This window comes from Magnolia sinica, chromosome 6 (assembly GCF_029962835.1).
Source record: "Magnolia sinica isolate HGM2019 chromosome 6, MsV1, whole genome shotgun sequence".
Lineage (NCBI taxonomy): Eukaryota > Viridiplantae > Streptophyta > Magnoliopsida > Magnoliales > Magnoliaceae > Magnolia > Magnolia sinica.
The window spans coordinates 12,208,846-12,280,934 of NC_080578.1; the positions used below are offsets into that span (position 1 = coordinate 12,208,846).

At 40.5% G+C, this 72,089-nt stretch overlaps 1 protein-coding gene and 1 pseudogene across 18 annotated transcripts; both read right to left on the reverse strand.

Annotated features, from left to right (window-relative positions):
* Positions 1-2,064: 2,064 nt before the first annotated feature.
* Positions 2,065-32,681, reverse strand: LOC131248286 (uncharacterized). Of its 18 annotated transcripts, none has more exons than XM_058248492.1 (20): positions 31,764-32,680; positions 29,310-29,855; positions 29,048-29,209; positions 26,818-28,968; positions 26,610-26,726; positions 26,231-26,413; positions 26,069-26,131; positions 24,920-24,991; positions 24,498-24,767; positions 21,249-21,368; positions 13,508-13,567; positions 8,477-8,517; positions 8,165-8,242; positions 7,966-8,050; positions 5,031-5,189; positions 4,802-4,876; positions 4,530-4,621; positions 3,940-4,034; positions 2,628-2,725; positions 2,065-2,531 (listed from the first exon to the last, which is right to left on the reverse strand). In XM_058248492.1, the coding sequence occupies exons 1-15, from the start codon at positions 32,565-32,567 to the stop codon at positions 5,064-5,066; spliced, it is 4,878 nt and encodes a 1,625-aa protein (XP_058104475.1). In that variant the 5' UTR covers positions 32,568-32,680; the 3' UTR covers positions 2,065-2,531; positions 2,628-2,725; positions 3,940-4,034; positions 4,530-4,621; positions 4,802-4,876; positions 5,031-5,063. The 18 variants fall into 18 exon arrangements, with proteins under 18 accessions (XP_058104475.1, XP_058104476.1, XP_058104474.1 ...); XM_058248493.1 differs by having other exon boundaries at positions 2,065-2,547; XM_058248491.1 differs by having other exon boundaries at positions 2,065-2,725; positions 4,530-4,631; positions 4,817-4,876.
* Positions 32,682-41,264: 8,583 nt separating this feature from the next.
* LOC131248288 (phosphatidylinositol 4-phosphate 5-kinase 5-like) lies at positions 41,265-50,289 on the reverse strand (annotated as a pseudogene).
* Positions 50,290-72,089: the final 21,800 nt, after the last annotated feature.

Genomic DNA, 72,089 nt, shown 5'->3' on the forward strand with positions numbered 1-72,089 from the left:
GATTTCATAGTAGACCGAGCAATACAAGTTTGTTCGGTGATTTTTAGGAGACAGTTCCTTCACCCAAAATGAAAATATATCCATTTGTTAATTTTGTTTCATCTAAATATGTAATCCAGTTAGCACCGTTATATCCTTCTAACACAATGAGAAATCCAACATAATATATACCATATGTAATAGTACTTGTTAGATAACTTAGATCTCTAGATAAAGCATTTCAATGATCATGAATATGGTCACGAGTAGTATATCTACTCAATTTGTTTACCGGGGCTGAAAGTCGAACGGGTTGGGTCAAGTTGGTGCTCAACCCTAGCCCAACCCAAGGTTCCTATACCTCAACCATAACCGTACCCAACCTAACCTCTGGTTAGGAATTCCCAACCCAGGCAGGCAATCTATTTGAGAAAGAAATCCGACATATCTTGCTAGCTTAAGTCATCGGAAATGACGTGGACCAATGAGACCTAATGGCACTGAAATTTCTCATGCCTTCAACACAGACAATTCACACTCAATTATATTTTATAACTTATATATCGATTGGGTTCAGATTGGATCGGGCAACCCGAGACCTCAACCCAAGCCTGATCGAATCTTTATTGGGTTGGTGTTTATATAGCCCAAGCTCGAGACCAAACTCGATATATATTGCCCGAGCCCAACCCAATGTCGGGTTGGTCACGGGTCGGTTGGGTTGAACCCTCTTGACTTTCAGCCTTTACTATTTACTGCTTAATGTATAACATGTCCTGCACAATTCATTAGGTACATCAGGCTACTATTGATTTTAGAATATTCAAGTTGTGATATAATTTCATTTGTGCTTTTCTTTAGATGTAGATCTGCGCTAAAATCACCTGGAACAACTGATGGACGGTGTGGATATAAAACACATATATCAATGTAGGCCCCAACATGATGTATGTGTTTTATCCATGACGTCCATCCATTTTTCCACGTCATTTTGGTCCATGAGCCGTGTTGTGAGCCCGTGAACGTGAATTCCCTACAACCTCGGACACAGGTAGCGGTGTAATCAAAAACTCCATTAGGCCCCACCTCTCCGTGGATCTGTTGTGGTAGATCATGTTAGGACGTGAACTAAAAAAAAAAAAAAGGTGAATCAAAGACTCAAGTGGGCCACACCACAAGAATCAGTGGAGATTATATACAATCGTAACCTTCCTGGGCCGACGGTAGTTTGGATCGTATGATATTTGTTTTTTCCCTTCATCCTTGAGGGAATCACGTTAACAAAGGGTTGGATGGCTTAGAAGCATCACGTGTGAACTCAGGAAGGTTCCAATGGTGGGCGTTTCCATTCCCACTGTAGCCTATGGTGTGGGCCACTTGACTTTTCGATCTGCCTCATTTTTTCACTCAGAAACTAACATGAGCATATGAACCTGATGGACAGACTGGATGTGACACGGACATCTTTGGTGGCCCCCACAGACCTTTTGGTTACACCGGAGCTCCGGGTAACAGGGGCTGAGGAATTCCCGTGCCCATATTTCCGTCTTTGCTTTGGTACATGGCAGTCCTTTTTAAAAAAAAAAAAAAAAAAACACACGCACACACCCCACACACGTACATGGCTGTCCATGTCCGGCGCCACCCACGACCCTGATGGAAGCTAGGTGGGGCCCACTGTGATGTTTCTAAGAAATCCACCTGTCTCTGTTTTGCCAGCTTATATTACTACATAATCACAAAAAACAAGGCAGATCAAAAACTCAAGTAGGCCACACGGGAAAAAAAAAAAATTGGGAAGTGAAATGCCAACCGTTGAGACCTTCCTAGGGTCCACCGTAATGTTTATATGACATCGAAACTGCTCATGAGGTCGTCTTAGCCTAATGCACTTTCATGGGGCTAGCAGATTCCGAACCTAGCAGGGTATGGACTAGGCTCCTGTCCATACCTCCCCATGTCAGGATTGGTTGTCCATAACTTTTGAGATAAGAATCTCCCGAAATGAATGGTTATCTGAGTGTTTTCAAACTTGCAATGAAAGGGAATCAAACACACAAGAAATAATAATGATAAACAAAGCTCTCGACCTTAACCATTGGAAGCCATTGGTTTCCCAACTTCATGAATTGAGGAATTTTAACTTTCTAATTTGACTAGTTTCATGATTTGTACCGCTTCTGCTAATTGTACAATTAGTGAAGTTCGCAATTAAAGCAAACCCAAACACATTAATTACATAATTCATGAATTTAGCAACTAAAAATTTGCCAAATTCATGACTTTGGTGCCCATCCAAACAGGGCCTAAGAAGTTCTATTTACATTATGTGAAACAAAGGTTATAAGCTTACAACAAAAGAAGGCATCTTTAATGGTTAGCAGTAGAACCATCGAGTACAGGCAGGTTCTTGACAAATATAATTCTGCATTTATGTATGGTTCCGATTGCCGGTACGTAGATATGCCCCATGGGCCTGATGCACAGCCAACCAGCCATGCGATAAGCAATTGCTGCGATGGTCAGGAAGAAACTTGGCGCCTTTTAGAAATCTGCAGCATAGGAGAGCTATGTTCAGCATTCTAGGTTTGTAAAGGCCACCTCTGTACAGATTTCTTCACAGGAGGAGAAGACGAGAGTGCTCTTACTAAAGATCAATCCACTTGAATGATTAAATTGGAATTATAACATTTTGGTCTGGATGGTAGTTGACGTCGTCTGTATACCATGTACATTGCCCGTGCTCCTAAGTTGGGACATGACAGATTGTAAGGTGATGTGAAATGAAATGAAAGTAAGGACAGCAGATAAAGGAATGACCAAGAAAAGAGTTAAAAAAGAGATGTTATAGTAATTTTAAAGAAGAAGGGACATGACGATACTTTTCTTTCTGTTTTTTTAAAAGGGCAGTTCCTAACAGTAATTCAGTATCAAATTATAGCTTTAATTTAAGAGGGAGGCTCCTATACAAGTCCACTGAGCTTATTCTATATGGGTTGTGAATGGGTCTCACAGTGGTGTGTATGGCATTCAACCTGTACACAAAGGTCGCCCCACCATGAAAGTTGGACACCCCAAAAATCAGGCTGATCCAACCGTCATGTGTGCCACCATGTGAATTTGGAGATTTTTGGGTGGTCATCAATTGTTTCATATGGTGTCTAACGAATAATTGGACAGGCCTGATCTTTGGAGCATCCCCACATCATGGTAGGGCTCACTCATTGCGTGGGTTGGATGGCCACATACAGGTATAAGCAGGTGAGTAGGTGAACAGGCAAGGTGAATAACTTTTACACAGGTAGAATACGCTTATTCTAGCTTATTCTACAAGAACTTCTAAAGGAACCAACCTCTTAATTTAAACAGTAAACTCTTGATTAACAATTGAGATGGAACTTTGGGATCTAAATTTCTAGCAAATGGTCAATAAGATACAATCTTCCAAGAAAAACAGCATCCTATTTCAAGAAAACAGCATGCGAAAGTCATGGTTCTGGAACTGGATATTCAAGTGTGACTCAGAAGTCAGAACTATTCGGCATGTGGAAGTCATGATTTCTTTCTCATTTTTTTTCCTATTACAAGTATAAAAAATAAAAATAAAAAACAGCTACTTCCTAAGCTGTGACCTCATATCCTAAACCCTTGGCTCACACCCACCTTGTATCAGTTGCCTATGAATAGACTGCTAAATAAATTAGAGCAAGGATGAAGATAAAAGGCCAAGGATTTTATGGCCAGGATCATACAAACTGGAAGACTTTCATGGACCTCTTATCCACAGTAGGACCCATCAGATCAAGGATCTGCATCATTGAACAGTGGGCCCAACTTGTTGGGTCTGGGTACAAGAATAATGCACACACCCTGATACATCAGGAAATTAAAATTTCCTTGGCAGAGAACCGCAAATAGAATAATAATAGAATAGAAATATGCATGACTAGATCTCTGTACCTCTTGCCAATACCAACAGGATCATCTTTTGGCAACTAAATCAGGGAAAATCATCCTAGGATGAACTTGATTCAGCAATCTTCAGCTCTGGATCCCTGTGGCAAGCATATTAAATTTCTGAGACATTAAGGCTTAAGCACATGCATGCTTTTCTGAGGTATCATATGTCCTTTTTACCATCATATGTATAGCTTTCTGATGTTTGCTTGATGCACATGATTGCATATACCCTAGACCTATGTTTCGGTGATCCAATCCATTGGACTGATGAGCATCATGGGGAGATGCCAGGAACCTCCCACATTAGAAGATCATTGCCCTTCAATATTTGGCCTTTTCTCCATCGAATGTGGACTTTTGCTGTATTTTCTCATAGCGTCGTATTTGCAGGCCACCATATTAAATGGGTTGGGATCTTTGAACCTAGAATATCTATGGAGCATCACACTCTAGGGGAGGTCCCAGTAGATCAACATTTTGGATAGCCAAACCATGGGATCACATGTAATGAATCCTGCACATCGGCAACTCTAGCAGATCCCATGAATCCTATGCTCACCATGAAAAAATTAAAATTAAAAATAAGAAACCTCTGCTTTTCGTGTCCCCGGAGGTCATTGCTGACACCCCTCAGAGTCCAACCCTGGCAACTAATATGGCCGGACGAACTTGTCCGAACAATCTTCAGTTATCTGCAGCATATAATACAAAATTAGAATGTCAATACTTGAAATGTAAAAATAATATATACATGTGTGTGTATTTAAAGATATTGAAATATAAATATATTAGAGCATGAAAATACTAAACAAGCCGTGGAGGAAGCAAAATCTGCCAGCAAACATGCATAGGCCACACATACCTTGATGGAATTTACAACCCGTGTATCAGCACCGCATGATGGAGTCCAATAAGAGCCTAGCTTTTGGCAAGCAGACTACCAACAGAGACAAGAACAGAAATTAGTCAAACATAAAATAGATCAATCAAACACAATTAAACATTATCCGGAATTTCCCAATGTTCAAATAATAAAAGACCAATCATTAATGTCTAAATTGCTACAAATTTTAAGAAATGGTTCAAATTACCCGTGGGATTTTTGGAGGAATATCAAAACTGCCCTACACACTATCAATGCTTGGGATAATTTTAGGAAGTAATCTAACTAATGGCATTGTAGTTGGATCCCCACTTCCAGGAAGGCCTGTTAGCTCATTCTCCAGAACAGAGTAAGCATCTGCAAATGCCTGCACAATGCATTGAGTTAGGAAACATATGAAATATTGGATAATAAATGCAAAGTTCATACATGCACCATTTTAGGAGGAAGCAAATGGCTTTTGTTAACAATGACATGTAAAATTTGTCAATTTGATCGGTGACAAAATCAAAGGGCATTTAAGAGGGGTAGGCATTGGTGACTCTGAAAAATATATCAGAGTAGTTTGTTTTTATTTTCAACAAGATCTTATTGCAATTCATAACTTCCAAGCAAAGATCACAGCATGAGCTTCTGCACTTACAATCCAAATGCAGCAAGATGTACTTTACATATAGAATAATGTAAGCATGTAAAAGAGAAACATAGCTTGAAATGGCAACATCACATGAGGTACATTGAAAGGCACAACTTACCAAGATAATCCACAAAAAGTATGATAACTTTGTCCAATAAAATGAGTACAAGAAGATGAAGCACGGTTTGGTGGTGGAACTACATTTTGTTTGGTAAATGAATCCATGGTTAAGGAACAAAAACTGACTAAAGCTTCCCATCAATAACACCCAATCCTACAAACATAGTTTTAAAACGAGTCAGCCTGGGACTAAGCCAGTTGCCACTCCATTCACCAGGTTATTCCCAAGTCAACCATGCAAATAAAGAAAACTTATTATTACTATCATCCTCCTCCTCCATGGTGACATCTTCAGAACCGCCGCCTTTTTCTTTGATTTTTGGGCATCCACCATCAGTAGTGAGATAGCTGTGATCCATCAGATACGGAGATTTTTGAGCATCCATTATCATCACCATCCCCATCCTTCTTTTCTTTTTTTTCTGAAGGGTAACAAGAACAGATTTAATACAAGAAGCCCACTCAAGCACCGACGTATGGGCCTTCAAGAGGACCTCCTCCACTTTTGAGGGATTCATTACAAAAGCACCCCCAAGCAGACCTCCGCTTTGAGGGATTCATTAACCCCACATGACTGTAAAATTACTTCGCAGCCCCACCCTGTGCCAATTCAAGAACAAATCCCCCACCGATCCGGGCATCACCCAAAACATATTGAATATTCTGAAAATTCCACTCTACAAAAGATCAATGAATGAAGAGATGATCTACTGTCTTGGCATTTGCAATACACATCACGCATATATTAGGTGGACCATTGATCTTTTTGGAGTTGGCTACAGTGAGAACTCTTCCTCTACCCACAAGACATCCAAAAGCCGCAATTTTTGAGAGGGGGCTCCTTAGTCCCACCCCTTAGCCATGACCACTCTCAAGCCATCCTCTTCCGAGTGCCACAATAGATCATAGAAAGATCGAACTGAAAAGAGACCTGATTTATCCTTAGCCAAAGTATTTTGTTCACTTCCTCCCTCAATGGCACGCAATGATTGAGTGCCCAAAGAGTCTCACAAACTCCTCCGCTTCCACATCAGTCAAGTTTTTACGGCATAGAGGATACCAAGTCACACCATTGCCAAGGAAGGAGAAGCAGCTAGATATCATGATATTCCTCCTCAAGGAAATATGAGCTAACCTAGGGAACACAAATTGTAGAGGGGATCCTCCAATCCATTCATCTTCACATAGCAAATTCTCTCCCCATTTCCAATAGAAAAACCAACCCGTGCTACATACATGCTTGGTCTTAGATATCCCTTCCCAAATCCATGAGGCTCTATAGAGAAAATAATCTTTCACCCCTCACCCCCCATCTTGGCACCCATATTTCTCCACTATAGTTCTACGCTAAAGAGCATCTTCCTCGTCCCAAAGCGCCACAGCCATTTTCCTAAAAGAGCTAGATTCATATTTTCCAAGTCCCTTATACCAGCCCTTCCTCATACAGCCTACAAGCCTCTTTCCACCCCACAAGGTGAAATCTCTTTTTATTGTCTGCTCCCCGCCATAAGAAATTAGGCCTCATCTTTTCCAACCTCTCCAACGCTGATATCAAAAACCTGAATAAGGACATGGAAGTATAATGGGAGATTCAATAATGCTACTTTAATAAGGGTGATATGGCCACCCAAAGAAAGGTACCATGATTTCCAGTTAGGGAGCTTCCTTTCAAACCTTAACATCCCCATCCTCATCATTACCATCAAACTATGCCTGGCCTAAAATATTATACAGAAATCATGAATAGCATGCTTTCAAATACTACCACTAAACAGAATCATGAGTCTTATTTGTCCCCCTCCTTTTCTGCTTTAAAATATTACCAAGAAGCAAGCTCCCACAGATGCACCATCAATTGGAGTGGCATGCTTCAGCCAAAGATCCCGCTACAGCAAGTTGACGTGCCAATGATTTACGACTTTTAACTGAGAATCACAAACTAGGAACATTGATACAAGCATTGGAGTGCTACTTGCATTATACACCCTGAAAGCAAGTGAATATTATGAGGTTATGATGACCATTGCAGGTTTTTGTTTTTTTTTTTTTGAAAGATGATGCCCATTGCAACTTTTAATGGCTTTTAGATAATCCAAGTTTTAGAAGAGCAAGATATATAGTTTTATGTTTATCGGTAGCAATGAGATTTATTGTCGATGTGTATTGAGAGATCCTTCAGAATATCAACTTATATGCATTATTTAGTGTCATCCAATCATAAGTCATTATAACAGGAACTTTAGGGGAAAGCATGGTAAATGCTAAAATATGCCACCAGTTATCTTTTAAAAAACACCCAAACAGTCCCCTGTCCATCATCAAAAATCATGCATGAACATTCTTCTACAATTATATGTACAAGACCAAGGTAGAGATTAAAGCTTACCTTAATGCACTGGTGTATACGAAAGCAATTTCTCCCCACGTTATTTGTTGGATAAAGAGGATCATCAATATGAATTGGATCAATGCTACAAAACTCAATAGGTACAACAATAAGAACAAACCCGGCAGATATATTTTAGAGATTAAATCAAACTCTATTCACATAATCAGCAAGGAAAACCAAGGAGTCATCTCAATACCTATATCCTCTTTCTCTATTTACATAAACCCCACTTCCTTGAATCGAAATACGCATTTGACGAGGATCAAACACATTCCTGAATTAATCACATAATTTTCTTGGAACATAAGCAACTATTGTAGTTTGAAATCAGAACCTTGTAAAACCTTTTTTTCTCTATTATTAGTGAAACTTGGTCCTAGGCCATGAATATACAAATCAGGCACCAAGCACTTACCAAATCAGTAATGACTAATGAGCGACTTGATCGCAAGTTAGAGTAGTGTGTGAGAAACAATATATAACTTGCATTTAGTAAGCATGTACTTACCCAAAGAAGTAAAGAAAATCCATCAAAAGGCTTCCCAGGTTCTGCACAAGCATTTTTAAAGAAGGTAATACAACGGGAATTCCTTAAGGTTAAGGTAACAGTTAAAACAAAACAGCAAGGGAAATAAATAAGAAAAAAAAAAAATAGCAGACAATAATGACAGATTAACATGTTCCATTCACTAATCAAAGGCACCTATTACAAACGATACTATTCTTTAAGATAATGTAAAAGGTGAGAGGAATGTTTCAAGCTCAATACACAGATCCATCAACTAATATACTCAGGATGACAAACAGACATTACATACGCAAATGATGAACAATGAAATACCCACGTGCAGAGCCACACAAACAGATGCTAGCACGCAGGCTCGCAGAAACATATACAAATTATAGGAGAATGCCAAGTTCACAGATATTCACAGTGAGGTTAGCATTCTTCTTCCTTTCTTTCTTTCTTTCGTTCTTCTTTTTGTATGGGTAAGGTTAGTATTCATCCACCACAGACTTGTACCAAACACACTGTTATTAATTTGTTTGAGAAAAAAGCGTGCATGGATTTATTACCATTTTACAAAATTTATTTTATTTTATCTACTTCTTTTCTCATGCTACACCGCTCTCTTCTTCTCCAAGATACATGCATGCATAGGTAAGATCTGTATGATCAAAAGGCCAGATCTAGCAATTCTTTTGATCACCAGAAATTCAAGAGCTACCCTTGTTGTCAACCGCTTCCATTAGAAAATTTATTTTACTTATTTATCTACTTCTTTCTTCTATTCCTTGTCTAAGAGATTCGCATGCAGACGAAAGATCTACGTGATCAAAGGGAAAATCTAGACATTCCGTTTATCTCTACGAATCCAAGAGCTACCCTTGCTGTCTACCGCTTCCACTGGATATCTTTGCAGCAGGGTTCATGCAGATTATCCTGATGCACAGTTGATGACTGTTACCCAGGCCGAAGCGTGAAAGAACCTCTTGAAAAAGAACTCTACCTGGGAAATCAAACAGAAGGTTGGGGCGAGAAGGACTGAGGTGAACTGGCAGCATCAGTGGCAATCTGCCATTTTATATCTTGTTCCCCCATTCTCTTCTTCTCCAAGAAATTCATGTACACAGGTAAAATCCGTGTGATCAAAGGCCAAATGTAGCAATTCTTTTTTTCTCCAGAAATTCAAGAGCTACCCTTGTTGTTGATTGCTCCCACTGAACAATTTATTTATCTTTATTCATCATATATTTTCTCCCGTTCAACCATTCTCTTCTTGTCCAAGAATTCATATCCATAGGTAAGATCTGTGTGACTAAAGGTCAAATATAGAACTTCCTTATCTCTATAAACTCAGGAGCTACCAATGCACTCTTGATGACTACTCCCGCCTAAGCATGCATAAAAATTAAAAATAAACCTCTTGAAAAAGGACTCTGCCTGGGAAATCAAATGGAAGGTTAGCATGAAAAGGATTATTGAGGTGAACTGGCAACATTAGTGGCAATCTACCTTCTTTTCTCCTGTTCGACAATTCTCTTCTCCTCCAAGAAACTCACATGCATAGGTAAGATCTGCGTGATCAAGGGCCGAATATCTAGCAATAATTCTTTTGTCCCCAAAAATTCAAGAGCTAACCTTGTTGTCAACCACTTCCACTGGACAAATTATTTTATTTATGTATCTACTTCTTTTCCCCTATTCTTCCATTCTCTTCTTCTCCAAGAAATTCATATACTTAGGTAATAAGGTTCATGTGGTCAGAGCAAATCCAGAATTTCCTTTATCTATGTTGTATATAACACGAGTAGTGGGGGACAAGTTTTCCACCGCAATTCGTACTTAGAGAGCACATAACTTTGAATATTGAAGGGACATGGGAAGGCATTTAACTAATGATAGGGGTATTTTTGTAATTTGGAGCTGTGTGGCTGCTAGTAATGTGCACCTCAGATTTTACCTGCAAAATCCAGTCAACAGCTTACATTCTACCCGCTAAAAGAAAAAATCCAACACCTTGAGTGCGACCCTCTCACTGTGTAGCCCCAACCTGTCTCTTTGCAAGTAGTCATCTCTCTCCACCTGTAGCTCTTAGCATGTCTCTCTTTCTGCATGTAGCACACGTCCTTGTCTCCTTGATCTCTTCCCAATGTCTTTCCCTTCCTCTCTCCATGTGCATTGCACATGCCACCCCCTCGTCTCTATAAATTCAAGAGCTACCGTTGGTTGTTAACTGCTTCCACTGGATATCTTCTCAGCAGGGTTCATGCAGATTATCCCAATCCACTCTTGAAGACTGGTTTTTTCTGGTTTAAGCATGAGAACCTCTTGAAAAAGAACTCTACAATGGAAATTGAACAGAAGGTTGGGAGTGAGGATTGTTGAGGTGAAGTGGAAGCTCTACAGTTTTCAAATAGGAAAACAAATGTGCTAGAGAAGGTGGGCAGTGAGAGCATGGGGGCAAGTAGAGTGACTACAGGGGAAGATGGAATAGATGAGACCTCACATATGTATGTGTTTGTGTGTTGTGCATGCATGTGTACAGAGAGAGAAGAGGGCAGTAAGTGGTGAGGGGAGGTAGCAGAGAGCAGGCTTTGGCTGCAATGGAGTTGACAGAGTTTAATGTGATGATGCTGAACTAGCCACAAAGGTGCATCTCAAGCAGTATTGGTGAAGACGAGAGACCAAAAAACCTGAGACAATGATGGAAACCATGGTGTGCAGTAACAGCCATTATGTAACAATAACAGTGCCAACCGTTACACGTTACAGGGTTGCAAAGGCCATAATGGCCATTACAGAAAAAATGACCCATAATGGTCATTACGAAGCTGATATGGGCTTCTTTTTTTCCAGGAGAAAGAGAGAGAGAGAGAGAGAGAGAGAGAGAGCATAATGACCTATAGACACCCCACCCAGGCCAACAACCTGATGAGGCATGGATGATCCATAAAGAGCTCATTAACTAAAACCGCTAAACCATGAAGCTATTACCCAAGCCTTAGCCCTTACCTAAGCTATTACCCAAGCCTTAGCCATCTTTTTAAGCCAAACTAAGCCTAAGCCGAAATCCCGAAATTCGACTAAATCTAAGCCAAATTGAAACCAAATGCAAACCCAATTTGGAAAGATCTAAGAGATAGAAATAAAATCCCAACACCCACCAGAAGCCACTCCAAACCCAAACCACAACGCTTTAGGGGATGGGAAGACAAGCCGCACCAGCTGACCAAATCCCAATCAAAAGCACATAGGTGGCACTTGACATGCTGCCCTCCTACGTGGGAGTGTCAGGACAGCTAGAAGTCTCACTTCAAGACGAGAAAATTGTACCTAGATGTCCAAATGCCCCAATTCTTCCCACTATTTACACCTTTACCATCCCTTCCAACGAATGAGAGAGGGCCATGTGGCACCCCTCTTCTCCACCAATCACAAGCCTCCACATCAATATTTGCCCATCAAGATCTAAACAATTGCTGAAATGCCATCCCAAGGGGGTATAAATACCCCCCCTCCTCTCCTCATTTCAACACACCTAAGCTCCATCTTTGCTTAGGGGGGCCTACCCCTTGAGGTTAGACTTACCCAGGTTGCAGTTTCTAACCATAGTACACCCTCACATCCAAGCTGCCACCAGTTGCAAGCCAAAGATCAAGCCAACATTTGCATTTGCATCTCATCAATCGCATAATTGCATTCCTTCTCAACCCCCTCTTCTAGGCTTCCTCTGAGCTTATGCTATGTGACTTGCCAAAATCCCAGATCATGTCACATCAGAAACTTATGGCAGCCTAATCCCCTTACATATCATCTTAGCACCATCACATCACCTCTCCACCCCATTGCTTCTCTAGGCATTCTCTGAGCGTATGCTCTGTGGCTTGCCGAAATCCCAAACCCTACCACATCAGAAACTCGAGTTTGTCTAGTACCATTTTAGTCTCTTTTTCATTTTAATGAAGAACCATCATATTCCCTAAGATCGATTAACCACACTAAGTAGAGACCGCACGCCTATGCGGGCAAAGAGGGTGCCTAACACCTGCCCTCTATAATCGAGGTCCCTTACCCGGAATCCTGAGTCACAGATCAGGAGCCATTTCAAAGCAAGAGGTCCCCCAGATTCTCTAGCTTCTATAGATTCTGCAGTCTAGCTGATTGCGGGATTTTGAGCTAGCTGGCTAGTGGGGACTCCAAGTCAACTATATCACACACGCAAGTCAGCCCACATAGGCAAAAGAAAGATAAATGTGTGGGCGCAAGAAACCAACGTCCACACGATCGTTGTGGCCCATATCGTAATAGTAACAGTGGTGGCCGTTACAGAATACCATGATAGAAACATCTCACGGTCTCACCCCCTTTTGCAAAGTATCACATATGCATTGAGATATTTTGCGAAGAGTTAGTTTTGCAGGGATTCCATTGAAATTATCTAACTTAAGATAAGTAACTGGGGAACGATTTGCATCAATCCTCAACAAATAACAACATATCAAAAAAACATCATACACCACACAAATATAATTAAAGAAGTAACAAAGCATGTAGCATAACAACTCTACTACCCCCAGCCTCAGGAAACCAGCATCACCTCTCACATACACACTCCCAAAGATGACATCGAGCTAAGAACATTGTGAGTTGGTGACAAGTCCACAAGTATATATAGAAAGAACAACAAGTATAGAACTCCTTAGTTCTAGTGTTACCATTAGATTTAGCAAGGGAAGGAACATAATGCTAAGCAGAAAAACACCCTGAAAGCCAAATATACATTGATTACCTGACCTATATAAGAAATTAAGAATACAATGGCAGACATGAAACTTTCTGCCTAATAGCTTGAACAGAATATGAAAAAGCAAACTAACAAGAAAACAATGTTAAGCTGTCCATTAACTCTACTGCACATTTAAAAAATGTAGTGGAGGATGTCATCTTGAATTATCTAAATGTGAAACAAGAAATACACTTTATAAAACAAACATTCCCTATTAGTATTTGCAGCAAAAAAAATTAAGCGTTTACTTGGTTGATATGCCGGCCAAGATGGTGCTCATGTTGAAGAAACCGTGTGATCAATAACACCTGTGGAATGACCAAAGAATGACATTATTCTCTTTAGAAACCATATGGTCAATAAAACCAGTGGAAAGTGCCAATAAGCATAGAGTATAATGATACCAAATTCATAATTAGAAATAATACCCTTTTTTATAAAGAAATAATGAAGTTGCCACAATGGAATTGAGCAAGCCATGAAATCACAGAGAGTATGTCTAACACTTTATCACATTTACATAGAGACAATTACAGGAGAAATCAATGTATCAAATTTAATTGCAGCCTCTAGAGAACTTCATCAGAGAAACGTTATCCACTTTGGACGGTGAAAACCACCTCAACGATAGAATAGACCAAACGACTTATGTCCACAAACCTCCGAAAGTTCAAATGCAGCTAGCAGTAAGATTTTTTTATTTTTTTATGACGAAATGGAATGCTTGCACACTTGCTCCTAGGGCTTCCTAGATGTGTTAAATCTATAGCATATAAGGTCCTGATCCTCTGACAGAAACCACTAGGAAGATATTGACCAGAACAATTGGTAGCTTGTCCGGTGGTATTTTTACTGTTAGCTTCTACTTTCCCAATGATTTCTCAAAAAAAAAAAAAAATCTATAAAGAAATATGGGTATTGTTTCTTAAGCAATATATATAGGAAATGGCACTATGTGGTTGATCTCATGTGAGCTTCCCATGAGGTTGAGCTGTGTGGGCCCCACTGTGATATGTATCAGACATCCAAACCGTGCATTTGGTAGGTCCCCTCTAGGTTATGGGATATCCCAAAAATCAGCCATATCCAGAATTCCAGTGGGCCACACCATCTGAAACAGTGTGAAATCATGCCTAAAACATCTAAAAGCACTTGTTGGGGCCCAGCTCAGTTTTGGATATGGTTGAAACTTGGTGTGACCCCTTATCAAAATGGGACACACACAATGGATGGGCTGGATTTCCAAACCACATCTCAGTGGGCCCTACAAACGTTTATGAAGATTTCAATGGGTGGATATTCACTCCCAACTGTTGTCTATGGTGTGGCCCACCTAAGTCATGGATTGGCCTGAATTTTAGGCATGTGGCCCACCACCATGGAAGGGTGCATCTAATTGATGGAGTGGATGTCCGTCACAAATCACGGTGGGGCCCACATAGCTCGACTCATGGGAAGCTTCCCATGAGATCGACCTCATAGTACCTTTTTCCCTCTATATATTATCTGATATAAAAAATAAATTAATTAATTAATTAATTTAAAAAATCACTAACACCATCATCACTTTTTTTTTAAGGGATACAAAGTTTTATCGCAAAAGAAGGACAACAAGAAGTCAACCTGAGTGGAAAATGAAAGGCCCAAAGGGCTAACAAAAGACCCCTCATATCCTTACACTCTAACCACACTAACCACATCCCAGCAAGCAAAAAACATTTCCACAACACCTTCCTCTTGCAACCCATGCCCGCACCATTCCAAAAATGGATTAATGCCTCCACTGATTACAGCATGACCCAATCAACCTTGAACAAAGAAGACCTTCAACCTAGAACAAAGAAGACCTTCCACCACACAAATTGAGCAAACAGGCAATGCATGAGGAGATGACACTTTGAATCCTCCTCACGAAGACACATAGGGCAACCATTTACTAAGACAAGGCCTCTTCTCCTAAGGTTGTTGATCATGAGCACCTTTTCTTAGCCACAAACGAAAAGGCAAGAACAGGAGAAGGCCCTTTGAACTTCCAAATCCAACACGTAGGATGTGCCAAAACTTGGTCTTGGTTCCCATCCATGACTAACTAAAAGGACTTAACAGAGAATCTACCAACCTTATCCACTCTCCAAACCCACTGATCGAGTTCCTCCAAGTTGAAACTTGGACACTGAAGAAGACCCATTAGGCTAGCCACCTCTTCAATCCAATGTTTTCAGTAGTGCTTGTAGCATAGCTAAAATGCTATGTAGCGTGCGCATGTAGCGCATTTCCCTAGTAGCGTACACTACAGGGCATTTAGCATAGTGGTAGCGTACACTGTGAAATCTCTTTTTTTAATTGTTTCTTCAATGTTAATTCAACACCTATTTGAAAATTGTGGTGACTCATCCCCACCACACGTGGCACTACATTAGATCAATCCGGACCATCCAAATTGTGGTCCATATCATGGATAGAGAATATCTTTATTCCTAACCATCTGTATTTCTCCATGAAAATATACCGCTGGAGAGTTTTTCTTTGTTTTAACTGGTGTCAAACTCACGCAAACTTAACTCCATAATAAAACTTATCTTTCGAAATAAGGGTTTTCATTTCAAAACCCAACATCTAGCACCGACGCCCCCCTGAAAAAATCATCCACTCAATTCTCCCAATCCACTCAACCATTTGGGAAAAAATTTTAGCAGTTCCATCCGACCTGTTAGACAATTATGCGGCTAGAATTTCACTGGCAGTGGACCCCAAATAAAGGAGAAATCAAAACTCTCCCATTTCATGTCCATAAAACTTTGGAGCTTGAGATTTGCAATTTTTTCTTGAATTGAAAGAGAAATTGATGAGGACATCACGTCACGTACACCCTTATGTACGTATCAAAGAATAAAGCGGGCCGCGCCGATTTCCCCGTGGCTAGGCGAGTACCCGTGATCGTGCTGAAGACCCCATGTACATGTGTGAGCATCTGGAAGAACCCACACTGGGAAGATGCACATGACCTGCTTTATGGAGTGATCTAAACCGTTGGATCGGAGGAATGCGACGATCAGGCCATTGGATCACATAGATCACATGATCGAGCCATTGATCGTTGATCGTCCACATCAGTTTTAGAATTTATCATATTTTAGGATTTAGTTTTTGAGTATTTTATATTTGGACAAATTATGGGTGTTTCAGTTGATTTTATTTAGACTAGGGTTATTTTCGTTAAAGTTCACAAGACAGGAGGACTTTTGTAATTTTTGAAACTTCTTAGATCTATAAAAAGAGGAGGGCATGTGACCTCTCCCTCATTGAATTTCGTGATTTAAAATAAATAAGAGAGAAAAAAAAGTTCTTGCTTTCTTTTCCCATCTTCATGCGATTTAAAGATATTTCCATGCGATTTGGAAGGAAGATTGGTGTAAAGCTAATTTTCATCAACGGATGTGCGAGGTCTTTATCTATCCCCACATCATCTTCTCTTTTCTTCCTCATTCAGGTATTTTCTTCAGATTCTTAATTCTCCCATCTCAAATCTTCATCTTCTCCCAAACCCAACTTTTCCATATCCATCCCCAATCCAAACCCTAACCAACCTGAACCCATCCTCACACACCACACGTGTGACCGTACCGCCACACGTGTGAAACCCACCTGCTCCTTTTGGTTTCCCACCATCATTATATTAAAACTCTTTTCTTCCATCCCCGAAACCCTAACCCTAAACCTGAATTTCCTAAATTTCCTAAATTTCCTCCTTTCCCAAATTACCAAAACCCTAATTTTCACCCTAGGTTATATTAAGTTTCCTATTTTGAAATAGACCATGTCTTATGTTAATTGGATATCCCTACATCCACTAGATCCTAGTTTCTTTTTCTTTTAATGATCTTAAGTTACGATGTTGGTAGCTTAGGCTAAGATTATGCATGGTTTTCTTTTGATTTTCATGATATTTGTGATGATTATAGCGATGTTTGTATTTTTTTATTAAATATCTTAATTCAACTATTTGACCTCACATGTTACTCAGTTCATGCATCCGTCCTGCATCAGAAATAAAGCTACATTTCTAACTATTAACCTTGATTAATCATTTTTATTTTATTTTGATTGATTTAGAGTATATTTTCTCTCTTTTTTTTCCTCTTTTGGATGCCGTTTTGTCTCTTTTTTTCTTCTTTTTTCTCCCTCTTTGGGATGCCGGTTCAATGGTACGTTGTAGAATAAGCTTGTTTTACAAGCATTTGTTGTGTGCGGCCTACTTTGGTGTGTGTATTTCATGACATCCAACTCATAAGGCCCACTATTTTCTATAGTGTTGCCCAGCTATGGACCTACGGTGTAGTCCACTGTTTTACATATTTTCACATGTTTTCTATAATGTGGCCTAGCTTTGGACCTATGTGTGCAGCCTATTTTCTTTCTTTTTCTTTTTCTTTTTTTTATTGTTCTTTTTATATATTTTTTTAATGTTTATCATATTTTTCTATTATTTTAACTTTAAAAATATTAAGTATCCTGTGGATTAGAAATTCTTAGATTAGATGTTAATAAGATTGAGTTGTGGAGCTAAATGGTGATTCTAGATGCAGAAATGTGTAAGGTCAGCAAAATTCTCAATTTTGGTGAACGGCTCTTCGAATGGTTTTTTTCCCAACAATAAGAGGTATTCATCAAGGGGGATCCCCTTTCCCCATATTTATTTATTGTTGTCATGGAGGGTGGAGGTGGGTTTGTTGAAAGACTTCAGAGTGGATAATTCAGAGTTCAAGTCTCTCATTTGCAATATGCTGATGATACGGACCATACGGTGCTATTTTGTGAGGCAAAGGATACGAATGTGGAAAATTTGCAAGCAATAATTGTCAACTTTGAGGTGGTCTCGGGACTTGAAAGTAAACATGGGCAAGAGTGAAATTTTGGAGGTGGGAATTCCAAAGGAGCTGAAGAAATTGGCTTGCAACTTTGAGGTGGGTTCCTTTACCACAACGTATCTTGGTCTCCCACTTTACATTAGAAGACCGACAAAACACCTATGGGATAAAGTAGTCGAAAGGTTTGAAAGAATGTTGTCTCAATGGCAGAATCATCGTTTGTCATTGGGTGGGAGAATAACTTTGATCAAGGCAGGAATGTCTAACCTTCTAGTTTATTATATGTCTCTTTTCAAATGCCCCAAGTCAGCCTTGAAGAAGCTGAAAAAGCTAAGGCATGACTTTTTGTGGAAAGGAGGAGATGCACCTCATGAAATGGGAAGTATGTAAGCCATGGGTCCAAGGGGGAGTGGGGCTTAGGAAGTTGGGGGAAATGAATTTTGCATTATTAGGAAAATAGGGTAGAAGGGGAGTGTTATTGGAGAGAAGTAATAGGTAGGAAATATGGGGTGGAAGCAGGGGGTGGTGGAGTAGGGCGTCTTCGCTGCATAGATCATCATATATATGGAAGCCTGTTGCAGCCGTAAAACAAAAAATCTAGGAAGATTTTAGGAATATAAGTGGGTAGAAGGGCAGATTCTGAAAGATCTTTTCCCAAGGCTAGCAGGAATCTCCTCTGACGTGGATTTGAGGGTGTCTAGATTTTTTTTTTCCACTGGGCGAGGGGTAGAAGTATGAGCTCCAGCGTGTAAAAGGAATCTGGTGGATGAAAAAACTGCAGATTTGGTTAATTCGCTCGGAATACTTTCAAAGGTAGTTCCAGAAATCTCAAAGTCGGACTCGATGGTAATGTTAAAAGATAAATTCAGAAAGTTCTCGATGAAATCCCTTTATATGTTATTTAGCAGGGATGATGCTTCGATTCGGGTCTGTCCGACCGCGTTTGTTTGGCGGTATGGTGGCCCCTCAAAAGTGGCAGTGTTCGTGTGGTTAGTGGGGAGAAACAAAGTTCTAATGGTGGACAATCTCCGTAAAAGAGGTTTCATCCCTCTGAATGTCTATCTGCTATGTCTTCGGGCCGAGGAATCAGTGGACCATCTGTTTACCCAATGTTCACTCTCAAAGGAAATGTAGGACAACTTCAAGTTTTTTAGAGTGGATTGGGTAATGTCGAGCTCTATTGATGCGTTCCTTTTTATGTGGCATGGTGGGGGCAATGTTTTAAATATCGAAAATATCGGCCGATATATCCCACAATATATCTTGTATCCCACCTACGCGACACAAAACGCACAGGTAGTGCCGATATATCCCACATGTTCGATCCAATGGGCATTTCCAATTTCTAATCCCCTTTTTTGTTGAATTTATGTTAAATTGGTGTCAAATGGTTATAAATCCATTGGTTCTTCATGTTTTGCATGAAAAATTATGGAATTGGAGCTTTAATTTCAATATTCTTTGGTTCTTCATGTTCTCAATGCTTTTTTCAAAATTTTCCTTCAACCAGCTATCAATTGAAACTAATTTCGAAGTATTTACGAGTATTTGCTGAAATGATTATTACATACACTCTAATTTCGAAATTTGTGTAGGTGGTCTGATTTGGAAATTTTTGAGGCAAATTCAAAATTTTCCTAATTTCTCCCAAATTGCTTGCAATCAATGTTGCACTCCAAACATGAAATGAAGCATGTAAGAGGGCTGATCTACTGGTTTGTTGAGTCCTTGTCAATTTTCAGAAAATAAAATCAATTTTTAATTAAAAAATAATAAAATATTATTAAAAAAAAAATTCAAAATTTTCCTTCAACTAGCCATCAATTGAGACTAATTTCTAAGTATTTAGGAGTGATTGATGAAATAATCATCACATACACGCTAAATGTTATGCATTCAATTTGAATATAGTTACATTAGTTCAGTCAGACAACGCATAGCTTAGGACCCTATACAAATAAAACCTATTATGTGCACTTCTTTTTTGAGATGTTTTGATTTAAAAGTGTGTATTAAGGTTTGCTTTAACAATTCCTGAAGTTTCATTATATATATAAAATAAATAAATAAATAAACTATTTTCCCAATGTGTTCCCATGTTTCCCAAAAAATGCGATAAATTACCCAATACAAACAATATATCTCGTGCGATACGTATCTGTATCCCAAGGATGCGATACGTAACACAATACCAATATTTCGAACACTGGGTGGCGGTATAGGAAAGATTGGTAGGAAAATCTAGCAATCAAGTTTGCTAGCAAGTATATGGGTCATTCGGTTTGAGAGGAATGATCGATGCTTTAGAAATCGAAAGGGGCAGGTAATGGAGGTCTTCCAAAGGGCTAAATCCCATGTTTTGGATTGGGCGTAAGCTTTTAAGATTGCCTCCCATTTGCCAGAATGCTGGCGAGATCTATAAATCTTTTTTGGTTTCATACTTGTAAATATTGGGCTTCAGCCTTCTCGTATAAAATTTGTCAATGTTCAAAAAAAAAGTATCGTGTAGCATAACATTACATGCTATAAAGGGCCGAATGCTACACTATACACTACTTGCTATTTAAGATACAGCTTCAATCTCCTCGTCACAAAGATTTCTTCAAAACCACACCACACCACGTTGCCTCTCTCTCTCTCTCTATTGAAATGAACTTGGAAATCGAGCCATATTCCTCCTCGGCCAGTCTAAAAACCGAAGGAAGTGCTCGGGACAAAGGTGAAAGGTCCCTCTCCACATTGACTTGGATCTTTTCTTGAACATTCTATTGTTTCATTCCTTCCACATAGACAGACCATAGCTCGGCTAGCAAAGAAGGGCGCTATAAAACTTTCTTTCTCATGCCGGACAACCTCCATGTCAAGCCTAGATAAATATATCCATCTTCCCCAGCATCACCCAAGACATTGCAAAAAGATATGACAGGAATTATGTTATGCTGATATAAAACTAAAGCTACAACAGTCACAACTAATAACTAAAGATGTTGTTAGAAGTCCATACAATAGAGCATTCAAAAATACAACACCAAGAACATATGAAAACTACTGCCGAAGTGATAAACGGTTTCGGAAACAAGGCTTTATAAGATCAGATTTTTAGTAAAGCAGCACGACTTACCAAACAATACGAACTTAAACCGCCCGAATATGAATGATCCAAGCTACGATCTGCCAAGAACTGTTTCAAAACCAAAGCAAGAGGTACTGCAGCAGGAAACTGCTCAGTTAGCTCTCTAACCTGCACATGATAAATCAAAAACATATCACATTTTATTATTCAAAAATTACAATTTGAGTTACTAAATGGCATAAGTTATAGGCAAGGAACTTCAAGAAATGTAGGTCCTGAAAGGAGAAACAGCATTGATAAGCAAAATGTACCCCCACTCGTCATGAGTTTGGCAAATGCAATTCTTTTTATAGATAGCAAATGACTCTAAAAGGGAAAATAGACAAGTAATAGACCGTCCACTAGGAAATGCATCGGATTATTGCATTTCCTTTTTTTCCCTTTATTGCCCAAAAATCAGGCCAGTCCAATCATCAGGTGAGCTGAGCGTACATGAAACTGGACAGCATGAAGAATGATAACAGACCAATACTCTACATTCAACGTGGAAATGTGGCACACCTGATAAGTAGACCAGCTTGAATTACAGACCAGGTCAGGTCATGGTCAGAATGCACTCCGCAGAATGGCCTGGGATCTCATATACATCTGACCATTGGCAAGTGCGCCATGAACCACCTCTTCACTCTCTCCTCGCACAACTACCTTTAGCATTTTCTCTATATTAAAATTTCTAATTGCCACCTCATCTACAAGTTCACTTGATTAATCATTTTCATCAAACCCCAATAGAGAATATAAAGATGGATGAATGTCATCTACATTTAGAATTTTCTACCAAAAACAGAACCACCATTTCACATGCCACCCAGAATTAGTGCTTAGAACTAGCTTTTGTGCATGTAACACCTCTTAGCAACGTGGTGGCTGGTCCCAAGCCTGGCCAAAGGACAGATGGCATTAGCTGGGAAGCCAGTTACAAAACCTTTGCTAAGCAATCACAAGGACAACCCTAGACAGGTAAGACAAAGCTATGACGATGACAAACTAACTTTTAAGCCCCAGCTTCTTCCTTGGACCAAGAATCCAATAGAGCCATATTTCTTAGATCATCTCAACAAACACACCTTCACCCATCTTGCATTTGACGTGGGTAACATTAGAAACTCAAGCACTGATTGATAGTTTAACCATCTTTGCTTATTATTCCCTCATTCCCATTGCCTTTGTGAATGTCTGCAACATTGCAGGAGAGAAAATGTCTGCTTTGACACACCAACTGTTGTCAGACACCATACATATTTGCCTCGTGGCTGCCTATCAAGGAAAACATCAAGAGCATATAGACCAAATTGATATGCATTTGCCACTAGTAACACTTGGCACATCCACAGCTTGGGGTGGCTCTCAGTTAAATCCTTTTATAAATAGGTTGATTCGGGCGTCTGGGCCGGACGATTCCCATATTCATGCATTCCATTTTGGTTCTATGGTGCTCCTCCCAAGGTTGCCATATTTACTTGGTTAGTAGGAAGGAAAAAGGCTTTGATGATAGACAATCTCCAAAAGTCATCCCCAACATTTGTTCCTAATGCATGAAAGCGGTGGAGTCTGTCAATCATCTGTTGATCCATTGCCCATTCACCTTCAAGGTTTGGGTGCACTTTCTTGCTTTTTCTGACAAGCAGTGGGTAATGCCTCGATTTGTGGGAAAGCTTCTATGGGCTAAAGCATGGAGGCGGGATGGGAAAGATTGGCACGATTATTTGGCATCTCATGCTTCCAGCTATATGGTGAGTTACTTGGGGAGAAAGAAATAGTCGATGCTTTCAGAATAGAACAGGATCCAAGGAGATGGTCGTGGGAAAGATAAGGGTGGAAGCGATAAATTGGGCCTCCCTTTTGAAAGAAATGACTGATTGTGATCTCCCCACCTTTTTTGGGTAGTAATTTTGTAGTTTTCCTTGATGTATTCTTTCCCTGTTTTGCTTTTGCTTATGAGTCTTTATTAAAATTATCACTACTTAAAAAACACTCGAGTCTTGAGACTCAGTGGCTGATGGTTTGCATGAAGCATGAAGGCCAGTCTTATTATCAATTTCAACAATAAAAGCTGGCCCAATGTTGATCCAAATGTGAGGAATTGACATTATTGAGCCCATCAGTACATACACATAGACCAAACAGTCAGGTGAGTACAGAATGTCCTGATTTGCAAGGGTGAAAAATTCAAGCATCTAGATTAATAGCCTTCACCTGCAGTTATGCATCTACACAGGGAAATCATCCTTGACCAGATATGAACTATGAACTTTCGAATGGACAAAGACAAGTATAGAATAAACCAAGGTCCACCCGTGTTTTGAAGCGTCCGTAGCATAGCAAAGAGTAGCTACAACGTTACGTAACGTTAGCAAATAGCATGAATCCCTTGTAGCGTACGCTACAGGGGTCGTAGTGTATGCATAGCATATGTAGCGTATGCTACGTTTTTTTAATAAATGATAATTGTATTTTGTATTTTATACTTAATAGTTAATACTCTCAACCTATGGGATTTTCACTTTTTGTCATACTTGTGACTTATGGGGTTTCAATTAGACATTATTAATTAAAGTGGTTTGCTTAGAAAGTTGTTGATGTGATAATGATTTGATTTGGTTTATATATGTGGATTGGGTTTTGATAAATGATAATTAATAACTTGTTTGAACATGCTTATACTTGAAAAAACGAATCATCTTTTAGGCATTTTTTTTTCTTACTATTTATCATATTTTCCTATTTTAAAATTAAAAAATAGATGCATAGTTTACACTACATACTACAAAGGGCTGAATGCTACACAACACACTACTGCTATTTAAAAGACTGGTCCAGCCAGCACTATGAACTACAGGTCCCTGGTTCTAAAGCAAAATAGGGCCAAAATCCTCCTTAAGACAAAAAGGGTGAAGCTTAACCCATCTTTGACAAAAAGGGAAAGATCCAATTTGCACAGGGAAAACTTGTTCACAACCCAACAGAACAGCATCTCTAGAAAGCATAAAACAGCAATAGAATCCCCAAAGAGAGTACATTGTTGCTAGAAAGGGAGTAATAAAAAAATAATAATAATTAAAAAAAAAAACAAAGAAAACCAAGTTCCATCCAAACGCTACAAACATCATCTAACATATTTGCTGAAAACATAGTTGAATCATGGTCGCTCGAGCAAATAAGGCATCTTTCAAGTATTTCAATTTCCAAAGGTCTCAGTTTAAAGTAATGAAAACCATGAAGGCCCTACAAATTTACCAGTTCAGTAGTTTGGAGTCCTGTATGCGATGGTGACTTAAAACTGATGTCGAGACGAACTGATTTCATATCCATACTGTCATCATTTTCCATTTTTGAGCACAATGGCAACAAGGAATTTTCTGAACCCGACATGTCAGAATGATTAACACTGCCTTGTTCACCAGTCATGGGGGCTGATTCAACTTCTGATGTATGTGAAATGGAAATACTCTCTCTAGAAGCAATAACATCATGTGGAACTTCAGCCACTAGCATGATAACAGGTATCTGAGAACAAAATTTTAGCAAGACGATTATATGCACCAGCAGATTAAAACAAGGAGGGCATTAAAATGAAAGGAATACACACACACACACACACACACACACACACACACACACACACACACACGACCATCAAAAGGAAAGAAAGGCTTTACGGCTGTATTCTCTATCGTTTTAAGAGAGTCACTTTTAACCCACTCCTGGTTGGCAAGGTATCTAGCTGCATGCTGGAATACCAAACTGGAACGGTGTCACTAACCATGAACAGGGCAGAAAAATGAGAAAACAATATTCATGCGGACAATTCGGGAGTCAATGACAAGAAAAAATAACATCCCAATCATTATTGCATAGCATAAAATTTATGGAAGAAACAGACATGGTCCAGAACTTGATTCATAACTGACTATCATATTTGTCGTTCATCAAAGGAAATATATATATATATATATCATATATTTCATTTGTCATAATAAATCCCCATATAATTTAAATTGAATATTTTACCAAACAGCCAAAGCCATTTCATATAGTAGATGAAAATCAACCTCAGGCCTATATTCCAAATCAAAAAGGTGCCTGAGCAACAAGAACAGATTATGAAAGGAAACTATAATTGTAGAGAAATGATTTCTGCCCAAAACATGTAAAAGAAACTATGTTTGTAGAGAAATGACACTCAGTCCAGCATCATCTAAATTGCTCAAGTATTATGCTGTGACAACTCAACTGATGTACTCAAGTATTATGTTGGGAAAACTGTTTTCAGCAACATGGAGAAAAAAATTTGAGCCCAACAAGTCAATCAATGGATTGAACTGAATAGAAAGGAACAAGTAAAACAATGAACCTAAAAGCAAGAAGCATAGACTCCCTACAAATTTTATTCAACCAGATATTTTTAAAAACCATTGAGAAGAAGCCAAGAAGAAAAACCACATGCCAACAGACCTAGTGATTTTTGTTTGTTCATGTCAATAGGTAGTGTTGGAAGAATTTCATCAATCATCACGACATTGGTGTTGTTCTTTCGGGGGGGAAAAAGGTGGTTAAATGAAGGAATGAAATAGCTTGTTCAGAACACAGCATGCATGCAATCAACCTCTCCTTAGTTATCCAATTAATTCCATTTAGAATGCCTAAAATAAAATGGTTTCTAAAGAATGAAACATTTGAGTTGTTTACAGAGAAATGAGAATCAATATATTAAACCTTCCTAAAAGAGTACACATAAGAATCATTAAGATGGCAAACATGACAGAGGTCCTGACTCAGTGGCGCAAGAGCAACGAATGCCAGCATACCTGGAGGCATGTTTCTTTAATACCATTACGTCCCTCCAAAATTCCAGCTTCTTTAATAGGTTCCTGCCAAAAATATCCCACCATAAGTTTCAATCAAACCAACAATAACAACCTAGTGTATGTGTGGCCAACCCATAAGAAATTCACCAAGATCATTCTTACCAAATTCCGCACTGGAGGGAGACAAACCACAAGATCAACATCACTAGTCGGAAGAGCCAGACCGGTTGCATTTGAACCAAAGATATTTGTCCTGGAACGAGGCCAAAGTACTTGGAGAGATCGTGCAACCCTCTTGACAGCCCAATTAATGTAGGGCTTCTTAATTAGATTGCCAGCAGCAACCTTAGATGTTTGCAACAATAGATGAACCAGCAGTTCACCTTAATAAAGTCAGCTTGGATTATCAATGGAAACAAAATTCTTCACAAATCACATACATTTGTTTATATGGTAATAAACCTAAGTAGGAATAGTGATATACTGCTCTCGGATAAGATAAGCCGCAAAAAGAAATTGACAGAACTATTGAATATGATACCTGCTTGCAAAAAGAATCGATTTCCTCGTGGAGAAGACTATGCATCACAGATAAAGACATCTTACGAGTAGGACAATTAAGTAAGTCTGGAGGTTGCAAAGGCAAGGCAACATCTGGCTGCAGTGTGACGTGTCATTAACAACCAAAGAAATGCACCAGAGAAGAATGATATGCAATAAATGTTACATCATACAAATAAAATACTCACATGTTCCTGATCAAGAGCTAGTTGGGAGATTGCAATCAAGTGATCTTGCAACAATGCCCCTGGTAGAGGTTTAATCATTGAGTTTGCAGCAAGGCTTTTGTTTCCCCACGAAGGCCAAACAACTTCAGCACCATCTACACAAAGGCGAGCTTCGTCACAACTAATTCCTTCATGGTACCAACTTCTCATGCCCAACTGCCTTGGGCTAGAGCTGCCAGACCTCACAGTTGGGAAGCCTCTCTGTTTTCTAGATTCACCAACAGGAGAGGGCGGAGGAGGTCGTGGAGCTCGTGGAACACAAAGTACAACAGGTGATGGTGGTCGCTTGATCCGAGGGGTTTCCCTCCTAGTATGAGGCACGCATGGGCTTTTACGGTCATGATTAACCTTGAACTCTGATCTTGACCTCTCCCTTGATAAACCTGGAACTATAATAGGCCGTAAAATTGGGTATGGAAGCGTATCGCCGGTCATTCCTTCTACAACACCAGCAGGCGAACTGGTCAAAGATCCAGAGACTTTCTCTTCTGGCAGGTCTGCCACTGTTGATGAGGAATGCAGTACCTTCCCCGTGGCATCACTTCCTGGCATAACATAACCACCAAGGGGCTGGTGTCCAGGTACCAAAGGATCAAAAGGTGAACAAAAGGGACCAGCAGGTGGAGAAGAAGCCAGACCATTTGAACTATAAGAAGCAGGCAAGCCAACCATATCATCAATAGCTCTATTCAGATCTGCTTCACGCCAAGCCCAGGAGCTATCTTCTGAGCTTAGAGAAGGAGGACGCGAGAAGCCCGTGCCTGCATGATCAGAAGTATTCCAGTACATCACTCCGCCTCCGAAAAATTGATTATAATCCCTTCCAGAAAATGCATGCACCTCATACTCTTCCTCAGCTACCCAATGGCTGTCACTATCATCTGTCAGATCTGCATTTTTCAAGTCACAGAAGTCCATGACATCCCCAGAGTACTTCCTTTCATCCTCATCCTTCATTCCATTAAGATGCACTCCATGAGCTGTAAAACCTGCATGAAAAGGAGACTGCAGCCTAGGGACAAGTCCAGAATCATAGCTACAAGTCACTGATGGAACCAATCTACTTGCACTTCTAACCATTGGGGGCCAATCTAAGCTCATTGGCAGTGTTCGAGAGGGCATAATCCGGGTGCGTCCACCTTCTAATGAAACATTCCTTGCACAATGCCTCGTAGACACAAAAGACTGATATGCATGATTACACCAATTCTGACCAACATCCAAATGCAATCTATCTGTGGCGGGCGGGAGATGCTGTGAGTTGGATGATGGGAAATAAAATGGTGCTAAGCTTGGCCACTCATACGACATACCTCCAAAGGAACTAGTTTGTTCATGGACATAACAATCTCCTCCTTCCTTCTGAAGTGGTGCATTTTCATCGTTTGGGAGAGCAGCTTCATCTGATTTTGGAAAGACAGCTGGCTGAGACGCACTTTCATTTAAGCATCCAGAATTCTGATGCTTGAGCCCCTCATCAGTAGGGATGATATCATGCTCCTTTGCAGGTGAAGTAGACAAAGATTTCAAATCAGAAGTGCCGCCAGAAGCATCACCATTGGAGGAAGTAATGCAACTGCAGACCTTCCTGTCATCATGCATGCTGTTGTTTTGACTAGAGCTAGAAGATTTAGATGAATCCTTCAGCAGTAACCCCTCACCCTTTCCTGGATCCAACAAATCAGGCTTCAGCAAGTCACCACTTTCCAATGTGTTTCGAGTCTGAGAACACTCTGAATGGAAACGAAAGCTCCCTGCAGCAGCAGCAATGACAGAATGCTCCTGGATGTTTTTGCTCACTTCAGAACCATCCTCCATAGTAGGCTCACAAGTAGCATTACAAAGACTTGAATTTGGTGGCGAACACAGTTCACCACTGATTGAATAATCATTTGACAGATGATGAACAGCTGAAGGATCAACTAACCCACTGGGTGCTGCAGGCTCGCTTTGTATAATAACGGATGAAGAAATATTCTCCGTGATGTTCTCTTCAGGATACCCAATTTTAACAGTTTCTTCTAAGCTGGATTTTTTATTAATGTTGCTCTCTTTCCTGCTCTTCTTTTCGGTAGTTTGGACCTTTCCATTAACAGATCCTTTTGGACGTACCTAAGCGTTGAGAAAATCATTTATAAACTATCTGAAGTGGTACACGAGCAAGATAGTACAAATCAAGAGCAAGAATTACCTCCTTAATGCTTGACAGTGAGGTCTCCTTGCAAAGTTCCCTCTGAAGAATGCAACCATTAACTGTCACAGGCTTTCCATTAGCCTCCACAGAAGTAGCATTCTGCAGATACCCAAGCCTCGAGTTATTGTCCACTCTACTGGCCGATACACATCCATGCTCCTGGAAATAACCCCTTTGGAACAATTAAATTAAGTCGTCTCCAAATGCAGTTTTCATGCATAGAAGTCTGCAAGAAATATGTGAAATAAAGGAAAGATACCTCGGAATGTTTTTGAAGAGCAATATCAGGCCTGGAAGATTTTTGCACAGGATGTAACTTTTTCGTGTTGCGGCCTTTGTTCTTTCCTTTCCTAGATCCTCCACCAGATTTCTCCTTGGATTTATTCATTGGGGCCTTCAAATCATCATCTCCAAGAAGTTCACGCTTTATATAATCACTTGACAACACCATGAGAAACCCTCGCAATCTCCTGAATAAGAAATCTGAAACAGTATGTACAGAACCCAATGTACTAAAAAATAATTTTTCTTTTTCAATTTCACCATGTTGATATGCTAATATCATAGCAGACATCTCCTGAAGGACAAGCAATCCATTGACGGCATTGGACAAGGAAGTAGGCTTTCCAGAAATAGAGGCAGGAATGATCCCCAAGCAAACATCCGCATCAGTTCCTGAGAGTGCCTTCATGGAACTTTGACATGATGGAGTTGGGCCATATCTCAGAGGCTGTTCTGCTCCAACATTTAGGAACCCCATTTCATCCTTCAAAGCATCGTTTGCCCCTTTAATAACCTCATTTGCCTGGAAGCTTACAATAATGACAGTCAGGACATAATGGTGCATAAAAAGGACCTTTCTAACAGTTGAAAGTAGCTCAATATTGGCTATCATACATGTGCACGTTCTCAGTTATATAAAAATAAGATCCTGTACAGTCTCAACAATGAAGGACCAATCATTTGTGAAGTTAAGAACATTGGATTTCATTATTAGCTTGATAAAGATCAAAAAAGAAATGAAAGAACTCCTCTACCCTGTAGCAAGAGTAAGATGCCAGCTAGTCCTAAACACATTGTTCGGAGTATCCCCAATATTGTTGAAATATCCCCGATATTATCCATATCTCCAACTCGGCGAACCAATAAAACTGGTAGCGATACCGATTACCGATAACACTGATAGTATCAGAAATTCCAAGTATTGGCGATGTATCACTGAGTATCGCCAATGTATCGATATCGCCAATATTTCCAACTGTGCAAATTCCAGGTGCCACTTGTATCGCCAATGTATCGATATTGCCAATATTTTCAACTATGTAAATTCCAAGTGTCGCTTGTATCGCTAGTGTATCAGCAATATTTCGATAATATTGAAAAAATCTATTTATTAAGAAATTTTCTGTTTCAAAATTTTTTTATGGGTGCATGGTTGTATGCAGTGTTCATATTGTCAATGATAATATCAATAATATCGCGATATTATCATTATCGCAACATGGTCAATATTGAGACCACAGTCTTTTGTTTCCTTTCCAATTGTCAACGCTTTCTCGACGAAATAACGTGTTGTCAATATTCTGAAATATTGATAGATTGTTGGATGGTAGGTAGGATGGTTGGATGGATAGATGAGATTGATGGGATGGTTGGACTAATTTCTTACGACAGCATATGCTTTTAGCCCCCCATTAAATGAAAACTTATTATGCATGCATTCTTTTTACAATTTTTTTATTCCTAAATAAGCAAATATGTGTATTTTAGCATCTCCTGAAGTTTCATTGAAAAATTCCACCGTTAGTTACCTGCAATATTATCGGCCGTATCGATATTGTTTCCATATCCCCGGCCAGCAAAACTTGTAGCGATACCAATACTTTGAACACTAGTCCTAACCCAGTAAAAAGGATGAGGATTGATGTCAAGTGGGCCACCAGTTGCCACACCCTTGGCAATCAATCAAGGCAATTCCTATTTTAAATCTTGCAATTGGAAAACAGGGGTTCCTTCGAAGTCCTACTTGTAAGTAACATAATTCTGAGCTGGAGCATACTCCTTCCTCAACATGAATATCAAGGAAGGTAATTGTAATTTGGCTATTCCACTTTATAGAACTGATTATTTCCAAAGTCAGCCTAAAGTACCATCCCAAATCAAGCACAAGCCTCTTCTGGTTTCCTTCAGAATCTATTTCTTGCGAAGCTACACAAGATCAGCTACATCCCGCTTCAGATTTTTCATACTATTTTAGCAGCATTGCACATCCTCTATCATGGACAGACTTATACAGACAGCACTACTTCCAACTAAATCTCTAGCAATATCACCATGAAAAATGAATTCACAAACTCATTGTGATTTTTCAGTAAGTGGGAGTTGAAGTTCCAATCGCTGCATTCAGATGAATATTAGATAAATCCTCCTTTGTCCACATATAAACCTTTTTTATCACAAATCATGGTGCAATTCTATTTTTTTCCAATGCAATATCACAAACCATTTGTCATTGCAATATCATCTGGCAAGCCATCAAAGCATGTTGTTTTCATCGACCATACTATTGTATATTCCCATGTCATGAATTAGGCTAAGGAAAACAGATTGTGCGGATAAATTTTTTAATCAAATAGGTAATGCCATTTGAAACTTTGTATAAAACAAGCAAGAATTGGATCTGCATCACCGCCCGAGCTCGTGAGAATCTTACCAGGCATTTTGCCCGTTTGCCCAAAACCATTCTAAAAATCTTCTTTCTAATTCCAGGGTCTAACCCGTCCCACCAATCCAAGCACCCCTTCTTCCTCCAGAACAAATTCGCTGCAACTCCAGCAGCCCCAGCCTTCTCCTTCACCTTCACCCCGCGCTTCTTCCCCGTGCAGCAATTCAACCACGACAGCCTCAATGCCAGCTCCAACCGATTGGCCACGAACGCCTCCAAGCTATAATAACCTTTCGCCTTCAACCATGGCAGCTCCTGCCACGTGGACCCCAACGCCCCACCCTCATCCCCCCTCAGGAAGCCTCCATCAGAAACCCCGTCCATCACATTGACAAACCGATCCAGATCGCTAACAAAATCCTCCGAGACGGTGATCGAATCGAGCGGCTGGATTGGCCTGACGGGCTCACCTTCCTTGGAGCTGAAGACGAGGACAGAACGGGAGAGGGAATGCTCTAAGAGGTTAGAGGCGCTAGAGCGGGAGAGGAGGCCACGGGAGCGGCGGTAGCAGAGGGAGGGGAGGGAAGGGAAGCGAGAGGAGGGAAGATCGGGGAGGACAAGGAAAAGGCCGTGGCCACGTGATCGGAGGTGGGACCGCATCTGGAGGAGGAGGAGGAGGAAATCGCGGTCCGTGATAGAGAGAGTGGATTGACGGTGGGGGATTGAGAGAGAGGAGAACCAACGGAGGATAGAATTCCTAGGGTTTGAGAGATTTGAGGAAGAAGGAGAGATGGATGAATGGTATAAAGCGATGTGAGCAGTGAGAGAGTCCATGAGCTGGTTGGAATCCATTGCTGAAGAGAGAGGGGTGAGAGGGTAAGTGTTGTTTTTCCTCTTCTTCTTCTATTTCTCCTTTCTTCTTTCCTCGTTCCTCCTCCTTCCGACTGTTTCTGTCTTATGGTTTTTTTGTTCGTGCGGTCGTGCTGTTTTGTGGTCCGGAAATAGAGGGGCGAGATTTGGAGTTCGGTGCGGATGGCACGTGTAAAGTGGGGTTTGTGGAGGTGGTGGGGACGCGAATTTCCTATACGAGATTACTACCCTATGTTAGGATGTGGATTGCGTCCTGCCCCGGCCTGGATGGCATTGGTCTAAGCAGGGCTTGTGGGGCCACCGTGATGTACGGGTTTTATCCACACCGTTCATCCATTTTTTTCATATCATGTTAGTTGTAATTCTAAAAATGAGGTATATCCAACGCTCAAGTGGACCACACAGTGGGGATTAAACACCCACTGTTAATAACTTTGTGGGATGACAAGAGTTTTGGATCAAGCTGACATTTTGTTTTTACTTCATCCAGATCTGTGTGACCTTATTAAGAGGTTGGATGGCAAATAAACATCATGGTGGGCCCTGGGAAGGTTTCAACGGTGTGTGCCATTATCGCCGCTGCTTCCTGTGGTGTGGTCCATTTGAGACTTAGATCTGTCTCATTTTTAGATTATTTCCTAAAATAATCTAGAAAAATGGATGAATGGCATGGATATAACCTTTACATCACAGTGGACCCCACAGAGCCCCTCACTGTTTAAGGAGTTATTTGATACTCTGGTAGCAGCGAATAACGATTGATACACATACACTCATGAGTTATGCACGCAGCATACATAAACTCAAACTAAATGCACTGGATACGTGAACCGACCATCTCCGGAAATAGTGGTTGAGATTTTTCACTTTTAACCGTCCAATAAATGTCCACCCATCCAATAGTCAGATGGTCAAAAAAGCTTAAATTTTAGTTCGTGAAACATCTAAGCTGAGATTTATAATTTATTAAGTTTAATTTGATTTACTTATATCCCATGCATGCAATATCGATCAGAGTACTTGCGTATCATTGATCACGCTCCGCCGAGTATCAAAGTTTTTCTCGTCAGTATTTCTTTTTTTAAGTTTTTCTCGTCTCTTTGTTAAAAGTGGCAAGACGATTCGCGCCGAAGAGATCAGCAGGTGGAATTCGGGGGTGGCAGTTGCTTTTTGTTAGAAGTGGTAAGACGATTGGCGCGAAGAGATTATCAAGAGAGATTCTTGTAACACGTGCGAACTTGGCCACGTGTAACATATCAGCTCCATTCATCTTTTAGGGGACGTTGTAAAAATTGCAGTAGACATAATTCAGGCTCGTCCGTTTATTATGTGGGACACTTGAGATGTGAGAGAAATGTACAGCTAAAGAGAAAACCAATGGCCTATACTGAAAGTGAATCTGCGACCCACCTGATGACTGGACGTTCTTGATCTGACCAGGGCTTCCATCACATGAGTGGCCTAGATCTGTCACTAGTTTGACACGTGAGATGCAGATAGCCTCTTCCTCCGCGAGGCAACGGGTTTTTGCCGAGGGGAAGGGTTGTTTTCACAGAATCGCGCCATTCACCAGGTGGGCCCGAAAGCGAAAGATGTCCTGATCAAAATCATCAGCTTCTTGTTCTTCATTCCTACATGGTGCATGTGCAACAAAAAGCTGTGTGGCCCACCGAGAGGTGGGTGCGACTTTCAATCTGTCCATGTTTTTTTTTTTTTTTTGGTGTTTTGTTAGTACACACCCATGTCAGTACGCGCACTCCATATTAGCCACCCCCGCTAGGGATCGATACAAAGACCTCAAGGGTTGAAACGACGTATCTCCACTCAGTCTGCCAGTTGCACCAGCTACTGTCAATACTCGAGCCTGAACTTAAATGGGGATGGGGCCCATTGATGAAACCTTCTTGAGCCATGGTGATGTTTATACGCCGTCCAAATGTTAGGTTAATCTAAACTAAGGTGGGCCCCGAGAAGGTTTCAGTCGTAGGCCTCCCCGTCGAAGAAGTGCTGGCAAAAATTATGGACGGACTGGATGTCATGTTTACATCACAGTAGGGACTCGTTGCTTTTGCTGCACGGTGGGCCCACCTTCAACCACTGCTGGAGATTCCCGTCAATCTCTGGGATTGTTTTGTAAGTTATCTGCCTTTTGTTTCGTACGTTGATTAGGTGGATGCGGGGAAACACTTGGGTCAGTGGATCTGTGACGGTGGGGCCCACTGTGATGTACGTGTTTTATATCCATGCTATCCACTCGTTTTTTCAAGTTGTTTTGATGCATGATCCTGAAAATGAAGCAGATTAAAATTTCAGGTGGACCACACAGTAGAAACAATGATAAGTGAATGTCCACCATTAAAACCTGCTTGGGGCCACAAAAGTCTTGCATCAAGCTGATATTTGAGTTTCTCTTCATTCATGTCTGTGTAACCATATCAACGGGTTGGATGGCAAGTTGCGGTGGGCTATAGGAAGTTTTAATGGTGAGATTTCAATCAGCATTGTTTCCTGTGGTGTGGTCCACCTGAAATTGGGTTCTGTTTCATTTTATTGGGTCATGACCTATGATGAGCTGACAAGATGGAACCAAACGTGCCGTGGAGCGATCAGATGATCCCAACCGTCAGTTTAATATACCTTTGCTCGTTGAGTTGAAATGTGGGCATTGTGGGCCTTTTTTGTTTCGACGGTCTAAATTCACTGGCCACGAAGGGACGCCCGGATCGAGCAGTTGAGATTTTTGAGATACTAAATGCAGTCTTGTGGCACTTGTCGCTCGCATGTGCCAACTTCTCACACATGTGAGATCTAACCCGTTCATTAGGTGGACCCTAACATTTGGACTTCATGGGTCAAAGAACAAGCCAATCTATGCGGACCATGTCCACTTCATACGATCAACTCCTTGTACATGTGCACTGACCCGCAAGAGTCTGGGATCCATTTGATATAGGGACCTGGATTGGGCAGTCCTGCCTAGTCTGGGTCTCCTTACATGTGCTGCAACAGGACCTGGATTGAGCAGTCCTGCTTAGACTGAGCTACATGCACCTCGGGATTTGATTGAATAACAGGGGCTGTTAAAAACAGAGCTTATTGGTGCAAAATCAACCCAAAAACTTGCACCCAAATCCTTAGCTTAAGTAGTAGACTGAGTGATAGATACCTCATTTCAACGCTGAGATCTTGTAATCGATATGGATCCATAGTAGGGGTGGCTAACAATGAAGTGTGAACTCACAGTGGATATATAGTTGACGTAAGTTGAGTTCTATATGTCAGTAGAAGGTTAATGAATTTAAAAGAATAACAATCACAAAAAAAAAAAAAAAAATAATAAAAAGAGAGGCTTTTCGACTACTATAATCATTGCAATAATGAAATAAACATATAAAGGAATAAACTACAACAAAAGTATATAAATAGTAGAGAAAATCAACAAAATAAAGAATCTAACACCAAACAAACAAATCAATTAATTTACACTATCTCAACTTATCATAAGAGTAGTAGTAATCAAATAGTCGTGATTCTTAACTATAATCTTTAATTGTAATATAAATTTATGCTTATGTGTTGAATTTGTTCTCTATCCAATATCAATATCAAGCTTTTAAAAAATGCATTATTGCAGTTGTTTACAGTGATCAATTGTGAATTTTTCATTTTGTTCAATTTATACTAATATTTTGAAAGTTCTTTCTTATGAAAGGCATAAAGTAATCTATATTTAGAGAAAGAATCTCACCATTTGATTATCATGTAATCATTATCAAATTTTGTAAGTGGCTGAATAAGTGACTAATATTCTTACAATCTAATCATATACATGGATATTAAATGTATTTATGTATTTTAGTGCTTAGGGTTAAAGTTGATTAATTTAGATCAAGCCGCTGTATCAATTCCCACACCCCCACATAATTAAAAACAAACCAATCGCTAACAACTAATACCCTCATGCGAGGTAGAGCCCAAAACTAAACTTATCCAATACTCAAGTGGGCTACTTTATAGAAAATAAAACTTAAATCATGCCTAGAATATCTAAATTACTTGGTTTAGCTTATGTAAGTCTTGGAATTTCTTGATTTTTTGTCCCTCATCTTGAAGGGGCATTTCTGGTAAATGGCTTGGATGATACGTGAGCAAAGCATTGGGCCCATAAACTTTTCGGGAAGTTGCATTGCTTAGGTGTCTCCTTCCAACCATGCCCATGGTGGGGCCCACCTTAGTCTCTTGATTGAGTTGATTTTTGGCTCCATGACGTAACATGGAGGACAATCCTATCGAAAGTGGCAGACCAGATGCACATATCACTCAAGATTGTCAAATATCCCCTACCACCACTAATGCATGCGTCATGTGAGCTTTTTCCATTTTGAAAAATATATAATATTACTATTAAAATCAAAGACTTCCATTAGGTCCAAGATGGTAGATCTACACCTAACTAGACCCTTAAAATTTTGAGTATTAAAAAATGGTGGACCAAACTAGAACCAATTTCTAAAGTACGTGGAGAAATTGAACTCTCCCAGAGTAGTGGGTCCCAGTGACCATTGATGGCCTTAGGTGTACCAAACGAGCTCAATTAGCAAGGTTGGATTTTTGTACTAGGGAGAATCCAATGCTCCCCACCCTGTCACACGTGTGTCAGTCCACATAAATGAAGGTGGGCTCCATCTGATGAACAAGTTGGATCTCCCATACACGTGCCAAATGGGCCACCTGATCACTTGATTTGAGGTGGTCAATCTGCATTTCATGATGGACCCTTGATCACCAAAAGTGGGTCCCATATACAATAGAGGTTTTGCGAACTGCAAATTGGTTAATACACGTATGAATTTGTGGAGCCAAGTAGATAGTACTGTCATCCTGATTGTGGGCCATCGTGATGGAGCACGCAGGAAGGTCAATCACGATCTCCATGGGAGTGTTTGGTCGTTGGTTTTTATATGGGAGAAGACCAAATACCCCTCCCCATCGTTTCCCAAAAAAAAATAATCCTGACCATTGGATTAATGAACCTAACCATGGTCCACTCATCAGGAAGGCCACAGTGTAGGAAACAATGGCCCTGTTGATGAGTAGACTTACCTGATTGTGGGCTAGGAGACTACATGGTGGGTCACACTTGAAGAACAACTTAGATCTTTGACACGAGCATAGAATTTATTAGACTTGTACACGAGTTGAACTGAGTCGAGTGTGACTAGCCAGCTCGGCTCAATTTGGTTGGCAGCTCGGAGTAGTTTGAGCCAAGTTCAAGCCTGTACAACATTTTTTCAAAATTAAAATCAAGATATGATGGTAGTTTTATAATGCAAAGTTTTTTTTTTTAGTGATTTATTTCATATCCATTCTTTCATCCAATCAATATATGCCCCCGAAACAACACTTCATTGGGTTATTTCAGTGTCAATATCAAAATAAACGAGTCACCTAGCCGATTCAATCCGAGTTGATTTGAGTTGACGTATGTTCTAAGTTAAGTTGAGCTCGGGCAAGCTGGAACTCGGCTCTAATTTTTTTCAAGCTCCAAAAACAAGCTCGACTTATTCCGAATCCAATTTCAAGCTGAGGTGAGTTAAGCTTTTCTGAGTCGAGTCCGGTGAGCTGACCGAGCTAACTCGAATCGTGTACAACTCTAAATTTATTGGTAAACGTGTTGGGCTGAGCTTCGGTGAACCATTTCGGGCCCATAGAAGGGCTTGAAGAAGACCAGGGAATTAAGACCGCTGGTCCACTGGGGCGGGCCTTCACTAGTCATTAATTTCAGTGGGTAAAGCCCGAGTTAGGCCCAACGCCTTCATGGACTGGTCTTATACCAGCCTTGATGGCTTTGAAACAGCCCTGTTCCTCTAATTTTAGCCGATTTCAGCAGGGTATGGTTTGAGCCGTGAGACACATGGGTTTGATCTAGACCGGATTTTAAGGGCCAAAACCGCACTTCAATCTGCCTGAGGTCAAACAAGTAGGCCTGGCCCATCTGACTATAACCACATTTGTGGGTGGAGGAAATGGGTTCTTTGGTCTTGCTCGAGCCCAATCCCTTAGCCCAGAGGTTCTGCAGGCCTGGGCTCATGTGACTAGGTTAGATTTTTTCACCATCTTTTCTTGAATTTGAGATTTTTAGAGTTCGAAGCGGTCACGCTACACCTCTCACAGCAAATGAGACAAATCTTCTTTCATGATTTTTATTATTTGATTTATAAGGATGGTATTACACTGCTTATGCTATCTAGTTTCTCCAATAAGCATTAGGGTGGCAATAGGCAGGGTTTGAAGTGGGACATGTAAGACCTAAAGTGTCCGAAACCAACTTGGAACTAGCACAGTAGGACTAAGCCGACCCTAAAAATATTTGGACCATTAATCAAACTAACCTGACCTAGGCCAGCCATCCCAAAATTGATAAAATCTTTATTTCTCTCTTCTTATTTTTTCAGAAAGGTGTGAGCATACCACCGGTAACTTTGCTTACACAAAAAATGATTGTATAAAAAATTTAAGTGAATACCATGAAATAAATAGACATCACTATTTTTTTCACTTATGTCCTCGATCAATCCCTTAATCAAGTGGGCCACATATGCACGAAGAGATAGACTTTTGGAGGACTGAAATCAACTGTTTACATTTGTTTACCTGAGGATTGGAATGACATATTTGCAAAATATAACACATGTATATATAAAGTTGGGTTGGGGTATGGCTTCCTGGAGGTGGGTATGCCGTCAAGTTTATTAACTATATCAAACTTATGATCCACAGTTGTTCAACAGAAATATGATTTAAATCCACAATTTCCTTCTTTTTTTTTCCCCCCTCACTGATCCAAACACAACCATCTTCCAAAACAAAAATAGTGGCTAGGCACACAACTTTTTGGATTTTGAAGAGTTAAATCTGTTAGTTTTTGTTGAGAAGGTTAGAACCATTAATACACAAGCTCTATACACTTGATAATTTGTATCTAAGTGCATCTAAGTGTATCGTACTTTCAATGAACTTAGATAAAGTATCTAGATGCACATAAATTCACTTAGATCCACTAAGTTCTTTTAAAAAATTTAAATTTTAAATTTTTTTAAGTGGTTGTTTGGCGATTTTGGGGAGTTTGGAATCAAAATCCAAAACCAAGTCAAAATATTGTGTTTGGCTTGCGTGAGGTCACTCCCATTTTAAGAGCCGCACCATCTTGCGTGAGTCCACTCCTACCTGAAGAACAGCGGTTTCACACATGCATGTCGAGCTAGCACCTGCGGCGTCCCATTCTTAAAAAACCCTACAGTCAACATAGTAAAGAAGTCAATGGTCTTGCCCCTGTCAAAGGGTATCCTCTGGAGAATGTTTTTGAAAAAAACACCTTTCATCTTCTGGAGTGGGATCCAGCTCCAGAGTCCATGGTCGAGCCATCAGAGCCAATATCACATGCGGACTGCTCTTGTATGGGAAGAGTCAACTTAAAACGAGGTGACTTTTGGCTGGAGAATTCCCAGCTGCTATTCAAGTTGATGATGAGCTACTGCAGGATGTGGGGTTGTGGCTTTCCCACGACCAAATCCATGGATTTCCGTAAGTGTGGCTCGGAGAAGTACATGGATTTGGCCAATTCTCAACAAAAAATCAGGGGAGATTTGAAATACAAGGATTTCGAAGATCCTTGCCCCAAATATATATATATAAATTGTTATGTTGCTTAGTCTAGCGGTACCACCTACTTGTAAGCAGGTCTTTCTATGTCTGTTTTAGATGGTGAGGAAAAGACTGTCATTTTAAAAAAAAAAACCAAGAACAATCAGCTTGAAGGATGGCACATCATCTCATGATGGGTCTGCAGCAACTCAATATATTTCCGTCTCTCCAACGTACATAGCCAACCATCCAAAATCTGCAATCCTTGTTTTGTATTACTGTAAAACCCACTGTATTTTGCCTATTAAATAGCAATACAATTCTAATCTTCAATCAGGTTGGATTGGATGACAAACCATTAGTTTGCCCCAAGGTCAACTGATGCATGGCTCGGTCAGGCAAGCTCAAGATGTTTGTGGCCTTACCACACTACTGTTGGACCTACATCCTAAATAAGCATCCAAGTCCTCGGACCATGATTTTGATCCAGTAAAAAAACAAAACGTACATACATAATCACTAGTTCCTGTCCAGCCTCCAACGAATATTGTTGGATGCTCCTGAATATATAAATTAAAGCATTTCACCGATTGAACTTATTGAACCTTCTAGGTTCGGTTTAGTGGAAAAGGGGTTTCACCAACAAGATGGACTAGTCAGAGACATTCAGCCGAGTGTTCCAACCACTATCACCAGCAAGCTACAGAATGTGTAACTTGCATGAATCATCAAGGTGCCACAGCATGCACTTAGATGGTTGTGTTCATTTTTGTAGAATGATTATGATCATTCAACAGGGGAGAGACTAGAACAGACCAAATTCCATGATGGGTCCCCGAGTCAATGCCTACTTTACACCCACCATGGTGGGGTAAAAGAAATGAATTATGTTGGCTTTCAATTGGTCAGAAAAGGGAAATAGGAAACGAATAATGCTCATCACCCATGCATTGATCTTAATGTGAAAAAAAAAAGGGGGTACAAATGACAGCACAGCAGTGATGAATTTTTTTTATTTTGGTCCTCTTATATCTCAGATCAATCCCTTGCTCTTGATTATGCCAGTGATATGCCCCCATGATTTATGGAAACATGGGGAAAAGACTCACACAATTGGGATTGGTATGTCATCTTCATTGTTGTTACTCGTCCGCTTTTGCACAGCTTTCAATGCTACTACTCTTGCTTTGTAGGCTGCTTCGTTGGCCACTGCTACTGCCTTGTTCACCCTCTCATCAACACTGGCCACATCAAATGCTTCCTCTGCTGCACTTCGAGCTTCCTGATTATTAAAGGAGAACCATCAGCAAAGTTCCTTCTTTTTTTTCTTTTCTTTTCTTTTTTCTTTTTCTAAGAGTTTTATGATAAAGCTGGGTCAGACAGGATCCCCTACCATGCATAGATGGCAAATCAATGGGTTAATTGTTTAGACGTAAGACAATTTTCCCTGAAATGTTATGACTGAGCTTGGAGGACAAAGATATATGTTTTGTTGTTCATCACCGTTTACGAATGTTGGCAACTTGTCTACCATCAAATTTGAATACATGCCTGACAATCCAGACCGTTCAAATTGGGAGCCCAATGTGGATGGGGCATAGCCAGAAAATCAATTGATAGAATGATCCTAAACATACAATTGGTTACCATCAAACAGACAGCTAAAAAAGAACTCATGACCAGTCAAATTCAGGAGGCAAAGGTGGTTAATATCATCAAACGGTGTAATTTTTGGGTTATGCCACATCCCCAACAGAACTCAATCTGGATGGGGTGGATCACAGAATTTGCCCCATGCATACAATGAATGAGTAATTGACCACCATTTAGAAAAAAAAAAAAAGAAGAACAAATCACCTACAACCATTTTTACACCATGACCTGTTTCTTATGCCTTCAGAATGTTTGCTTCCACTTCTGCCCCTGAAAATAGCAGTTTTGAGGGAAAAATTCTTGTAACAATTGATGGTATGTAAAGTTAGCCTAGGACCAGGTCAGATGATCAGTTGTCTTAAGATAGCAGTCACTGCAGATGATGTAGCTCTTAGTAATTCTCAATTTTCCCTTTTGCCATTTCGTCTTTTGCTGCTGCTTTTGCAATTCACTTGCATATTTTAAATCATGGGGAATAGAAAGTTCTATTACCTGGACTGCAGCGAGTACTTCTGAATGGTTGACGGCGACAGGAAATCCATCATGAGTGTTCTGCATGCTCAACATATCAAAGATACCATTTTGCCAGTCGCCTGACACAGTCTCCATTTATTAATGTATACGTCCCAAGTCCCAGCATTATTCCCTCGTGCCAGGCTCCCTCATACCGAAGTCCATTTGCAAAACAATAGACACCAAATCCATGCATCTTGTTCTCAGAATATTCCCCGGTATACGTCTCCCCGTTTCTGCAAATGGTGGCTGAATCAGTGCCCAGAAACTGGATAAAAAATCCACTACACAGGTATCAAAAGCACATGCGATCAAATTTTAATGCTAGATGTGTAATCCGCCAAACAGTCATTCCAATATTAGCCATAATGATGAGATCAAAGTGTAGTTTTAACGAAACGAGACACAAAAACATTGTCATATTTGCACTTCAGCTCAACCAATCTGCCAACGTTGAATAATGTAAGATGATTGAATGGGCATGAACAATAATACTTACAAGGAAATCCAACTAACCACATGCTAGAAAAAAACGAAACTCCATAGATAGATTCTTTGCACATGAACTTAATAGAGTAACCCAAAAGTTGATGCATGTGGTGTGGTGGCTAGTAAGTCGTTCATCAACAATCTGTTACATGCAGGAACTGCATTTGTGAGGACAACTAGCTACGATTCAGTATGTTGTATAGCAGAGATGCAATAAGAGTCAGAGATAACACTTACGTGTGCATGAATTTTTTATTTTTTTTTCAAAGGTCACTTGCAAGTGCATGATAAGATCAAACAAGAAAAATTTACCCAGCAGGCATACTTAATTTTGAGCCACACATCTATCGTGTTCATATTGGATATTCATATGGTTTACCCATGAGCCTGGTCTAGATTCTGTAAAAAATTTGTTGCCCTGATGTTGCGATATGCACATGTTGCATGCATCCTATTTACTCACTCATGGAAGCATAGGATACATACTCTTGCATATCTGTGACACCTACTGAGATTTTCAGGTTTCATGAAATATTTCTGCTCCCCAAAATGACCAATTTTGATATCTTGGATTAATAATTCATGAGAGTGGTGAGATTGAGAAGTTGTTCGTTGAATTCAAGCTGGGTGGAAGAAGTGGAGATGTGCCTTTGGAGACTTATGTGATCGTCAAGTAACAATCAAACTAAAAGGAAAATTTATCGGGTAGTTAAAAGACTAGCTATGCTTTATGGGATAGAATGTTCAGCAGTTTACAGACAACATGTGCCTAGGATGAGGGTCGTTGAAATGAGGATGTTGACATGGATGAGTGTAAAGACGACAAAGGATAGAATTAGAAATGAATGCATTCCAGGGAACTTAGATTATTTGTTCATGTGCAATGGAGACCAAGAACTGTGCTGGTTAGGACTAGGAGTGAGTTGGTTTAAGTTGAAGGTTCTAAACAGGTCAAGGCCCAAAAGGATGTAGGAGGAAGTAGTAAAAGAAGACTTGATAATCTATGGTTTAATTGAGGATATGTAATGCCGGGGCATTCTCACACCGGGCTCGAGTGGGGTCACTTGTGGGATGCAGGGGCACACTTGGGGTGGGTGCAGCCCACGGAGGAGGTCTCGTGTTCAAGACTCCTCACCGGGGGTGATTAATGCGCATTTTACACCAGGCTCAAGTGGGGTAGCCCGTGGGATACAGGGACACACTCGGGGTGGGCGGCTCATGTGATTTGGGGCCCACAAGGGGGTTCGGCCGAGGTCCTAACCCATGCGATGTGGGGCCTGGGCTATGAGATAAAAGGATTAATTCGCCATACTCTAACAGTTCAAGCTTTTAGAGCAAGTGGTTAATTGTCCTGCATCAATATGGTCCTTGATAGAGTGGAATGGTGGAAAAGGGTTCATGTAGCCAACCTTGAATATTTGGAAAAAGGCTTAGATGATGATGATGATCAAACATGTCTGTCATACCTGAAATATGGTGCCCAACTTCTTGTTGCAATTGGGGACATCTTGCATCCAAGCTTGGGTTCAGGAACATTACACACTTTGTAATTAAACCATAGATATGTAAGATCAACATTCTGTTTAGATGCCAAAATGCAGTGTTCAACACCTGTGTTGGGCACACATCAACACCTCTATTAGTAAAATCAACGATTACGTTTTCTTCTCATAGTTTATTAGCAATTATATATCTTCTTTTATAGTCTTCTGGGTAGGGGATTCCTAACATCTGCATTAAGCCACAGTTCCAATTTTGGTGGGCCCCATGTGTTCCAATCCAGATTTGTAAATGCAGAGTGGCACTTTTACATGCTTAATCACAATTTTGGATCTCTTAGTTTCTTTTTTTATTTAAACTTCACATAATTGTGATTAAGCAGGGAAAAGTGTTGCTCTGCACTAGCAAATCTCATGTGGAGAAATGCAGTGTGGCACTTTGACATGCTTAACCACATTCTTTTGGATCTCTTACCCTTTTTTTTTGTTAAAAACTTGTGTAATTGTGATTAATCGGGGAAATGCGCCACTCGGCACTTACAAATCTGATGTGGAGAAATGAAGATAGGCACTTATAAATCTGGTGGAGAACAATAGAATGCTCAAATCCATTCCAAAAGTCTACCCACAAATCCACGCGCAAAAATATAGATTCGAGACAAAAATATCTAGATTTAGATTTGGGAAGGACATAGTGAAGAGAAGAGAGGAGGAAGATGAGATCCTGACCATGTAATGTGTGTGTGTGATACAAACAAATTGGCTTGCCTGATCAACTTGTACTTGCCTGGTCAACTCGACCCAGTGACTAACCAAATCTCGGACTGAATCCTGGTTTGCAAACTATGGAGTAAATACATTTCCTATATCTTATGCATATGTAAAGTGATACTTGTGTAATAATACATCTCCAAATATCAGTATTTGCTTGTATTAATGTGACAGCATGTTGTCCCCGGTGTTTGGTACCTCATGCTAAGACAACTCCACATCAACTGGAGAGAAAATGGTCCCAGCACACTTTGCAGATGTGCTTTGAAATGCTGGCATCAAATTCATTTGAGGTATTTGTTTACACCTTGCAGAATAGAAAAGACCTGACTTTAACGAGTTGGGCTCACCAATTGAATGAAGCTTCCTTCAATAAAGTCCAGCAGGTAAATATTTTCATGTCCTTTGTTTTCCCTGTCTTCAAGCCTGTGGGGCTTGATACCACGTCTTCCTTCTAGCAGGGCCACACACTAAACAACTCCCTCGAGCTAGGAGCCCAAGCAAGCAATGTTCAGTGTTAAAGGCAATCCAAGCGCACGCCAAAGGCATATGTGGGTCACTTGTGCCTCGCATGGTGCCAAGTAGGTATCATCCACAGGAGGACGCTGGTATCCGTGACTAAAAATGTGTACATTGGCATCCAATACAGGTGGAAAGAAGTGTCGGTGGTTGAGGACTTTGGGGGGAGTATAGACCCCCCCTTTAACACTTTTTCCCCATTTCCTTTAGATGAAGCTTTGATTTATGCAAATACATCTCCCAAAATTCTTAAATTTTACACAGTTGTGATATATTCTTCCTGTTTTTCTTGCATCTACTCAAACATTCTAATGAAAACCACGAATTATTCCAATTAATCCATTCACAACTTGCATTCCCCTCCTTACCCCAAAACAACCTAATTGCAATGTCCGTTTGCAACTTTGCATCACCATTGCTTTACCATCAGATATTCACCTATTCTGCTCTTTCCAAACACCCCATATGATAGCAGAAGGGAACATTTGTCCCAACAAATTGCCTCTTCCCCTACAAGGGCCAACTTGCCAACCTTTAAGTAGATCAATGATTCTCTTTTGGGGGAACCCAATGCAGCTCAAACTAAAGAAGAAGCCTCAAAATTTCAGAAGCCAACCTACTACGGCTTTGAACAGGGTCAAGTTCGAGGTTGGGTCCTAATTAGGTTGAGTGCCCATACCTGAGCTAATCAGGTTCAGGTCCCACCGGGTATGGTCTTCTTTTTGAGGGACCTAAACCCAAATCCAATCAGGCTCAGGTAACATTAGGTCTTTGGAACTTGGTTACGGATAAGGTGTGGATTGGGTTGTGGTGTGGGCTCCCTTACATGCATGTGCCTTAGCAAACCTCATTCAGTTGCTAGAATAATTAATAAAATATATTAATCGGACTGGACCCAGCTTGACCCAATTTTCCCCACGTCCAAGATAGACCCGACTTGTTACTAATTAGACCTGATTTTGACGGGGTCCAAAATGGGGACGAAACCTAACCCAGTTTCCAAATGAGTACACAAATGGACCTGGACCCAGACCAGGACCCATTAAAACCGGGTTGGGTCAATTGAAAACCCATGGATCTGGGGTACCCACTGAGTCATTGATAGCTCTCTACAAACAACATTGGACAAAAAGATGACCGCCTAAATCCTTTGCCTCTTTGCACATGAAAGAGATATTTGGAAGGAGGTGATGCAGTGTTTGAGATTATTTAAAATGCGAATCTTGTTGGCAACCACCGTCCAACAAAAAGAATGTTCCCGTAGCTACGCTGATGCGTGAGCATCTTAGTGTCATTCCAAGGATGCACCACATCTCCACGCTGGGGTGGAGTGACCCACGAGGTGGGGTCTGTGAGATATAGAATGGCCACGAGGTGGGGCCCACTACTATGGGACTGTGCGAAGTGGGGGTTGCCTGCGTTTGCCTGGGAGGGCCTACATATACGGAAAAACCGGTCATTCCCCATCGGCTCTGGAGCTTTTGGTGCATGGTTCGGTTGTCCGCTATCAAAATGATATCAAAGCGAGAGCCCAGTGTTCGAGTTTCCTCACCGATGTGGGTGGATGATGCAGGGGGCATCTTGGTGTATCTCCACATTAGGGTGGGGTTGCCCACGAGTTGGGGTTGATGAGATGGAGAATGGCCACGAGGTGGGGCCCACTGTGGGACCGTGCAATTTGGGGACCCATGCGAAGCAAGGGTAGCCCATGGGGAGGTCACTTGCATTTGCCTAGGAGGACCTACATATGGGGATAAACCGGTCCCTCCCTATCAACTCTGGAGCTTTTGGTGCGCTGGTCAATTGTCTGCTATCAAACGCTTGCAAAGATCTAACCTTCCAATTGTAGCAGCAGCACTGAATCTATGGCTACTAGCTTGGCTAACCGAAGTATCAATGTAGGCTTTAAAAGGAACAATGGCTTCATTCCTACACTAGGAATTATATAATTTTTGTTCATTCCCATAAACCACAATTTTTGTTTTTCATTAATATTCCATAAACCACAATTTATCATGAAAAACAAATAATGATCGCAAGGTCCTTACAAAGTAGCCTGAAGAAGGTTTAAGTTTGAATATGCACATAATAATTTTATATTATATTCAATTCTAGAGGCACTATTCTAGTTTCTCGGTATTTTTTATTAGTTTATTTGTATCATGTTAGTCTCTCTCTCTCTCTCTACGGGGGCCATAGGGGCTGTTGCCCTATCTGAGATTAATTGGAATGCTCCACTTCTTTTCACACCACACATTATTCCAGGTTTGGCATGTAGCAGTGAAGACTCATGGAAATAACATGACTGGACTTAAAAGCTGAAAAGCTCCATGGCCGATCTGTGTTCCAACTTTGTGCAGTGAAATTCAAGAAAAGGATTCCATGATTGGGTCTTGAGGATGATGCTTTATAATGGTAAAGCACATAGTTTGGACTGGTTTTGCTGCAAGCTGTCAAAAGGAAGAAAGCGAATTTGGGTGGTGGTGCTATCAGAGAAATTGCTAGTGGAGCTTTTATCATGCACTTTTACAAGTACATGGTACTGTCAGTTACCACTCAAAAGTAGTGGTGCACTTGTGCACCATCCAAGAGTAGAACCACACAACATTTCTGAACGACTTTTACAATGTTAAATGCGTACATCGAAAGAATTTCCAACCATGTAGTGTTTAGGACCTGAGACTGAGCACATTAAGTGCACAATAATCCTGACAATGGCAACAAAACACCCTGACAATGAACCCTTTCTTCCCAGATTGCATAGAGGCATGACATGCCACTGACAATCAATAACCATGAATCGGAAGGCAGTAAGTCAGGTAAGCATTAAAATTTTTTGGGTTAAAGCATGGTCCTAAAGTTATGTGATAAAAAGTTGCTTTGACAAGATATTGGTAAAAAATAGCAAAAGCAACCATGAGTACATGTTGTAACAAATAGGAAGAATCAACCTTGTTGTGCTGATATATAAAGAAACAATCAGAACCTTGTTGTTAATCTTTCAAGTAATTGGTGAAAAACCCATCAAAAGAGTAATTGAGTGGAGACAAAAATTGATGAAACCTTCAGGATATCATATCAAACAGCGACAGAATTCTGATACTGAAAACAAAAGGAAGCACACCCTCCAACTAAGTAGTCCGATACAATATGATGATATAAAGGAATTTGCGGTGAAAAATGCCTTCCCCAAAGAAAAAGAGGCATTACTAAAACCACGCTCAGCTTGAAGTTCGTTTCTATCAAAAATTTGGAAAGGTCTGATAAACAAAACAATTCTACTATAGCCAAATGAGATTCTTAGTCCGAGAATCCAAACTAAGGATCCTAAGAACACAATGGCCCTAAAAAAATGGAGAAATAAGATGTTCGATAACCAAGATTCCAAATTCATTTATCCGAAAGAAAGTATCTACAAAGCCCAAAAGATGATGATAAAAAAGCAAGAACACCTAAATTTAGTAACTCAAAAAAATAAAATAAATAAATAAATAAATAAATCCACAAACGCATTGAGTGAACCACAAATTCCAAATCAATCAATCAATTAAAAATTTTGAACCCGGCAATCCAAATACAGCAAATTTACAAATCCAGTCACAAGAATGGATGGGAACCTGGTATCTCAATTACCTCAAAAGGTTGTGCCCGAGACCGTGCGCGACTCCGCACTTCCATTCCCCAACAAACCGGTTCCCATTCTTATCCGTGTAGACCCCACACCCATGGCGCTCCCCGTTCAACCACTCGCCGGCATACACAGCCCCTGTGTAAAACCTATAGACCCCGAATCCATGCATCAACCCCTGCCTGTACTGCCCGCGGTAGCGGCTCCCACTCGCCCATGTCTGAACCCCATAACCGTGAAACTTGTTTTCGACCCAGTCCCCCTCATACCGTTCGCTCATGTAATAGTAATAGATCCCACTGCCAGAGCGCATCCAGAGGTGGAGTTCTCCCTCATAGACGTCCCCGTTGCTGTAGACCTCGACACAGGAGCCCGACACAACCCACAATTTGGACTTGAGCCAGGAGCCGATGGACCAGAGGACGGGCGTGGACGGACGGCCGGCGGAAGACGAGGAAGTGGATGAACACGGGAGCTTGAGGGAGAGGAGGCGGAGTATTCGGGAGGCAGTATTGGCAAGAGATGGGGAGGATTTGAAGGAATTAAAGGAGGGAAGGAGCGACGGAGAAGAAGCCGGATTGAGGGGGAAGGAGCGACGGAGAAGAAGCCGGATGGAGGGGAGGCGAGAGAGGGCGAGGTTGAGGGAGAGGAGGAGGGCAGCGGAGAAAGAAATGGCATATAAGAAGTCGAGAAGGAACGAATGGTGGGGATTTGATAGGAAGAAATAGGAGGGAAGCGAAAGCAGGAGGAGGAGGAGGAGGAGATGGATGCGGAGGCGGAGGATTTGGAAGGCGGTATTGGCAAGAGATGAGGAGGATTTGGTTGTAAGAGAGGGGGAATTGGAGGAATGGAATGAGGTTAGGGTTTGGGAATGGGAAAGGGAAGAAGACTGGTTCATGATGGGTCTCTTGTGAGGGGTAGAGATGAAGAATGGGAATTGGAAGAAGGGAAGGAGGTTACGGTTTTTGAATGAACAATAAGGGCGCGATTAAATTCTGACAGGTTTAGTAGCGAGAGTCGCTACTACGGACGCGGATTTCCTGCGAAAGGCTTTCGCAGGACGTTCCTGCGCTGGGAACCCAGGTGGGGCCCACTGTGATGATTTTGATAAATCCCCTCCGTCCATACGTTTTGTGATTTCATTTTACGACATGAGGCAAAAAATGAACTGTAAAAAATTCTCAAGTGGGCTGAAAATGTGAGAATTGAATTTCGACATTTGAAATATTCGTGGGTCAGAAAAGTTTTGAATCATTCTAATATTTGTTTTTTCAGTTCATCCCAGTAGTAATGATGTTATTAACGGTATGGATGGCATGTAAACATCACTATAGAACCTACAGAGGTTTCAACGGTAGGAATTTTCCTAACCACCTTTTCCTTTAGTACGGCCCACTTGGGTCATTAATACTGCTCAATTTTGGTCTCATAGCCTAAAATGAGCTCACAAAACGGATGGACAGGGTGGATTCCATAAAAACATCACAGTGGGCCCCGCATGGTTCCCAGCGCAGGAACTTCCTGCGAAAGCCTTTCGCAGGAAATCCGCGTCCCGCTGCTATGTTTTGTTTGGGAGCGGATTGGCTACTCCCCCTGACGCCAGCCCCGTGGCTGATGGTCGGTGCTCTGTGGGCCCCACAATGATCTGCGTGTTTCATCCATTCCGTTCATCCATTTTTACAGATCATTTTAAGGTTTCATACAAACAATTATAGGGATATATGTCTTAGGTGGGCCACACCACAGGACAACAATAATGGATGGATATTCACAATTAAAATCCTCCTAAGGCCCACTGTACTGTTTATTTGACATCCAATCTGTTGATTTGGTCATAAAGACCCAGATGAAGGTTAAAAAATAAATATCAGCTTGATCCAAAACTTTTATGGCCCCCAAAACGTTTTTAATGGTCAAAATTCATTTAACACTGTTTCCTATAATGTGGTCCATTTGAGACTGAGATATACTTCATTTTTTTCATCACATCATAAAATGATATATAAAAATAGATGGACAGCATGGTGGCAAGGTCAATTAGTGGGCCCACATTGATGTATGTATATAATCCATGCCGCCCATACTGTTTGCCATGTCATTTTAGAGCTAAGGTCCAAATATCAGCCTGATCCATTTATAGTGTGGACCACATGATAGAAAATAATGGTGACAATAACACCTATTATTGAAACTTTTTAAGCCCATTGTGATGGCAGCCACGTCAGTACTTTTTGACCCCACTACAAGCTGAAGAATAAGGTGTACAGAACGGATCACCTCATTGTCGAGACATATCGTGAATAGAACGTCGGTGGGCCACTTACTCGGCTAGGTACATGAAATTCGGACACGCTTCGTGGACCCGACACCCGAATCGAATTAGGTCGGTGTATCCGGGATGGACGCAGATTCCTGGTAGGGCTATGTGGGGCCCAAAATGATGTCATTGTTTTATCCATGCCGTTCAACTCTTTTCTTAGATCATTTTAAGACATGAGCCAAAAAATGAGACAGCTCCATTGCTTAAGTAGACCACAAAGTAGGGATTGAATTTCCACCATTAAAAACTTCTTAGGAGCCGAAGAAGTTTCTGATTAAGCAGATATTTGTGTTTTCACTTCATCCACGTTTACATGATCTTATGAATAGGTTGGATAGTAAAAAAACATCACGTTGGCCTTTAGAAAGTTTTCAACGGTGGATGTCATTATCAGTGCACCTTCCTCCGGTGTGGTCCACTGGATCTGTGGAACTGTTTCAATTTTATAAGCATACCTTAAAATGATCTGAGAAAAGTGATGAACTGCGTGGATAAAACACTTACATCACGATGAGCCCCACGGAGCCCTGCCCGAACGGATTCGTCCTGGCGGGGGTAGGACGCAATCCGCGTACCCTGGGATGCGAGTCATGCGACTCTAAAACTTACTATCATCGGAAGTTAGGTGTGGCCCACCGTTATGTTTGTTAGAAATCTACCCTTAGCAACGGTCTGGATGGTGGCGTATAAACATCATAGTGGACGTCTAGAAGGTTTCAAATGTAGGGGAATCTCTGCAATTTTTTTGAGATTGCGAAAATCTTGGCGCGTGAGTCATCTTCTGCAGACTCTCTCACTATCACGGTTGTTGAATCCCAGCCAATGAGTATAATCCAACAGCTCTTATAAAAGCTCGCATTTAAGCATCGTGACTTATATATATAAGTCTCGGTCTCCTGCGCAGAAGACTCTTAGAATGTGTGTGTGTGTGTGTGTGTGTGTATTGCCAAATGGCAGGAGATTTACAGTGCTTTTGGGTGGGCACCACAAAATGGCCAATGCCTCACCTATCATGTAGCGAGATGGAGCTAAGTCTCCCTCAAATAACCTAAGCCTACCTTATCCAATAGCAGCATGCCTTTGGCAATATGGGGGAGATCAGACAAGGTGTCATAGGAGATGTTGGCCTGAGAGGCACTGCCTCTCCTAGCCAGGTTGTCTGCCACCGCATTCGCCTCCCTTAGAGTGTGAACCAGTGAAAACACTAAGAAATCCCTCAAAGATCTGATTCTAGCACACCAGTAGTACAAAGACCAGGCTAGTGATGAGATTTTAGAAAGAATCTCAACACAGGATTTGAAGTCGTTGGCCACATCAACCCTAGCAAATCCTAATTTTGCACATTTAACGAGGCCCTCCCAAATGGCACGCAACTCAGCACAAGTGTTGGACCCTGAGCCCTAACCAGAGGAAACTTGGTGACATTACTTGAGTAGTGAGTCTTACTGCTCAACCAGTGGCTAATCCGCGTTTTCGGATCCAGCTACCCGACTATGGGGCCATCATGATTTACGTACCTTATATCCACGCCATATTTCATGTTGACCACACCACAGGAAGTCGTGGTGATTAATACCCATCGTTAAAAACTTTCTGCGGGCTAAGGTCACAAAGGCTTGGATGAATGGACCACGCAAATATCAAAATCATCCCAAACTTTTTGCGGCTCACAAGAAGTTTTGAATGGCCAATCACCACTAACGAGCTGTAAAAATGGATGGATGGCATGGATTCAGGACAAATATATAAAGGTGGCCCTACAGGTATCCACCAAATCCACGACCATAAAATTCTCATGTGGACTTTTTGGCAAGACCTCGAGGAAGGCTATTTTAATAAGTCATGTTACTCGACTTATGCATCCCTACGTAGAGATGAATGGTCTTACTGGGCCCACTATAATGTATATATTTTATCCATGCCGTCCATTCATTTTGAAAGATCATTTTAAGGAAAGAGCCCAAAAGTGAGGCATATTAAAGGCTCATGTGGACCACACCATAGAAAGCAGTGAAATTGAAAACCTTTTGGGGCATAAATTTTTTTGATGTAACTCATTTTTTAGCCCATGACATTAAATTAAATTCTAAATCCAATAGACAGATTGGATTCGACACATAAATCATGACAGGACCCACGATCCTTACAACATGACAACATTAATCCTTATTACGTTATAACCACGAACTCCATACGTAACATGACAACCTCGACCCATATAATATGATAACCACAACCCATATCAACCACGACCTGTATAACATGACAACCACGACCCATATAACATGACAACTACGACCCATCACAACCACGACCCATATGGGCCCAATTAATGCATGTGTATAATCCATGCTGCCCATCCTTTTTGTCATGTCATTTTAAGGCTAGAACCTAAATATCAGCCTAATTAAGTGCTCGTGTCAGCCACATAATAGAAAATAATGGTGACAGTGACACCCATTGTTGAAACTTTCCAGGTTCACTGTGATGTTTGTTAGAAGTGGACACTGCCTAAGTCAGAACTTTTTGGGCTCATGGTGAGCTGACTAACAAGATGGATGGAACAGATCACCCCATTGTGGGCCTTAGGCTATGGTACCAATGGCTAGGCTTTCATTTGGTAGTAAGGGAAGTGAACATGTGACAACCATGACACCTATATAACATGACAACCACGACCCATATTATTGGTTTTCGGATAGATTTTCTGATTTTTACGGAGCAGAAGTTTAAAACATGTCTCTGAAACATCTTTGCTATGTGTTGCAGCATGTTTTATGTGTAAATTTACTTTATTCGGTAAGAATTCTGTAAGGTGGGCATTATTAATCAACGATCTTAATTTACCTAATGGATGGATAGTGTGATCGGGAGTACCAGTGGACTTCACTAAGTTGTGATGCACCTAAAATCATATAGGGGTGGTATGTAAAAACTATGATACACAGATAATGTTCTAGTAAGAATGAGATTACCAAATTCGTGTAAGGTGTGGTATGCTAGAACACTGTTTGTGTTATATCAGAGTTCTACCATACCACCTCTTACACGATTTCAGATGCATCACAAATTAGTGGAGTCCATACTCCCGATCACACTATCTAGGATAATCCAGACATTGATCAATAAGGCCCACCCATAGAATTCTTACATGTTCATTAGGTGATAATCATCATTTGAATGATACATGTAAAAAATCAACTAATAAAGGCTTCAAGGGGTCAAACCAATGGAAGCAATATAAAATATTCTTATAAAGTCTAAGTTCATACCATGTGGTCCACCTATATTTGAATTAAGCTAATTTTTGTATTTTCATTTCATCTTGGTAAGTTACACCTAGTTGGTAGATCCAATGAAATACATATATCATAGTGGTCCCATGCATAAACCCATCCTTATTGTTCTCTATTGTTCAAACGAATATAAAAACTTGATGGAAGGAATGGTTGTCCTTTGCCGGCGGCCAGTTTTATGTATACTAACTAAATAAGGTATAGCATATTGAGTGAACTCTGTGGAGCTTACTATGATGTTTATCCTCGATGCAATTTGTGTGACCATAGGAAGGTGTTGAATGACAAATAAACATTACTATGGGCCCCAATAATACTTCAACGGTGAACATCATTGTCTTCACTGTCTCCAACATTGTGGTCCATTTGAGATTTGGATACCCGTTAATTAAGGACTTATACTTTAAAATGAGTTGATAAAAAGAATGGACATCATGGATAAGTTAAATACTTATACCAGCCTTTTACTTGCTATAGTGTATTGAATTATTCAGCATTTCTGTTTTTTACACACACACACACACACCATGGTGGCCCCCACAAGCACGAGAAAATTATTTTTTTCTCACGCTTTCCCCTTATCCAAACAAGGCTTAAATAGAAATAGCTATTGTGGGTACATTGTCAATTATAAAATAAAATAAAATAAAATAACCTTTTAAAGTGAATTTATTTTGGCCATATATATATATATATATATAAAATTCTTGAACTGTAAGACAATAGACGGCCTGGATTACAAGTTTGATAAATACCCAAATCTCTGGACTTATTCCATTGCAGTTTTTACTTTGCTTACCAAGTTAGAGAAATCCGGTCAAGGGTTCGAGTACCCATAAGAAAATTTTGCTAGTTAAGTTTTTATTTGATTTGCCACACTATTAGAACACCAGAATAGGTCAAAGGTTCAAGTGCCCATGTAAGCTAGAGAATATGACCCTTTCAATAATCTCAGCCATTAAGCTGTGATCTTACCCTGGCTAAAAAAATTACAACCCTTGTGTGGTCATGTGATGACTGTAAAATGGACCATGAGGCCATGCGAAATCCTCTATGGACCCTCAAATCAGTGGTTGTAACCAGTGATCATGGGTAGGACTTCACTGACCTCTACATGGGTAGGACTTCACTGACCTCTACAGAGGAATCTCTACCGTAGTCCAATAATCAGATTTCCTAATGAGGAATGGTCACCAACTACCATAGCATGCGAAGCTTGCCATTCCACACTATTGTTTTCTGTAAATCACATCTGGGCCATGGAAAAGGTGAAACCCATCATGAAAATCACCCAATGTAAAAACCAGGCCTATCCACTCAACTGGTGGCACACAGGTTTGTCGGTCAGATCATATTCTGTCCATTGAAATCATTGGTGTGGCCCACATGATGATTGGATTGGAATGATTTTTTGTGCCAGTTGATCTCATGATGGTCCCCACCTATTCAACGGATCAGATTTTCTATGATGGCGGGAAAATGTGGTAGCATGATATGCAGTTGCATGTGATCTTTCCCCAAATTGCATAATAATATGGGAGAAAAAAGAACTAATCAGAAATTGGGTGGGCCCAGTACATCTCCAATCATGTAATGGGGTGGGCCTCTTACCCCTTCTTAGCCTCTTATGTCTCTCCTTTTCCTGACAGTTACATACGAACCGGGGCGGAACCTTTTAGCCTCACTTGCACCAATAGCTCCACCGTGTACACTGGAAGCAATAATGGTGGTGGCAGCCGAGTATGATAAACCAGCACGCGTGTGAAGTCCAGCCCATCCACGTGAAGAAAACACATATGCCGATATGGCACACATGCATAGGATCCGAGCTTTCCATCAGGTGGGGCACGCTGTTTAGATGTTTAGGCCTAAATCAGGCCATTTCACTCCTCGAATGGGCCACGGTATATAAAACAATGGCCAAACCATCCATTCTTTATATTGTGTAAACCACCTTAGGAAAACGGTCTGAAGTTTAGGTCTAAAGATCTAGACAGTGGGTCCCACTTGATGGAAAGCTAGGATCTTGCACGAGCATGCCACATGGCATGTTTTTTGGTAGTGAGTGACCAGCGCTTCGCACGTGTGTGGGCTGTTGATGTAGAGCGGGCCGCCAACACTTTCATGTCCAAGATGGATAAGAGAAGACCCGATCGGATGCGAAAGTTATCAATACCATCAAAACCTTAAACTATGGTACCAGTGGCAAGATAGTAAATGAAGTGAACACGATGAAAACCACAATCCATTTAATATGCATACCATAATCCATTTAACATGACAACCACGATCCATGCAAACCACAACCCAGATGGGCCCTACTTGATGGAGAATGAGTTACTCAACGTACCATATATGATTTTAGGGTACAATGAGCTACTTTAGCCAACCAACCCGCTATGCTAGTTTATTTTCGTTTTACTATTTTTAGTAAGTTTTAGTTTAATTATAACTTTTTATCCTTTGAGTGGTAGAAGTCGGTCCCACTTGATGGAAAGCTAGGATCTTAGTCGAGCATGCCACATGGCATGTTTTTTGGTAGTGAGTGACCAGCGCTGCTAGAATTCTTGAGTAATTTATGTAAAGCGGTCGCGGACACTTTCATGTCCAAGATGGATCGAGAATGCTGGATTTGAGTCGGTAGTGGACATTTGGGCTTAAGGGTATCGGTCATATCTCGTAGACGAGAATGAGTTACTCGACGTACCATATATGATTTTAGGGTACGATGAGCTACTTTAACCAACCAACCCGGCTATGCTTGTTTGTTTTCGTTTTTACTATTTTTAGTAAGTTTTAGTTTAATTATAACTTTTTATCCATTGGGCTTTAGGAGTTGTGTCTAATATGAAAAGTGTTTAGAAAAATTAGAAGAATAACATAATTAAGCCACATAGACACTTAATATAAATAGAAAACTTACCATTTATAGTGAGTTGCGAATTCTAAGAGTTTTATTTATAATTTGCTTATGATTTCTCTCCCATTGCTTGGTATCCCTATGTAAAGGGTTGTGAACTCATTTATTTCGATCAACCAATAAATTTTCAAATTTATTAAAATTTATTTCTATTTTTCTTACTTTCTTTCCTCGTGGTTTTGAGAAGTCTCTGAAGAGTCCGAGAAGCTCCATGGATTCGAGTAGTTATCCTTGAGGAAGACGGTAATCGACCTCATCACGTTCATCCTGCGTCAATTAGTATCAAAGTGAGGACTCCCATTAGGTCGATGGCAAACAACGAAAGTATGAACAAAAATCCTGTGGATAGTGATCCAGGATTCGTTATCTTTCGGAAAGAATAAAAGCTTTCCACACGGGAGAGTCAATTGACCATGCAAAGGCTACAGGCAAACCGTATTATGGATGCGCTAATTCCACCCCGAGCTCAAAGTGATGCTCAATTGCCCGTAGTCGCTATATGACACAACCCCGATTTCTCGTAAAGTGTCATCGATGATGGTAAATTGCGTGCCACCACTTTGATCATGAAGAAGCCATTATATATGCCAAAGGTAGAAATAGATTTACTACGAGACAACATCTTTCGAATGAGGTCAAATGCCAGGATAGGTTATGTAATATGATCATCGATGTCAACGAGAATCTCGTATCAAAGATAATATTGGAAAAGTTACAGTTGAAAACAAAAAAACATCCATCTCCATACATGATTGGATGGATCAAGGATGTCAACAAAATAGATGTAACCGAATAATGCACTGTTTAGTTTTCAATGGGTAAAAATTATAAGGATCAAGTACTTTGTGACGTAGTGGATATGGAAGTTTATCATATGTTACTTGGTCGACAATGGAAAAATAATATTGATGCTATTGTTATGTATAGAGGTCGGGATAACGCATTTATATTTACTAAAGATGGTAGAAAGATTGGCCTCGTTTCTATGGGAACGGAGAACCAACCCAAGACTTCTAAAGTTGAGGAACAGTCTCTCATACCCAAACAGGATTTCGTAAAACAATTTGAGAAAACAGGAGATGGAGATGCATTAGTAGAAAAGAAAAAGTTTATGGAGCATGTGAACTTCCCAGAGGATTTGGAACCAATGTTGTAGGAGTTCAAGGCGGTTGTGCTCGATGAACTTCCTAATAAATTACCTCCCATATAAGATATAATCACATATGCCTTGTCCTTGGGGCTAGCTTGCCCAATCGCCCTCACTGTCAGGTGAGTCAGAAAGAATGTTAGATCTTGAAGGTAAGAGTGAAGGAATTGATTGATACTAGTCAAGTCAAGGAAAGCATGATTACATGTATTGTATTAGCTTAAGAGCCTAATGTCAAGTACAAGAAAATGGCTAATAAACATCAGCGTCAAAAGTTATCTCAGAATCATGATCCAACTTACTTGAGTAACTCGAGGACGAGTTTTTTCAAAGTGGATGGGTCTGATGTAGAACGTGTCACAGATATATTCCTAGCAAGGTTGGACCTTTAAAGGTGGACCATAAGTTGATCATAACTTTTGATCCGAGTATCGTTACGATACACCAGACCGAGTATCAAGAACCGAAGCAGCACGAGAACTCGAGGACGAGTTCTTTTGAAGTGGAGGGGACTGATGTAAAGCGGGTCGCGGATGCTTTCATGTCCAAGATGGATCAGAGAAGACCCGATCAGAGACGGAAGTCATCAAGACCGTCAGAATCTGAAACAGGGATATCTTGCAAACCGGAATGAGTTATTCGACGTACCATATATGATTTTGGGATAGGATGAGCTACTTTAGCCAACCAACCCGGCTATGCCGGGTTACCTAAGCAGAATTTGGGAGATTCCATCATACTGGCAATCAAATTCCATGTTTATTTCCGTTTTTACTATTTTTGGTAAGTTTTAGTTTGATTAGAACTCTTCATCCATTGGGCTTTAAGAGTTGTGTCCAACATGAAAAGTGTTTAGAAAAATTAGGAGAATAATGTGGTTAAGATACATAGGAGACTTACTATATAGAAAGCTTAAGTTGTAGGAGTTTTAGTCATAGTTTGCTTATGATTTCTCTCCCATTCCTTGGTATCCTTATTGAAACGGTTGTAAACTCGTTTATTTCAAATAATCAATTAAATTTCGAATTTATTAGAATATATATATATATATATATATATATATATATATATTTTCTTGCTTTCTTTTCTTGTGGATTCGAGAAGACGAGAAGCCTATTTGAGGAGTAGTGATTCTTGAGGAAGACGTTATAAACCTCATCACGTTCATCCTTGCGTCAGCTGATTAGCAAACCTTGTATGTTACATATATATATATATATATTTAGGAGCTGGACGAACCGGAATATGGTAGATCGATCTATCTACATTACACGTGGCCAGTAAATCCATCGATCAAACAGTTCAACTGATGGGCCTCACTATGGATGGATGATTTTCGGAAAATCATACTCATCAGAAGATCATAGCCATCACTTATCTCTTTTAGTTACCAACGCTATGAACTGTTTATCATTCTCACCGTAGATTTGAAGGCCACTGTTTCGATGGATAGGATCATCCCCTATTTGCATATCTCAAATCAATTTCCATCTGATGTTGGTGTTACTAAGTGGACAATCCTGATTGAAAGATAACCCTGCCACGTGTAATGCAGCAATATGGCTATACCATAATCATGTTCTTCACGCTCTACAAAATCATCTATGAGAACCCAGATCCTCTGCTTCGACTGTTGTACGAAGCGGCCAGCGGGTGCAAAACAAGAGGTCGGTGGGCTCAACGTGCTGTTTGTGTGACATCCACTCTGTTGATGAAGTGAGTCCCTCCATGTTAGGCAATGCGAACAGACAAAAATCAGCTCCATGGTTAGCAAAGGTGGGCCATCCCACTGGGAACAAAGGTAGAAGACGCCAACCATGAGCTTGGAACTGGAGCCCATCATGGTGTGTATATGATATCCAAATTGCCCATGATGCCTCACCTACACAAATCAATAATCCAGAAATGAGCCTGATCCAAAACTCAAGTGGGCCAGGTTTTATGCGTGATGGACGTAGTGGATTTCATACACACAATGGGGGCCCACAGAGCTTGGGTTTATTACACTCTTAATACGAGAGGGGTCGAATTGGACGAGTCTGTTGTGACTCAAAAGTGTCGATCCGAGTCCATCATCGGTTCAATCATCGTCGAAGAGGATTCAGGTCCATGGTGCGCTAATTGTTATTGCACCTTATGCCTAAGACATCATAGAAGTAGAGATCTTAAAGAGAAGACCCAAAACGGTTAAAATATGGGCCACACCATGGATGGTTCATGCACCAAAAACTCCCCTAATATTCGAACCATACCACATTCAGTCTCATTTTGGTGGAATGTAAATCATTGCACTGTATTTCTTTTCTAAACCGTCTATTTTGTTGGGCCACCTATTGAAGAGTTAAGAATTAATATATTTCTATCCAGTGATTTTTTGGTGCATGGCCCATCCACGGTGGGGCTCATAGTACTAATACATTGGATCAATGACACGTGGCACACTTATACCTAAAAAAGAGCTGGCGCGACAATGGCTGTGTATAATACCTCTTTTGAACCCTTCTTCTTGGGTTATAATCATCAGTCCTTTCAATTGCGAGCAAGTGCAAGGACCATCGATTCTTGAGAAATTGTGGCCCCTTGAAAATTAGGCGATCCACTCATTAGGCGGGCAACACATGTACAACGAGTCGGAGAATCGGTAGGCCATTGATTTCAACAGAAGATCTTAATTTTCACCCCAGACCATCACTGTTTTGCGGACCACCTTTTGCACGGTTCAGATGTTGCATCTGTTACAAAAAGGATGTCTTAAATCTTGTATTCACTGCACTGCTCGATCAGTCGAGGAGTTTGCTCGACCGGTCGAGGGGGCTGCTCGACTCGAAGTCCAGCGAGCTATGTTTTTTTGGAGGTCCGGGCCGCTCGACCAGTCGAGGGTCAGGCTCGACCGGTCAAGGGGTCCTTCGACTAGTCGAGGGTTACGCAGATTTTGCATGAACTGCGTAAATTTGAGGCAGTTTTCGGACTTTTTTAAAGGAGGTACGTAAGTGGAGTTTCCTAAACTATAAATAGGGGTCCTTAGGACTATTCTAAAGTATTCTAAGGCCTCCTAAAGGTATTCTAAAGGGTTCTAGGGTTATCAAAGGGTGTAGCAAGGGTGAGATTTGAGGTTGCTCGAATCGGGTAAGTCCTCTCTCTTTGTAATTTCTATTTTCATAGTGAAGATTTGTCACTTTGTGCCATGATTTTTTCCCGCAAGGCTGATATTCGAGGTTGCTCGAATCGGGTAAGTCCTCTCTTTTTGTAATTTCTATTTTCATAGTGAAGATCTATTGCTTTGTGGCATGGGTTTTTCCCATAAGGGTTTTCCACGTTAAATCTTTGTGTTCCCTTGTGTGTGTTTGGTGCCATTGGATTGCTATCCTAGATCTAGATCTGTGTGATTCCATCGCACAAATCCCAATAAGTGGTATCAGAGCAATCATTGGGGGCATAAATCTGAATCTGCAGGATTCGCAATAATGGGAAGCACTAGGTATGATATTGAGAAGTACTCGGGAAAAAATAATTTTAAGTTATGGAAGATCAAGATGATCAGTTCCTTAATCAAGCAAGGCGAAGATGGTGCTCCTGAGGAGCGAAAGTCTACTATGGCTGATGATGATTGGAATACTCTTGATAAGAAGGCCTTATCATCGATCCGTTTATGTCTCATGGATGAGGTTCTCTACAACGTCATGAGGGAGAAAACTGCAGCCAAGTTATGAGCGAAGTTAGAGGATGTCTATGCGAAAAAATCCTCTGAAAATCACCTACACTTGAAGCGGCAGTGATATAACTTTAAGATGACAGAGGGTGAAGATCTGAAGGCTCACATCAGCAACTTTAATAAATTGGTTTGCAAATTGCTGGATATGGAGGAAGTGATGAAAGATGAGGAACAAGCATGTATGTTGTTGAATTCTCTTCTGGCGTCGTATGAGTCATTCAAGGACTCAATGTGCTCATCGAATAAAACTCTAAGTGTCGACACTGTTATCTCAGCCCTTCAAGGGAAGGCTATGAGAAAGCTTAACGTCAACATGGGGATATCTTCTGATGCACTGTTTATAAGGGGTAGGAATTCTGAACAAGGTACAGGTTTTTCAGGTTCTAGATCTAAATCCAAGGGTAAGGGCAAAGGAAATGTAAAGTGCTGGAATTATGGGATGGAAGGACATGTGAAGAAGAATTGTGAAAATCCTAAATCTAAAAGAGAAAATTCTGAGGCTTCATACAGGGAGGCCAATGCTTCCATGTCAGATGAATCAAGTAGATGTGATGGTGATGTTTTATCTATGTCTACGATCATACACTTTTACGATGATCGTAAGGACGAGTGGATGCTAGACACAGGGGCATCTTTTCATATGACTCCTCATCGAAGTTGGTTCGCCAGCTACAGGGAGTGCGATGGTAGACATGTATTTATGGGCACTGATAGTGCCTGTAATGTTGTAGTTATTGGTACGGTGCACATCAAGATGTTTGATGGGGTGGAGCGTACCTTGACTGATGTCAGGCACGTTCCTAATTTGAAGAAGAATCTGATTTCTTTTGGTGTACTTAAGGTAAAAGGATGCAAGTACACATGTATTGATAGTACTTTTAAAGTATCTAAGGGGGCACGGGTAATCATGAAAGTGCAATGATTCGATAATGTTTACAGGTTGATCGAGAGCACTTCAAAAGGTGGATCTGTAATGGCTGTAGCAGATTCCACCTCTACACGAGTGTGGCATGCTGGGCATGGCCACATGAGCGGACAGGGCAGGAAGACTAAGATGCATGGACAGAGATACAGACTAGGTGGAGTAGTCACCTGTGAGAAGAATCATACAATATAATCGCAGGATATCGGCGAGGTACATGGACGACTCCAATATCGCAGGAGATTCATCTTCTATTCAGACGGCTCTAGATGAGCCTGGTATTGAGAAGTAAAAGGTGACTGTGGGCTATGTGATGGAGTCATTGTATAAGATCGACACATGGGAGCTGGTGGAGCTTCTAGTGGGCCGGAAAAGTGATTAGATGCAGGTGGATCTTCAGGAGGATTCAGCATAGATATAGAGCGAGGTTGGTAGCAAAGGGTTATGCTTAGAGAGAAGGGATCGACTTTTCAGAGATATTCGCGTCGACAGTATAACAGGTGTTTATTAGATGGATCCTTACTCTTGCTTAGGTGATAGACTCTCAGGAGTTTCAACACCCAGTTAAGGGTTTGAGTATCCATAGGTGGTGAAATCCCACTATTTGGTGAGTGTGTGGGTTGTGTGTGCGTGTGTTAAAAAAAGTGTTTATTAGATTTATGATTGGTGCTGGTTGGCCAATGCGATCTTGAGTTGGAAAGGATGGATGTCGAGTCTGAACTTCTGCAAGAGAAATTGGAATAGCAGATGTACATGAAGCAACCAGAGAGGTTCGAAGTTTAAAGGGGCTGAGAAAAAAGTTTGCGGGAGGTCGAATCCCAAGGGATTAAAACCTATACGTTATCTGAAACTAGGTAGAAATAGAACTAGCCTAAGATGAAATCTAAATCAAATATAAATTGATGAATAATGGTGAGAGATTAATGTAAAACTTAAGAGAAATCAGAGATAAGAAACTAGGGATTTAGAGGATCCACTTGTAGAGATCAGGGAGATCTTATGCCTGCTTTAAAAAATCATGAAAATTAAACTGAACTTCCTCTGATATAATTTTAAAGAGATGAAAGGTATATGAATTAGAATGGATTCCATCACCAAACCATGCCCAGGAGATAAAGCAAACAACAGAAATAAACTAATTACCAACCAATCAACATGCTATGAAGGTTAGGAAGGGTATCGTCATCCGACCATGCCCAGGAGACGATGGTGAACAACAAGGCTTCCTGACATCATAAACATAAAAAGTAAAGGAACATGCTCAAAGCTATCGCAGACCCATTGTAATTTTAGTCACAACAGACCATTAAAAACTAAAAACATTCCCTTAATTAAACCAAAATCAACATCAGTTCAATCTAAACAAAAGGCATAAGCAAAGAATCTCTCATCACGCTACAAGCTTCACCTCTTAACCCTAGCTAAGAGGTTTAGCCACACATAAACATGATTAGACTAAATCTCAAAAAGAAAAGAAAAGAAGAAGAAACAACAACCAAACAAAAATAAAAAAATAAACTCTCTCTCTCCTGTGCTTCACGTCCAAGCTATCGATCCCTCCAGATTGAATGCCCTCCTCCATGTTTTGGAACTCTTTTTATAGCTGCTGCAGTGGCTGGAGTGGTGGAAATCAAATTTGGAAAGCTATCGCATGCGTAGCGAAAGCCTTTTCGCAGCCAAGTTCGGGGCTTAAAAAATCGTCACTTTCCTCGCTCAAATTCCAAAGAAACGCCGTCCCTTAGAACTTTCTTGGGTCCTCTACATGATGGACGGTTTAGATCATCGAAAATATCGTGATTTGGGCCATGCAACTCCCCGAAAATTTTAGTTTTCACGGACGCACGTTATTCGCACGTCGTCGTGCTGACGTGTTCGGTGGGCCCCGCAGTGATGCTTTTGATGAAATCCACCCCGTTAATCAGATTCCTCTCAAAATTTTGGTTAGAATGGACTGATTTTTTGTCGAGTTTTGATGCAGTCCACTGCTGTTTTTCTTCCGCCGTTCATCCTGCGTTCTCTGACAATTCACGTGCGTACACGTGCATGGGACCAAAAGGCGAGCTTGGTGAGGGTTGTAGCTACCCCCTTGATGCAATGGACGGTTCAGATCATCGAACCAGATGATGAGTAGAGCCCACTAGCCAAAAATGGACAGACAACGTCCGTCCGCTGTCCCTGCGTAAGAAGAAGACGGGTCAGCCCGTCTTTGACCGGGCTGACCGTCTGGTGCACGGCCGGTGCGTGTACACTATGTACACGCACTGTATATGTAGGGTCCACTGTGATGTTCGTGAGACATCCGCTCCGTCCATTTGATGTGTCACTCCATTTAAGGCGTTGAGAACAAAATTGAAGCATTTTCAGATACCAGGCGGGCCCCAAATCACTGATTTATGGGCTGATCTGTCCGTTGGGCCACTTCCAGAGGGATCCAATGGCTGAAATTTGACGTGTACGGTTAGTTTTTGGTCCTCGAGCCATGTATGAAGTTTCGAGCCGAACAGATGATGGAAACCCAGTGATCTTGCATTTTGGCTGACTTTCAGGCCGCTCAGTTTCTCGATTTTCGCAGATCTTTGGCATGTAATTCCGTCGATCTTGGTCCCCTGAGTCCGTCCCTTGCCTTTAGTGTCATCGAGCGTTAAATCCATGCTTTAAGCTTCTTTTTGATCCATGCTCGTAAATATACTCTACATCACAAACATAATTAAAGCGGGCCATTAAACGGTATTCTGAACTTCTGCAAGAGAAATTGGAATAGCAGATGTACATGAAGCAACCAGAGAGGTTCGAAGTTTAAAGGGGCTGAGAAAAAAGTTTGCGGGAGGTCGTGGTAAGACTTGTCGCCTAGGCAGTAGTTTGATTCTTTCATGGTGAGTCAGGAATTGTATGCTGATGATATGTAGATCGCTGATTATGACATGTCTGAAATTAATGTACTGAAGACTCAGTTAAGTGGGACATTCAGAATAAAGGATCGGGGGGCTGCAAAGATGGCTCTCGGCATTGAGACTGGAAGAGGAGTAGGCTTTGGTTATCTCAGGCAAAATACTTTGGGTAGGTATTGATCAAGAATGTGATGGACCAGGCAAAGCTGGAGAGCGTTTCCTACGCGTCTCTCCTTAAGTTTTCCTTAGGACATATCCCAAAACAGATGAGGAAAAGCAGGATATATCTCATGAGCCTTATTCGAATGCGGTTGGTATTATATGCAATGGTCTGTATTAGTCCAGTTATTTCACAGGTTATCAGTGTTGTGAGCAAATACCCTGGCAAGAAATATTGGGTAGTGATGAGATGGTAAGAAGACTACGTCTTTATTTTTGGGAAGAAAGGAGCAAAAATGGTTGGGCACGCGGATTCAGATCTGGTTGACTTGCTCACCAAGATCGTTCCTTAAGAGAAGTTCAAGTTCTGTGGAACTTCTCTGGGCTTAGCGATGACGCAAAAGAAGGACGGAGTGTGCACGAGAAGCTAGATGCAGAGATAAGAGAAGAGGTCAAGAAGCTACACAGTTGAAGATTGAAGACATGATGAAGATTTTTACAAAAAGGATGTCTTAAATCTTGAATTCACCGCACTGCTCGACCGGTCGAGGGGGCTACTCGACCAGTCGAGTCCCGCTTGACTCAAAGTCCAGCGAGCTATGTTTTTTTTGGAGGTTTGGGCCGCTCGACCAGTCGAGGGTCAAGCTCGACCGGTCGAAGGGGTCCTTCAACTAGTTGAGGGTTATGCAGATTTTGCGCGGACTAAGTAAATTTGAGGTGGTTTCTGGACTTTTTCAAAGGAGGTGCGTAAGTGGAGTTTCCTAAACTATAAATAGGGGTCTCTAGGGCTATTCTAAAGTATTTTAAGGCTTTCTAAAGGTATTTTAAAGGGTTCTAGGTTTATCGAAAGGTGTAGCAAGGGTGAGATTCGAGGTTGCTCGAATCGGATAAGTTTTCTCTCTTTGTAATTTCTATTTTCATAGTGAAGATCTGTTGCTTTGTGCTGTGGTTTTTTCTCGCAAGGGTTTTCCACGTTAAATCTTTGTGTTCTCTTGTGTGTGCTTGGTGCCATTGGATTGCTATCCTAGATCTAGATCTGTGTGATTCTGCAGCACATCTCAACAACGTCTGAGTGGCATTGTTGGAAAGAAAGACAAAGCACATAGGACCATCTCTTATGGTTTCATAGTATTATCCTAGCGAGAATGTAATGTTGTCAAACTCTAATGATAGAGATAGATATAGAGCTAGGAAAAATGGTTGCTATGCATACATACAACATGCAATCAGCAAAATGCATGTAAACAAAATTGCAGAATAGAAGGTGGGTACAATGGTTTATCGTTTAGGGACCCATCTCCAATAATACATTATATGATGAGAGATGTTTAGACCATAACAAGCTTCCAAAAAAGTTCAGTGATGACTGCATTATTCCAGTTTGGCCTGGCCAGAATTTGTGTGTTAAAGCAGCCCCCACAAATGAAAAAGGGTCCCACATTAGGAAAAACGGCACAGGAAAGGGGCATTTCCCTTTCCATCAAGCTAACCCAAAGTCATTTTGAATCATGACATAAACACCTGGGCTAATCCCCCCTCCTCTCACTCTCCCAATTGGGACTAGTTGGTTTTAGGAAAGTTTTAGCTGTTGAGCAAGTTTTACAGCCAACTTGATATAGGTTTTTTGTTAAGCCAAAGAGAAAAGGAAAGAGAAACATGTACCCCATCTTATATAAGGTCAAAGTCAACAGGCTGATAATACTCAGTCTGCAAATCAGCTTAAACAAAATACTCAAAATAAAAAAAATAAAAAAAATAAAAAATAAAGAAAGAAAGAAAAAGCATGGAGTTAGACTTGTCTGAACAAATTCCCTTAGCAAGTAACAGAAAATACACAATAGATGTATAGATGCAATTCTCATATCTTATAGGAATACTTAGTGCCGGGAACAACCAAAACCCAAATTCAACCTTGACCTTCCTGATCCTTGATGGGAATCCTAGCTCTGGTAAGATTCCTGATTTCATCGGGAACTGGATACAACTCAACAGACTGTAAGAACTTTATTTGATTTGTTTTCAACATAAAATGCTTCTATATGAGAAGATCTATATGAACTATCAATTTGAACCACTGCAGGCTTATGCAAGGTACGTCTATGACGGGACGTATTCCTTCTACCATCGCTCTCTTGGTGAATCTAATATGTTCTTCTTTTGTTGCTGCTTTATTGCTTGGAATTTCCTTGAATTTATATCCAGCCATGGAAGTAGTATGATATGAATTACCTTTTTGAATCCAATATGTTTCGATTTTCAGGAGGATATCTGATTTGAAAGGATTGAGTATGTCTTTCCCTTCATTGGAGAATATGGCCAACATGGAGACATTGTGAGTTGAATGGATATAACCCTGATGGTGTAAATATATTATTTTTTGTTGATTCTTTTGCTCATGAAGTGTCTATTTGTGGTAGTTATGTACTCATCATTTCTTACAATCTTCATATTTGGGATATTGTTTCTTCTTTTCTTTGCTTTTTCGAGTTTACATTTGTCTTGACATTTGTTAAGCTTGATACATTTGTACTTCTTGTAGTGTCTCCTTCAGCATATCTCTTGTAAAAATTGCTACCGCAGTAGCTGATTGATTCATTTTTCTTTTACTGGCAAGAAACCAAATATTTCAGTGTAAGAAAATGGGCATTAGTGGTATTATTACATTAAAATGATTTTATGTTTTATTGATCTTCTCTATAATATGATTTTACAGGTAGAAATGGTGGCATGGATAGGAAGAAGATCATTGCCATAGGTATCACGCTCTAAACCTCTGTATTCTTTTTTCATTGCTTCTTGTTCAGTGACGTTTTGTCAATAAGAGGTGAAAATTAATAGACCATAGCTGTCCTGAAAATACCATTTGCCGAAACTGCTGCTACTGGTTTGTATGCTACTTGCAATTGTATACTGAATTGAAGAAGATGAGATCATTAAGTGGGTTGATTTTTCAGGTTTTTCAGCACTTGGTATTTGGGCACATGATCAGAAAACAGAACCTGCAATGGTCCTCTGTGAAAAGACAACTGACATGTCATTGTGGAGCCATATTGTCTGGATTGGTCATAACTGAAAACATTTTCAATTCATCCAACACAAATTGGCACAAAATGTTTAATATGCTTGGATCTCATTCTTAAAAATGGTGGGCTCAGGTTGGCATCCTTAGAGCACTTCAAGGACTCTACGATGAACTTATGGAATCAGCTGATACCTGTCGATTGGATCGGTATGCGGCTTCTGAGAAAGCTGGCAGGAAACCCATTCATTGCCATGTTCTCTTTTACCTAGACATTGTTTGGCATGCTAGAGCGCATTATATTCGTCAAGGCAAATGGGTTTCTTGAAGCTAGTGAATTTGTATGTGGTTTTCTTTGAATTCCATGTTTCTCTTTGAATTCCATGTTCGTTTTTTGTACTTTTAGATCCTTTCATTGGTGATTCTTCAAGTCATTGAACAGAGTCTCATGTAAGCAACGATTGCTTATGACGTAGATGCTTAAGAATGCAGTGGATATGACACCACCATATGTAGCTTATAGAATTCTCAAGAAGGTCGTGTTTTTATTTGGAAAGTTACTGGCATATGGAAAATCACACCATTTCCACTTCAATCCATCTCTTTGGGATGTAGGTTATTCTTTAAAACCATATGTTTTACTAGCATTTCTAAATTTGAAATGGTGATGTATGGAGTGAACCAGTTGTAAGGCTTCCCCTAGGATCTTGAAGAGGACCTTTGGTCATAAAGTTCTAGTTATTACATATATGTTGATGATTTTACCGGCATGAATTTGAAGAATGTCAACATCAGTGAGAAAGTTTATTCCTATTCTGATTTGTAGAGTAGACAAGAGACTTAATTCTCCTCAATTAATTTTTCATGGTAGTTTTAGATCTTGATTTAATATCCCAAATGGGTTGTTTGTTATGGATAAGTTGCAAGGAAATTGAAATCTGAGCCATATAACTATATGTTTGTCCACTCCTCAATGGATTAGTGACTTCTAATACTTCCATTCTCTTTACACAGGCCATCTAACTGGAGGAAAAAGCGAATCCATTTTCACGACTTCATGTTGGGTGTCCATAGTCGCCTTCAAGTAAGAATTTTTCTGTAATTTCTTCATCTAATAGTAATCTGGGAATCTAGTTGGAACATAATTATTTACAAGCCCCAAATCTACTTTGGTTGAATGTCAGTGGGGTGACCCCATTTTGAACTGACAGAGCATCTGGGCATTACGACATGTTATTGATTTTCCACTTTTCTGCAAATGAAACGATACCTTGTTCGTTTCTAAGAACTAAAAAAGAACCGAGCATTAGTTTTGCGGAAAATGGGTTTTCTGGATACTCTCAAACATACCCTTAATGCATAAGTTACCGAATACTTTTATTTGAAGACTCTTAGAGCAAGTTCTGCATCCAATCAGTTTTCAAGACATAATACTTGCCCAGGCTGCACCTCTGGGTGAAGCCAAGAAGCTCATTGGTTGTTTCTGAACTGTGATTAATACTCGATGGTGAATGTTGTCTCTTCATTTCTCTTCAATTTTGGAAGCTAAAGTGTCGGATGTCTCAAGTTTCAGCAGTATCAATTTCCATGTTTCCTTAATTCCATTTGATTTTTGTGTGATATTTACAGTTTCCATACACCAATCTATAAAAAGAGGTAGGATCCAGTACCGTGCATCCAGTGCCATATATTAGATGGACGCAGTCCTATGATAAGATTGACAAATGTGTCAATCCATCCAAAACAGCCAACTGGTAAACCAGGTTATGGATGGGCCACTGGTTGAAACTGTTTCCAACCATTTGATCTAAGATCATTTCTTTTTACCATCCAAAAATACCAAGAGGTGCTCCACTAATGGTATGGTTTGAATCCTCACCCAAGTGCACCAATCAAGGTCTTGTAGGATTGTGACCATCTAGTAAATGGCACCAAAATGCATCTAATTCTCTTCTTATAGAACCTTATTATCTGCACTTTCAAGTTTATTACCAAATTTTATCAAATACTTGAGCTTCACTGGTATTCTTTTTTTGTTCATCAATTGAAATGAAGGATACAAAAGAGAAGCGTTTCTTGTATGGTATTGTTGCAAATGATCGAACTGGAATAGATGTTGACAAGTAAGGTGTATTTCACTATCAGATTTTGTTTCTTGCCATATATATGTCATTTTATAATTGGTTCCTTATCCTGAAACTTATGATATTAGTTTTGATTAAGGAAATCATTAATTTACAGGTTTGGCTATATTGAACGAGATTGCCAAGCTTGTGGCCTTGGTTGCAATTTTGAATTTCAGAGGTATGTCTTGAGAACTTTCAAATTTCAGATTACCTCTTTGTTTCCATGGATTGGTTATGCAAAATGTATGTCCATTATAATTTTCAATTTCATTTTGTTGC

Coding starts and splice junctions, on each gene's coding strand:
- LOC131248286 (XM_058248495.1), bottom strand. CDS start 32,567: ATGGATTCCAACCAGCTCATGGACTCTCTCACTGCTCACATCGCTTTA. Junction 29,856..31,763: donor GCAAACGGGCAAAATGCCTG/GTAAGATTCTCA, acceptor GTAAGCTTCCAG/GCAAATGAGGTTATTAAAGG. Junction 21,369..24,497: donor GACTCCAAACTACTGAACTG/GTAAATTTGTAG, acceptor TATCATGTGCAG/GTTAGAGAGCTAACTGAGCA.